The sequence below is a fragment of the Cyanistes caeruleus genome, chromosome 11, assembly GCF_971803275.1.
Source record: "Cyanistes caeruleus chromosome 11, bCyaCae1.hap1.1, whole genome shotgun sequence".
In the NCBI taxonomy this organism is placed as follows: domain Eukaryota; kingdom Metazoa; phylum Chordata; class Aves; order Passeriformes; family Paridae; genus Cyanistes; species Cyanistes caeruleus.
The window spans coordinates 19,359,401-19,427,681 of NC_141711.1; the positions used below are offsets into that span (position 1 = coordinate 19,359,401).

The 68,281-nt window shown below is 48.0% G+C and overlaps 4 protein-coding genes across 9 annotated transcripts in view; all 4 read left to right on the forward strand.

Moving 5' to 3' along the window:
- The first annotated feature begins 10,396 nt into the window (after positions 1-10,396).
- On the forward strand, positions 10,397-18,083 carry LOC147651071 (uncharacterized). 2 transcript variants are annotated; one of them, XM_086845379.1, is made up of 16 exons: positions 10,397-10,769; positions 10,865-11,136; positions 11,465-11,556; positions 11,642-11,743; positions 12,023-12,147; positions 12,224-12,386; positions 12,473-12,579; positions 12,796-12,909; positions 13,056-13,174; positions 13,334-14,419; positions 14,740-15,025; positions 15,945-16,063; positions 16,512-16,582; positions 16,797-16,884; positions 17,594-17,675; positions 17,894-18,083. In XM_086845379.1, the coding sequence occupies exons 2-10, from the start codon at positions 11,094-11,096 to the stop codon at positions 14,371-14,373; spliced, it is 1,905 nt and encodes a 634-aa protein (XP_086701505.1). In that variant the 5' UTR covers positions 10,397-10,769; positions 10,865-11,093; the 3' UTR covers positions 14,374-14,419; positions 14,740-15,025; positions 15,945-16,063; positions 16,512-16,582; positions 16,797-16,884; positions 17,594-17,675; positions 17,894-18,083. The 2 variants fall into 2 exon arrangements, with proteins under 2 accessions (XP_086701505.1, XP_086701506.1); XM_086845380.1 differs by having other exon boundaries at positions 14,745-15,025.
- Positions 18,084-28,389: 10,306 nt separating this feature from the next.
- Positions 28,390-36,148, forward strand: LOC147651072 (uncharacterized). Of its 2 annotated transcripts, none has more exons than XM_086845381.1 (16): positions 28,390-28,824; positions 28,920-29,193; positions 29,522-29,613; positions 29,699-29,800; positions 30,080-30,204; positions 30,281-30,443; positions 30,530-30,636; positions 30,853-30,966; positions 31,113-31,231; positions 31,391-32,476; positions 32,797-33,082; positions 33,999-34,125; positions 34,574-34,644; positions 34,859-34,946; positions 35,657-35,740; positions 35,959-36,148. In XM_086845381.1, exons 2-10 carry the CDS (start codon positions 29,151-29,153, stop codon positions 32,428-32,430), a joined length of 1,905 nt encoding a protein of 634 aa, XP_086701507.1. In that variant the 5' UTR covers positions 28,390-28,824; positions 28,920-29,150; the 3' UTR covers positions 32,431-32,476; positions 32,797-33,082; positions 33,999-34,125; positions 34,574-34,644; positions 34,859-34,946; positions 35,657-35,740; positions 35,959-36,148. The 2 variants fall into 2 exon arrangements, with proteins under 2 accessions (XP_086701507.1, XP_086701508.1); XM_086845382.1 differs by having other exon boundaries at positions 32,802-33,082.
- A 13,677-nt stretch (positions 36,149-49,825) lies between these two features.
- Positions 49,826-57,207, forward strand: LOC147651073 (uncharacterized). Of its 4 annotated transcripts, none has more exons than XM_086845633.1 (16): positions 49,826-49,880; positions 49,976-50,249; positions 50,578-50,669; positions 50,755-50,856; positions 51,136-51,260; positions 51,337-51,499; positions 51,586-51,692; positions 51,909-52,022; positions 52,169-52,287; positions 52,447-53,532; positions 53,858-54,138; positions 55,055-55,181; positions 55,630-55,700; positions 55,915-56,002; positions 56,713-56,796; positions 57,015-57,207. In XM_086845633.1, exons 2-10 carry the CDS (start codon positions 50,207-50,209, stop codon positions 53,484-53,486), a joined length of 1,905 nt encoding a protein of 634 aa, XP_086701759.1. In that variant the 5' UTR covers positions 49,826-49,880; positions 49,976-50,206; the 3' UTR covers positions 53,487-53,532; positions 53,858-54,138; positions 55,055-55,181; positions 55,630-55,700; positions 55,915-56,002; positions 56,713-56,796; positions 57,015-57,207. The 4 variants fall into 4 exon arrangements, with proteins under 4 accessions (XP_086701759.1, XP_086701757.1, XP_086701758.1 ...); XM_086845631.1 differs by having other exon boundaries at positions 49,842-49,880; positions 53,853-54,138; XM_086845632.1 differs by lacking the exon at positions 55,630-55,700 and having other exon boundaries at positions 49,847-49,880; positions 53,853-54,138.
- An 11,002-nt stretch (positions 57,208-68,209) lies between these two features.
- Positions 68,210-68,281, forward strand: part of LOC147651074 (uncharacterized) — a 3,951-nt gene continuing 3,879 nt past the window's right edge. The window contains exon 1 of the mRNA XM_086845383.1: positions 68,210-68,281. This exon is cut by the window's right edge and continues 202 nt beyond it. The gene's annotated coding sequence lies outside the window, so the exon portion shown is untranslated.

Sequence of the window (68,281 nt, forward strand, 5' to 3'; positions counted from 1 at the left end):
TGTCTGTTTTAAATGTATAATATGTGAAGAACATTGGTGGACCCACGGTCATATAGGCTACCCACCAAGAGGGCTGTGTAGATCTTGCTACACTGCCCAGAGGAGACTCACTGATTGGGCCCTAGTAACCAGAATACAAGCGGGAGAGTTTGAGACAGGATCAGAGAAGTGGTGGGCCATCTACTCTAAAGGAGTCAATCCCTCGTATTATTGTTACCATCCAAACGAACCTGCGCCTTTTGTAGCAAATATAGTAGCTGGGTTGTGCAGACGGTGGCTCCAGGAATTGAGGTGCAATACCCCTTTAGTAAAACATAAAAGTTGGGAAAAATCCATACAAAGAATCAGTAAAAGAAGGAGTAATTCCCCTCCTGAAGAGTACTCTTGCTGCCGAGAAGATGGTACACCCCGTGTCCCGCGGCAACCGGGTCGACGACGGCAGAGGCAGAAGAGTAATAAACTGTGGAGGGAAACACTCCAATATACATGGGACCAAAAGGTCATGGTCCTGGAAATGCCACAAGAGTGGGAATGAGACAACCCAGCAAAATAATTTCAGGGGAATCCAAATTGACACTTCACAAAAGAAAAGCCTCTATTATAGCAGGGGAAGCCAATGCTCATTAAAGAAGTCAGTAACATTTATAATCTTAATCAGCACATTTTTTAACATTTAACATTTGTACAAGCAAGACTCACGAACCCTTCAATTGGTCTTTAATTTGATGGGAAGACCAGGTCATTATCCAATCACAGATCACCTCTGAAGCCCCCAGCTTTCAAGTTACACTAGACTCTCTCATTAAGTGGAAGGGTACTAGTTATAAACGGCCCGGGCGTAAGGTACTATATATGTGCCCAGCTTCTAATCCAGGCAGAGGATATTGTAATTATCCTGGTGAATTTTATTGTAGATATTGGGGCTGTGAAACAATTTCCATGGGGTGGAAAGTACAGAACCCAGATAAGCATCTAAAGGTTGAAAGGGGTCCACACGGATGTATAAAGCCCAGGACAGATCCCTCGGGGGCAGTAATGTATGTTGGGACTTGCAAATTTCACTATATCAATATCACACAATCCCAAGACCCTGCGTGGTTATTGGGACGAACTTGGGCTCTCAGGGTATGGGAACCTGGAAAAGATCAGGGAATGCACATTCTTATAAAGGAAGAGGTGGTTCCCCATGATTCGAGATCTGTGGGACCAAATCCAGTGGTGTGGGGAGCAGTAGACCCCAAAGTAAGGGATCAGAATAACCATTCAGAAAAACTAGAAAATAGCAAGTTCCAAGTATCAACCACGGTAGGGATACCCCAAGAATATGGAAACGAAGCCCTTTGGAAAATTTTACAGGCTACCTTTAAAGCGTTAAATAATACACACCCAAATTTAACTAGGGAATGTTGGTTATGCTATAACATTAACCCACCCTTTTATGAAGCCATAGGCTCCATAGCAGAACCAAAAAGGGTAAACGGTACCAATCCTGCTGCCTGCTTATGGAAAACAGGAAGAGAAGATACCCCAGGAATAACATTATCTCGAGTCACTGGAAAAGGAAAATGTCTAGGAAATGTGCCCCCAGATAAGAATCATTTATGTCAGACAAAAATGCAGATTAAGGACCCTTGCAAGCCAGCTCAGTGGCTGATTCCAGCAGCTAATACTAAATGGGTTTGTAACACCTTAGGAGTAACCCCATGTGTTTCTATAACAGCCTTTAATGAAACCTACGAATTTTGCATACAGGTTATAATAGTTCCCAGGATTATTTATCATTCTGAAGAATATGTGTATACACAATACCAAAACCCAGAACATCATTTGGTGAAGCGAGAACCCCTCATGGCACTAACAGTAGCCGTATTGCTAGGCATAGGAGGAGCTGGACTAGGAACAGGTATAGCATCCTTAGCGAATCAACACCAGGGGTTCAGAGAGCTTAGAATTTCAGTAGATGAGGATTTAAGAAGAATCGATAAATCTATAGAAGACCTCACAGACTCCCTAGACTCGCTAGCTGAGGTGGCCTTGCAAAATAGAAGGGGATTAAATCTATTATTTTTACAGCAAGGGGGCCTATGTGCTGCGATCAGGGAAGAATGCTGTGTATATGTAAACAAAAGTGGGGTAGGAAGAGAAACTATGGCCAAATTACGGGAAGGACTGGAAAAGAGAAAGAGAGAACAAGAAATGCAACAAAGTTGGTACGAATCCTGGTTTAACTATTCTCCCTGGTTAACAACTCTGCTATCTACCATAGCGGGACCGCTAATTTGACTAATTTTAGGACTTACTTTTGGCCCTTGCATTTTCAAAAAAATCATTAGCATCATGAAAAGCAAGTTAGAAGCAGCTCACCTTATGTTAATACAAGCTAAATATGAAACCTTAAATGGGGAAGAGACAGAAGATTATTTAGAACTAAGTAAAAGAGAACTACAAAGATTTAGCGAACAAAAGTAAGGCATAGAAAAAGGGGGGGATTGTGATAAGCAGAGACCCTTTTGTTCGCCTAAACATGTAAATACGATGCTTTGCAAAACTATGCTTTGTGGAATCAGGATGAGGTTGAAGGTTGCCACTGACGCTTGCATAAATCACTAACGGCCTTGCGAGCTTTCTTGAATTCCAGAAAGTCACCAAAGATAAGCCTTAACAGAAAACAGTGAAGAAAGGTCAAAAGGATAAGACTGAGGAAGACCTATGATCTTCATCCCGCGACCACCAGAAGGCAGAAAAAAGACCCCCTAGCAACCGGAGACACATGGGCAGAGACGCCAGAGAAAGGACACGTAACCCGGAAGCCGGGTTAAAAGGGGGAGTACGGAAACCAGCGGCGCGGCAGTTGCATGGAGCGGGAATTCTCCTGCTCCCCTGTCGCCCAGCACTGATCTATTGCTTATTGCTTGCTTGCTGTGATTAATAAAACTTTTCTCTGATTGAACCATATCACTCTCTTGAGGGAATTCATAACAATCAGCAGTTGTTGTTTAATGCACAGTGGCAAGCTTATTGTCAAGAAAGTGTAAATGTGCAAAGACAGGCAGGTGATTCACTGCATGGGCTAACTTTGGAAGAACTTACAGGATTAGGAGCATATAGTCAAGTGGAAGCACAAGCTATTCTGGGGCTAGACAAGTTGAGAGAAGGGATGCAGTTAGTGCAAGCTGCATTTGATCGGATTAAGGAGCCAGGAGGTTATTCCATCTTATATGGGTATTAAACAAGGGCCAGATGAGCCATTTGGAGCATTTATTGATAAAGCGGCTGCAGCTATAGAGCGGGCAGGTGTTCCTGAATATATGAGGGGAGCATTATTAAGACCATGTGCCTTACAAAGTTGTAATGCAGCAACCAGGTCAGTTTTAATTCCCTAAATGCTACCTGGACTATTGAAGAGGCATTAGAAAGGATGTCTAATATACCGGTGGGCTCACAGGCAATGTTAGTCCAGGCAATTAAAGAACTAGGGCAAGGGTTAGAAAGCAGGCTGCAGCTACTCAGAGTCAGGTTTTAGCAGCTCTTGCACCCCTACAAGCGGCTACAACCAACAATGGCAGGATTCCAGCCTCCCGACTCAAACGTTTTCGCTGTGGCAACCTTCGACATATTTGGAAGGAATGTACTGTGCCATCTGTTTGGGGCAATCAGTGTCGGTCCAATACCCACGCTGATAATGTCTGCCGCCGGAGATCGGGAAACGGGAAGGCCAGCGCGAGGAGCCGCCGCGCCAGGACACAAATAGCAGCTGCCGGAACATCAGTGCTTCAACTTCCCTCCAGCCTGCCACAGCAGGGAGCCTCGGCCTGGACCTGGCAGCCTCAGTGACTGTGGATTTATTGACATCCAGCCCTACAAGATTCCCTCGGGAATTATTGGACCAGTGATAATAAATGGAAAAGCTGTGGGTGCAATAGTGTTGGGACATTCATCTGCTAGTCTAATGGGACTGTTTATTTTACCTGGAGTAATTGATGTGGACTATTCTGGTGAAATATATATCATGGCATATACGCTGGCACCACCAGCCAGAATTGATAAGGGACAGCGAATTGCACAATTGGTGCCACTACCGCAATATACCCATCAGTTGACACCATTGAAAAATCAATGACAGGGTACAGGTGGATTTGGTTCTACAGGAGGACTTACATTACATACTCTGGACTTAAACACTCGACCCGAGCAAACAGTTGTTCTCAATTATAACGGAGAATCCCATCAATTAGAAGCATTATTGGATACTGGAGCGGACTCAAGCATTGTTGCTCCACAGTATTGGCCCCAGGAATGGCCTTTGTTGCCTAGTACGGTTACTGTTACAGGGGTTAGAGGCTTAACTTTAGTGAAAAAGTCTCCACAAATCCAAATTCAATTAGATGGGAAGGTCATCAGTTCTGTTTTGTCAATTGTCCCATTATCAGACAAGGTTCAATGTCTAATAGGGAGAGATATTTTGTCACAACTTGGTGTTATTTTGACCAGTAAGCACCCTTTAGAAGAGAGGCCATTGTCTGGACTTTCCCACTCCCACTTAAATGGATAATTCAGGAACCAGTATGGGTTGAACAGTGGTCTTTAAAAAGGGAAAGTCTGCAATAAGCTCATCAATTAGTGCTGGAACAATATCAACAAGGACATTTAAAGTTGTCAACAAGTCCTTGGAATACCCCTATTTTTGTTATAAAAAAGAAGTCTGGGAAATATCGGCTTACGTGCAGTAAATGAACAAATGGAGCCAATGGGGGTGCTACAACCCGGTTTGCCCAAGCCTGCAATGTTGCCAAAAGATTGGCCCTTGTTAATAATTGATTTAAAGGACTGTTTTTTCACTATCCCACTGCATGAACAGGATACTTGCAGATTGGCTTTTACCTTGCCTTCATTAAATCGAGCAGAACCAGACATGAGATTTGAATGGACAGTTTTACCACAAGGTATGTGTAATTCTCCTACCTTGTGCCAGCTTGATGTTGATAATGCTTTGCAGCCACTACGTGTTCAGTGGCCTACAACTATTATTTATCATTATATGGACCATATTCTTTTTGCTCAGTCGCAACCTTTTACAGATAAACAAGTTAAAGACATTCAAACACAACTACTTCAGAATGGACTGCTTGTTGCACCTGAGAAAATACAGCTGTCATCCCCATGGAAATATCTCGGGTGGACTGTAACTGAGCAGTATGTTGCCCCTCAGAAACTGTCATTAAACATGTCACTTCTTACTGTTCATGATGCTCAGCTATTGCTAGGAGATTTACAATGGCTTAAACCTGTTGTGGGTATTCCTAATGAGCTTTTACAATCCTTACGACCTTTGTTAAAGGGTACTGATCCTACAGCACCTATACAGGTCACCAGTGAACAACAAGAAGCTCTCAATAAAATAATGGCCTGTATCCAGACAGGTGTTGTTCGTAGCTGAGATCCAGACTTGGACATTAACCTTACTGTATGGTTTGGACCTCAACATCTCATCGGCGCCTTAATGCAACAACAGAAGAAAACAGGGGAGATATGGGTATTAGAGTGGTTGATGCCACCACTACAACAGAGACATACTTTAATTCAAAAAATTGAAATTTTAGCAAATTGGATAAAACAAGGGCGGAAGCGATTGTGGCAAATTATGGGTGCAGATCCAGCTGAAATTCAGATAGCAATAAAAAAGGACACTTTAGATTGGTATTTAATTCACAGTTCGACACTGCAAGAAGCATTGCTTGACAACAGCAGTGTGGGCAGTACTGAGGAAGTGCCTCGAATACCACTACGATGGATAGGCCAGCAGAATTGGATTGAGAAGCCCAAACGATCATTTGTGCCAACAGCAGGGGCATCAAGTGTGTTCACTGATGCTGGAAAGAAATCTCGTACAGCTGCTGCTATATGGCAAGATTCACAAGGACAATGGAACCATCATCCTATTCCAGCTCAAAAGGAGGATACATTACAAATTCTGGAATTAGTCGCTGTTGTTTGGCTTTTGGTGCAGTTTAAGGGTCCTGTTAATGTGGTAACTGATTCTTCATACGTTGCAGGAGTGAGTGACGGTACTGAAAATGCAGACATAAAGGAAGTAAGAAACTTTTGTTTATATAAACTGTTTTTGCAACTTCAAAGAGCAGTAAAATTGAGGATGGCTGCCTTTGCTATTATCCATATTCGTAGCCACAAATGGCATGTGGGTTTAGGAGAAGGAAATGCTAGGGCAGACCGATTGGCTTCACTGTCCCAAAATAGCCCTGTCCCATCACAGATATTAGCTAGAGAAGCTCATGCCATCTTTCACCAAAATGCAAAAGGTCTCCATTGGGAGTTTCCGATACCATTAGAGGAGGCTCGGGCTATTGTCAAAGCATGTCCTATTTGTAGTTTTCATACTCAAGGCAGTGGATTGGGTCTTGGGGTAAACCCTAGAGGATTACAGGCTAATGAGTTGTGGCAAATGGATATTACTCATGTTGCAGAGTTTGGGAGAGTTAAATATGTACATGTCACCGTCGATACTTACAGTCATTACATCTGGGCTACAGCTCAATCTGGCGAGAAAGCACGGAATGTTGAGCGACATTTAGTAAATTGTTTTGCAGTCATGGGAGTTCTACGTTCTATTAAAACAGGCAATGGACCTGCTTATTGTAGTAGTAGAATTAAGCAGGTGATGCAATCATGGGGAATCAAACACATAACAGGGATTCCACATTCCCCCACAAGTCAGGCAATAGTAGAACGAGCAAATGGTACCTTAAAACAATATCCAAATAAATGTAGGGAGATCAAAGATCCACAAGAACAATTATTACGTTGTTTATTTGTTTTAAATTTTCTGTGTATTTTTGGAAACAGTGATTTGCCTGCAGCAGTACATCATAGTGCACGTGAAGCAGAGAAAACTCAAAGTCCAATATGGGTTCGCTATAAAGATCCAAAAACAGGTCTGTGGGGAGGTCCCAGCAAGGTACTGTATTGGGGACTGTCATGGAGTTACTTTACCTTTAAGGGTGTTGGAGTTGCTGGGAAGTGCTTGGAGTCTTTTCTCCTGACCAATTATCGGTCATTGCTGGGAATTGACAGCAGTTTAGGCCATTGAAAAGTGGGATCAACTTGTGAACCCTACCTTAAAATGTAAAAGCAGAGCTCTCTGGGTTCTCTTTGTTTCCTGGCTGTGGAGGGTGGCGGAGCCCCAGGCCTCCCGTCCCTGCCCAGGCCATGCGGCCGGGCGGGGATGGGGCCGGGCCTGCCCCGTCTCCCGGCCGGGAGATGGGGGGGCCCAGGGAAGGTTTTCCTCGGGCCCGGGCCGGGCCGAGCCGATCTCTGGCTCGGCTGCAGGTTTTGCTGTAACTAATTCACTAGAAACTGCCCAGTGAAGAAAGAGAGAGGCCCTGGACTTGCAGCGGGTTGGAACAGCGACTACACGCTCCAGAGCAGCCATGAGGAACTTTCCATCACAGACGGCTCCAGCTCCTGTTCGGCAGAGATCTCCGAACCCTCTACAAAAGCCTGGGCAAGATGTTAACTCTTTCATTACCCAGATGAGACTTGCGGATTAATCTTTTTATCCAGAGAGAGAGAGAGAGAAAGGTCAACATGAAAAGAGACTTTATAAACTACCAGTGACAAGAAAGAAAAGAAGCTTCAAGAAAGGTAGAGAATTAAGAAGATGCTTTAATTAAGCTGAAATATCTCCCTGTTAAAACTATGGAGATGGACAATGAAGTCCTGAAAAGAACTCCTTTAATTCATGATATAAGATCTAGAGAGGAATAGTGTTCAAAGTGTAAATTTGAGTAAAGAGTAATTATAGTATAGTGAAGTGCTGGGAGATTAAAAGCCTTGAGAGGCAATGAGAAAACTGTTGAGAGATTTAAAGCCTTGAGAGGCAATGAGAAAACTGTTTTCTGGTGAAGCTCACAGAAACAGATGAAGAAGACTTTTTTTGCCTTTGAATAACATATCCTTAAAAATGCTATCTCTAGACTCATGGCCCATACATACTTCAGAGTGATGTGAAAATGGGAGGAGTGAACTCTAATAATAGCAGCTCTGAGCAGCTAACATTAGGGCAATAGAAAACTATAACAAAAATAGTTTTCTTGTGAGAAACTCCATAAATTAACAGGAAGAAACTTCTGTTTCTCTATACAGACTGGTGAAAAGACTAGCAAGAACTGGGACTGTTTTAACCATCAGAGTTCCAGAGTTTTTGTCTCTGTTGTCATGTGAACAAGGGAATAGTGGGTAGATATAGATGCTAAATCTGAACTACAGTGCCTGTACAAATTGCAGGCCGCATGGCTCCTCAGGCTGCTTGAGAAAGTATCCTGGGAAAAATATGAGAAGGAATTAAAACAATTCTCAGGGACACTAAACAGCCTTGCAGGTGTTGTTTTGCAGCCTCTTGTTTCTCCTTGCAGGAGACAGTCAGGGGGGCAGAGTGCCCCTGACCAATGATGGTAATGTAGCACTTTGTTAGCCAATAAGAGTTTCTTTTCTGTACTTTCCACGTATCTGTCTATAAGAGAGAGCTGAAGCAATAAACTAAGGAATTCTCGTGTTGTTACTCCCTTGAGAGTCCAGTGTCGTTCTTTCTAGCCGTTCCCAATCGGAACGACAGGTAGATAGGGGATGGAAAGGTTGTTCTGGAAGTTTATTCTGGTGTTCTTATTATTGTGGTTTGTCAATAAACTTTCTTTTTTTTCCCTTTTAAGTTGTATGCCTGTTTTGCTCTTGTTCTTATCCATATCTCACAGCAAGAAGTAAGTAAATTTCTTAGTTATTAGTTTAAAACCACGACAGGGACGTGGTTATCTTTGTGTGTCTACCAACACACAGCCTGTCTGGGTGCCGAGCCGATGGACTAAACCTGCAGATCCCAGTGATTTACCTTCAGCTGATCCAGAAAATTCAGCAGATACTTCTCGCTCTCTACCATCAACATAGAGATGAGACCCTGATGAACTCTCACATGCAAATCTTGTGTACAGTACCAAATTGTGAATGTTATCCTTTTGTATGTTCCATTTGTAAAGTGTGTAAAGGAAAGTGGTAGACACATTCTAAGTGGGGTCGATCGCCAAGAGGGATTTGCACAGAGTGTTACAAGTTTGAAAGAAATTTGACTGAGATTGCATTACAGGAAGGTGTGCAAACAGGACAATTTGAAAAAGGATCTGATCGATGGTGGGAGATTTATGCTTTTGGGATAAATCCGGAAAATTATTGTTATCATCCTAATACCCCTTTACCATATATTATTGAAATAATTGCAATACGTTGTTGCAAAACACTGACAAAAGTCAGGTGTGATATTCCAGGGGTAAAAAATAAAAATTGGGAGCAATTCTTAAAACGGCAGTCTCGAGAAAAAGGGCCTTTCCTTGAAAGTTATCCCTGCTGCCGAGAAGATGGAACACCCCATGGTTCGAAGCAACTGAATCGACGGGCGAGACAGAGGGCTAAAAGAAAAGGGAAGCAAGATCTCACATGGGATCCAGCCAAGATGCTGGCCGAACTGCCGCAATCCGTTTAAAGTCCTTAAAGGGCTATCTCTGATCAGGTTATTGCGGTGGTTTACCATAATAAAGGGAAATGAAGGGTGTGCAGGGAAGCTCTATGCAGTCCTGAGCAACTTCTTGCCTCAGCTGGCAAAACTGAAGCTAGCTACAAGCAAGAATTTAACTCCCCCTATCTCTGCTGGGAAAGAATCAATGCTGAGAGTGGAGGAGAACCTGTGTTTGAACAGACAGCCAAAAGAACACCCCTGGTTTCCCCCCATCCCCTGGGCCTAGCTTAAAGCTGCAGGACCCATGTCCGGGCATAGAGCAGATGACAGGGGAGACAGTGTCATACAGTCAACCTAGACATTGCCCTTGAAAGGTAACCACTCCTTCATGGGCCTGGATACTTTTAGGGAAACATGAAAAGCAAGGCAGTGCTTAGGGAAGCGGTGTTTTTTCAATATATTTGCTAGAAGGAAAACATGGACCAAACTAGCAACGTTCCTTTACTGTGGGAAAAACATCCTCCTGGTTTGGACTACCGAGACAAGGACGGTTGAAACCTCTCCAGTCAGACGTACACAGAAAACTCCCAAGGAATTCTCTGGGTTTCCGCTGAGTCAGTGTAAAAGATGATGTTTCTCGGGAGCTTAATACTAATACTTAATACTAAATTTTTAATACAAAATGTCAAAGTTATTAGATTATTAGATGACAGGCGAATTGCGGTTGGGAGGCAGCTGACGTGGTCCCCAGCTTTATCTCCTGTTCCCAACAGTGATCAGCACGGGCATGAAATCAGGTTCATCTCAGTTTATTGCCGAGAGGTCTAGAGGAACATGTCAATGCACCAAGAGCAGGTTTGGAATCTGTGCAGTGCAAGAGACTCTGCACAAGCTCTCTGGGCAACCGACTGCCAGGGGCAGGAGCCCTGGGGTGGCCATGCCTGAACAGCACCTTTGTGCCTACAGTGCCACCCTCGATGGCTGCCCTGGAGCCTGGGATTGGACCCTGGACTTGCTGCAGGAGTCTCTGGCCTGGTTCCGTGCTGACCAAAGGCTTGGAACCATGTCAGAACCTCGGTTGCCAAGGGGGTGGCCTCAAGTGGCTGCCGGGCATGTGAGGCCATGGCTGCGTGAATCTTGGGAGCAAGATGCTGACGTCAGAGTGGCCATTGTGACGCGTGCGACCAAAGCCCCAAAAGGGAAGGCTGGGCTCAGGCCGTGTGTCAGTGCGACCTGGCAACGGGAGGAGAAGGTAAGACAGGGAAGCAGCTGCCCAGGGACCAGAGGGGCCCCACACCTCGGGCCTCTGGGCCTGTGCTGCAGGCTCACCTGCCTCTCCCTTCCCAGAATCAGCGCAGGAATATCCAGAGGAGACGGCGGTGTTCCTCAGCGCGACGACGGGAGCAGAAGGCGGACAGGAGCAGGGCTCACGCAGGGCTGACCAGGGAGTAGCACCCTCGTAGCTCTGGGCCTGTTCTCCAAACTCCCATCACTTTTCTTCCTCCCACAGAGAGAGGACCAGCACCTGGCGGAGATAGCGGCGTTCCTGGACAGGGACTCAGCGCTGACAGCCGCCATGTGCGACAGGGAGCAGGAGGGCTCTGATGGCAGAGAGCAAGGTGAGGGCAAAGCAGCCCCTCTCACAGCCTGGCCCAGGGGCTGTCGGGGTGGCCAGCGTGGGGCCCAGAGCAGAGGCCAAAGGAGGCAAAAGCTGCTCAGCCAGGCCAGGGCTGGCAGCCTCCTTCCTCCTCAAGTGGGGCCCAGCTGGGCCAGGGGGCAGCTGTTGGGAGCCCCGTGCCCGCAATGGCTGCTGCTCTCCAAGGCCTCAAGCCCTGCCCATCAGGCAGGCACGCAGGCAGGGACAGGGCAGCCCTTGGGGCCGATGCTGCGGGCTGAGAGCCCCACAGAGCTGCTGACGCCCACTGCCATTGTGTCTGTCCCCTGCAGCATGCCTGCTGTGTCGCCGTTCAGAGGCTGACCCGGACACCTGCGGCGACAAACAGGAGAAATACGGGCTCTATGCCCACATCTTCTGCCTGGTGAGTGGCTCCGGGCACTCCCTCCAGCACTGCAAGGGGCAGTCTCTGCCACCCTGTCCTCATCAGCTCTTCCCATTTTCTGCAGTATTTTGCCACGCTGCTTTTCCGGCAAGCAAAAAAATGTGTTGGACTCCTGGGTTTCCTCCTTCCAGATATCCAGCTTGCAGTCAGGCGGGCGGCATGGAAGGTGAGGGCCTGGCAAAAGAGCAGGGAGATTTGTGCCAGGAGAGGCTGGCCAGAGCTTAGCCCAGAGCCCCAGCAAGGAAGGCCGGCCATGCAGCCGGCTGTGGGACAAAGTCTGGCTCCCAGCAGCTCCGTGGAGCCTCTGGCACAGGAGCTCCCCTCACCAGCTGGCTCTGTGGGCTGAGCGCCAGCAGCGGCCCCATCCTGCTCCCTGCCTGCAGCCCTGGGGCGGCCTGGGGAGGTCCCCAGGCTGCCGCTGATGGGGCTGCCTGGCTCATTCCAGCACTGCTGCGTCTGCGGCCAGAGCGGGGCCACCATCCTGTGCTGCAAGGAAGGCTGCAACAGATGGTTCCACCTGCCCTGTGCCAAGGAGGGCGGCTGTGTCACGCAGTACATTGCCCCATACAGGTAGCTCCTCTCCCCTTCTGGCCACCCTTGGGGAAGGACCAAGACTTTCTCATTAGGCCTATCCCTTTGTCCCCAGGTCCTTCTGCCCTGAACACCGTCCAGTGCAGATGGTGCAGGTGACTCCAGAGCCGGGCACCGAATGCCCCATCTGCATGGAGCCAGTGGAGGACAGAATGACCTTCAACACCATCGTGTGCCCGACGTGCAAAAGAGCCTGGTTCCACAGGGACTGCCTCCAGGTGGGAGCCATGCCCTCAGGCCTGGGACACAGCAGGTGCTCAGCAGCACCAGGGATTGGCTCACACTGCTTCTGTTTGCCCTGCAGGGACAGGCCATGCGCGCTGGTCTTTTGCACTTCAGCTGCCCCCTCTGCAGAGATAGTGAGGAATTCCTTGTGGAGATGTTCCGCATGGGGATCCGCACCCCCATCAGGTTGGCGTCCTTCTGCGGGGAGCACAAGGCAGGAGGGTGCAAGTGCTGTGCTGTGCCAGGCCCTGCCCCAGCAGTCCAAGCCCTGCCCCATCCAGGGAGTCTGGACTTGCGCTTCTCAGGGGACTTGGAAAAGCATTGGAGGAAGAGCAGGGTCACCCTGTTACCTCCGTGAGGGCAGGGCAGAAGAAACACATCAGCTTTTCCTTTCTCCATCAGAGGGCCAACATGGGAAGACAACAATGCCTTTGCGGATCTAGGAGAGAGGCACAGCAGGTGCAATGCCAGGGAATGCCTTTACCCAGGAGGCAGGGAGGAGGCAGAGGAAGAGGGGTGAGTTGGGAAGCTGCACCCGGGGCTCTGCAGGGAACCTGTGTCTCAGGAAGGGCTGAAAGCAGAAGGAGCCAGTGGTGCTGGGCTGCACAATCCCATGCTGGGACACTTTGTCTTCAGTGCCATCAACCCGTTTGTTTTCCCAGGCCCTGGGAGCTGCTCTTGTGCTCCTCCTGTGCTGCTGAGGGCACCCACAGGCGCTGCTCTGGCCTGACAGTGAGGACAACCCACTGGGAGTGTGAGAGCTGTGCTGGTCTCGGCACGGGTATGAGGCAAAGCAGGCGGGTGTCCCTGGGCTGGGGCCAGTGCCCAGGCTGGGCACGGCAAAGCCCATGGGCTCCTGGAGGGCTGGGGGCAGTGCTCTGGTCGGGCATGGCCTGCTCCAGGCCTGGCAGGCCTCGGACATTCTTGTTTGCTCTTACAGGTGCCACGGATGAGCCGGAGCTCAATGGCCCCAGCCTGACCGGACAGTCAGGACTGGAATCTTCTCAGGGCCTCTCAGAATCTGAGGCCATCAGCCCCACCAGCAGCCCGGTGTCATCGGCTCTGGCTCCCCGTTCTCCATCTCCAGAGGCCAGCAGCCACAGCAGCCCCCAGCATGCAGCCTCATCCTTGGCAGACAGCAGCAGCCCAAGCACATCAAGGCCAAGACACAGCAGCTCCATGGGCCCTGAGGACAGGGTCCATTCCAGGCGTGCTGGGCCTGACCGCAGGCGAAGCCGCTCTCGCCAGCAGAGTCGGGCCACAGATAGACCCGTCCGGTCACGGAGTCGCCGTGACAGGAGCAGCGGGACAAGACCAAGGGCTGAGAGGCCCAGGCCCAGGGACACACCATCGCAGGCTTCCCCCAGATGCAGCTGCCCCTGCTGTCAAGCTCGGGCCTTAAGTCCACCTGTCTGGTCAAGGAGTCACTGTGACCAGAGCAGCAGGACAACATCAAGGACAGAGAGGCCCAGGCAAAGGCAGACACCATCGCGGGCAGCCCCCAGACTCAGCCGATCCCGCCAGGAAGCTCAGGCCCAGAGTCCACCTGCCCGGTCGAGGAGTCGCCGAGACAGGAGCAGCAGCACAACATCGAGGGCAGAGAGGCCCAGGCAAAGGGAGGCACCATCGCAGGCAGCCCCCAGACGCAGCCGCTCCCGCCTGCCACGTCAAGTCTCGAATCGACCTGTCCAGTCCAGCGGTCTCCAGGACAGGAACAGGAGGACAGCAGCAAATGCTGAGAGGCCCAGGCAAAGGGAGACATCCTCGGGGACGTCCCCCAGACGCAGCCGCTCCCGCCTGCAACGTCGGGCCTCAAACCGACCTGTCCGGTCCAGGAGTCGGCAGGACGGGAGCAGGAGGACAGCAGCCAGTGCTGAGAGGCCCAGGCGCAGGGGGACACCGTCGGGGACGTCGCGCTGGAGCAACCGCTCCCGCCAGCCACGTCGGGCCTCAACTCGAACCTCTAACAGCAGCACGTAGTGTCATCTTCTCTTTCTAGTCCCTCTGTTTGTGGCTGTAAGTGAAGGTGAGAAGGGTCAGTACAGGGACCTTGAGATTTGCAGGTCTGTGGAAAACCCAGATTAGCTCTTGGCATTTCTGTGATCCTTGATTTCTATGTTACCATGTATTGTGAAGGGAAAAGCCACCTGAGGACATAGCTAATCAAAAAGGACACTCATTGCTGCCTTTAGACAGATATTTCCCCACTGCTTCCCCTTGAAAGTGAACCAGTCCTTAATGGCTTGGATACGTTTAGGGAGACATGACGAGCAAGGTGGCTCTTAGGGAAGCTGTCTTTGAAAAGGCCGTGGGCTGTGTTGCTATCCTTGATCAATCTCATTTCAGTATAGCCTTTCTTCAGTAAAGCAGAGGGAGAAGGAAGAGAGTGAGACACTGCCTCAAGTGTCTGGAGAAATCGACTGCGACACTGCTGCTGATTTAAAAGACTTGCTTGGACCTTCAAAGGTCAAACCGGAAAAGACTGTGGAAATAGCCTGGGACCAAGAGGATGCGCAGGACTCTGCCCCAGACGAAGGTCTGGGACCTTTGCCTGAAAACGACGGAACTCAGGAGTCGAGTGCTTTCAAGTTTTCCTTCTTTGAAGACACAGAGGAGTTGGGCATCAAAGAAGGTAACAGCAGAACCCTCCTAACGGAGCCATTTCTAAGGAACAGCTTCTGGCAGGCACTGTAGAGCAATATGGTGTGAAGAAGGTCAGAGGATTTTAATCCAGAGGATTAAATCCAGAGGATTTTCAGCAGCAGAAGTTAGTAATTATGCAGAAGTATTTTGATCTTCATTTCTACTTGCCAAGGTTGTGGGAGATTAATGAGAGGTAACTCCTGCTTGCATCTCAGGAATTTCGAGGTGCACGCCTTGAGAAGGCATTGGGATTTTTGCAGAGTGGTGAAAAAGCTTCTTGTTGTCATCCCCTAAACTTCTCAAAGAGGGAAAAAGGTGACACAGCAGTCATACCAAGTTACCTAGGGCCCAAGAGGATTTTAAGGAAAATGGGTGTTAAGGTAGAGGGAGGAGCAAAATCCTGGAGTTGACCCCAAGCTCCATGAACATTCTGTTAGTTACCAAAATCTATTCCTGGACCTTCAGAAAAAGGAAACTGAATGACACTGAAGGATCATTGGGGTGTCCTAACCTCAGATAAAGTGAGGCCTTATGAAATGAAGATGAAGGAATATTTAATCAAGTCACAGTCAGGTAGGAATGAAAGGAAACCGTGCCGAGTTATCCAAAATATTAAAATGCAACAACACAAAGCAACAAGCCCACCACACTTGTGCTGTATTCAGGAGCTATTCACTGTCTTCTGGATGCAATGATAAATATTTACGAATACATAGGAGATGCCTAGAAGAAAGTGGAAGATCCTGGAGCAGAGCTACAGCTCAGGAAATCAGGGAGGAGAAGATTCTGTCCTTCCTAAATCTGTCTTTCCCGGTATAAATATTTCACTTGAAAGAAGGAATTTTTCCTGGCAAGCAGAGAAATAATCTGGTTTTGGCTTTCTTTCTCTTTTGCTGCTGGTTTTGCAGGGCCTCACATACTTGGAACGATAAAACCGGAAAAAGTCACGTGGCAAGAGGATTCACATTTCCAAGACATCACTTCTGAGGGTGCTGATGATGTCAGAAATTGCAAAGCACCAAGAAAGGCAAGTTCCATTTGTATTTGTTGTCTACTTGGCTGTAGTAGTTGGATGCTGTGGGAATATTAGTGGCAGCACTGAGGAAATGGGAAACTGACACTGCACACCTCTGAGCAAGGAAAGTCATCTTGGAAAACCATTGGTGCTGTGTGGAGTCCAGAGTCCCAGCAGCCCATTGGATGTGAAGTTGAATGTGAAGAGAGAGAAGCTGAGCACAAGAAATGGACTGGGTTGTTTTGGTTTGGCCAACCCCAAACTGAGTTTGGCCACAAGGCAAAGACACAGTCAGTTTTTGTGTCAAACGTGGGGTCTTTTTATAGAAGGCTTTATTTGCATACTATGCAGGAAAGCTCTTCCGTGTATCCCATTTCTCTGAGGCACTACAGCTCTAACTCGTGCCCATGGGATTTGATAGGACCTTTTAGGATGCTAAAACCCCTTTGTACTTGTCTAGGGTTCTTTCTCTACCACGCACAGAAAGTGCTAGAGTTTTCTTCTTCTCCATAGATGACGCACGCCTAAGAGGTATGACACAACTTCTTCAGTCCCCTTTTGTATATTTTTCCCTTTTAAACCCTTACTGGACTTGAGTAAGGAGGAAAAAATGCTGCCTGGTTATGAATGCTCTGTAGTCAAAATTTGCCATCCTTTCTTGTGGTCAAAGTTGTGGTAGAATCCCATGAGACAGTCCTGGTAAAAAATAAAGGCTGAGCAGCTTTCTGCCTTTCCTTTCTTTCAGATAATTACCTCATAGCTATAGGAACGTTTAGAGCTTAGCAGAAAAATAGTCACTAGACAGGTTAGCGAGACATTTGGGAACCTTTCAGGTAGGTCTATCTCCTTTAACTTTTTCCTGTCTTTCTGGTGTTACTGTTAGACATGCCGAGTGTTCTTGTCAGCCACATACGTCCGTGCGGTTCTTCATCCTAATGAATCTGGGGCTTGCTCTTCTGAAGCCAGTGAATTTTCGATTTAAAAACAAAGACAACAACAACAAAAAAAACCATACACAGCCCCCAAAAATTACACAGGCCACCAAAACAATTGCTTGTTCTATTTTGTAGAATATAGTCTCAAGACAGGCTTAAATGACGTTTGTTTCTTGAGACTTGCTAGATAACACGGATGAAATGTATGGCTGTGTTCATACAGTTACTGCCCTGCAATCTTCCAGCCCGTCTGATTTGCAGGGTGTGTCAGAATGGAGATCTCAGCCCCTGGCAGGCAGCGCTTCTGGGGCCAGCTGTGGGATCCTGCTGCTGAGCATTTAATGCAAGAGCTGCTGTTTCACTGCAATTTAGATTGCAGCATGTTCAGGGAGACAGCTGCTGCCTTTCATTTTTCTTAGTACACCAGGCTGCAGTAGGGAACATTTCTGCTGGAGCCAACATGTGGTGGGGGAGAAGAGAATAGGAGGGACGTGGAGGATAGAGCTTCTGACTTTATCGTGTTGTTCATTCATGATTGTTGGGAGCAGCAGCCGAATCAGAAGGGTTGAACCCTATTGATTGGTGTTGTGTTTTCTTTTGTGCACAGGGCCTAAAGTTATTTTGTAGATCTGTAGAGCTCAGTGAAGACAAAGTGGGTTGGGAAGACATATGTAGATTTATTGCTTGAGGTGAGTATGGAACATCTGTTCCCTTGTAACTGTGGCTGAATGCTGAGCATGGGGAGGGAACACGGCTATGGATGTGCATGCAAAATTAATTCAGGACCTCCAGAAGAGCCTGAAACTTTGGAACTGTCAGGGAACAAATGGGTGTTGGTATACTGGTGTGTGTAACATGATGTTGTGATGTCCAGCCAAGTAAACCACTGCATCTCTCTCTGTTACAGGAGCAGCTAGCTAACTAGATGTAAGGGAAGTGTTTAAGAGAAACAGTGACTTTAGAGACTTCTGCAAGTAGTGGATTCAAAAACTTCTCCTAGGAATATGTTAGATTTTCATTAATTTCTGGATCGTCTAAGGAAGCATAAGAATTCCATAGGGAAACTGAACCCAAACTAATAAACCCTTTCTTGAAAAGAATCGTGTCATATTTGTTCCTTGAAGAAGTTGCCAAGCAACCTTACCGTTTAAATCCTTTCAAGGATCTAACAGCAATGTCAAAGGCTGGGCCAGGCTGGGCCGCAGCAGTGCCCCCAGCCCTCCAGGAGCCTACGGGCTCTGCCAAGCATAAAAGGACACTGCCCCCAGCCCCGGGGGCTTGGCCTGACAGCCGAGCCCAGACCAGCAGAGCTGTCACACTCCCCGCTGGTTCTGGTCGCTCTCAGGCACGAGCAACGCCCGTGGGTGCCCTGGACAGCACAGGAGCAGTACAGGGGCACTTGCCAGGGCCTGGAGAAGCACAGGGGTCAGCTTCTGCACGGCGACACAGCAGGCATGCTGCAGGGGACAGACACAATGGCAGCCGGCGTCAGCAGCTCTGTGGGGCTCTCAGCCCGCAGCATCGACCCCAAGAGCTGCTCTGTCCCTGCCTGCGTGCCTGCCTGATGGGCAGGGCTGGAGGCCTTGGAGAACAGCGGCCATTGCGGGCACGGGGCTCCCAACAGCTGCCCCCTGGCCCAGCTGGGCCCCACTTGAGGAGGAAGGAGGCTGCCAGCCCTGGCCTGGCTGAGCAGCTCCTGCCTCCTTTGGCCTCTGCTCTGGGCCCCACGCTGGCCACCCCGACAGCCCCTGGGCCAGGCTGTGGGAGGGGCTGCTTTGCCCTCACCTGGCTCCCTGCCATCAGAGCCCTCCTGCTCCCTGTCACACATGATTCTGGTCAGGGGTGAGTCCCTGTGCAGGAACACCACGGTCTCCTCCACGTGCAAGTCCTCTCTCTCCATGGCAGAAAAAAAAGAGTGCTCCTTCATAGCAGCATACTTGTCTTGATACTGTCTCATGGTTTCAGTGGAATCGAAGCACTCAGCTCCCTTTACCTGGGGTATTTGAGGGGCAACTGTATCAAATCCCAGCATTACATTGTTAGAACTGTAGAGAGCAATGGCTAGCTAGCAAAGGTCATGTTCCCATGCAGCTGTTAGCTGGGAAAGAATTAGACAGTAGAGTTCGGTTAGTGTGAGATGTTGCAAAGTCAGGAAGACCTTAGTGATAACTGCTAACTGAGAACAGGACGCTGTGATCAGAAGAATGTGAATTCAGCATAGGTGAGCGATCACAGGAATGTGGAATTAGGTGGAGTTGACCTTAAATGAAAATATCCAATAACGAGCTTGCTTTTGCACTAGGTGTGAGCCTAATTATTGATGCTATATAAGTGGTTTTAGAGTTACCAATAAATGAGACTTGCTGATCATTCATATTGAGTGCTGCATTTCTTCCGCTGAACTCATCAAGGCACCCAAACAGCAGGGACCTTTGGGATCTTTGGGACCTTAAAAAGGAGTTGGAGTCAGCCAAGGGAGTTGGTGTCAGGGGACGGGTCCTCCGCAGCAAGGACGGCCAAACGCAACAGCTGTGCCGTGTTCCAGGCAACCTCACAGGAGAGTCCTGGTCAAAAAGCAGCGTTGCCGCACCCCAGGCGTCCTTATAGAAGAGTCCTGCTGTAAGGTGCTGCTGAAACTTTGTGGGGGCTGCAACAGCGCGCGCTGACGGTAAGATGGAAAGGCAAGCAGCGTATGATTTATTTACCTGCTTTTTAGAAAAGCGACAGGTTAAAGACTTTGATTTGTGCAAGGAGCTTCCTGGACTTCTTGCTTATGGGTATGCCTGGGGTTGTTTTCAGAATCCCCATACAGTCCATGAATTAAGTGAGTGGCAAAAATTTGGAGATAAATTGTGGGAAGCTCTTTTAAATGATGATAGAACTGCTAAAAAAATGGGAAAACTGTGGCAGACAGTTCATAATGTTCTTTTGCAGTATCAGGCTGAAGAGGCAGCTGCCACAAAGGCATCTGCAGCTATGTCAAAAAATAGATTATTAGAGGGAATGAATGAATGTCCATTGCCACCCGCCACGAATACAGTAATTTTGACTCGCCCCGCGCCGTCACTGACCCCTGCCGCAGCTACTAATCCTTTTGTGCCATCTTCAATTCCTTCACCTACTAACCTTGCTTCTGGAACGGAGCCTTCGGCACCGTTACCACCCTCCCCTATGAGAAATCCTGAGGTAGGGCATGAGTTAGGTGAGGCTATTGCACGGGAAAGAAGGGAGACATGGGCTGCATTGGCACGGAATATTTTGCAAGAGGGTGATCAGGAAATAGCAGACGCTGTATTGGAAGTAGCATGTCCCGTAACCTTTGCATCGATTCAACGGGGAGGAATACAAGCTCAAATGACAGCTTTAGATTGGAAGTGGTTAGCACAGTTGCGATCTACAGTCAGTCAGTTTGGAGTGACCAGTGAACCGGTTAGACAAAGGATTGATTATTTGTGGGCTACACAGATTTTGTTGCCTGCAGATTGTAGGAGTATTATGAAATTGATTCTTAGTCAGCATCAGTGTGATAAGCAAGAGACCCTTTTGTTCGCCTAAACATGTAGCTACGATGCTTTGCAAAACTATGCTTTGTGGAATCAGGATGAGGTTGAAGGTTGCTGCTGACACTTGCATAAATCTCTAACGGCCTTGAGAGCTTTCTTGAATTCCAGAAAGTCACCAAAGATAAGCCTTAACAGAAAACAGTGAAGAAAGGTCAAAAGGATAAGACTGAGGAAGACCTATGATCTTCATCCCGCGACCACCAGAAGGCAGAAAAAAGACCCCCTAGCAACCGGAGACACATGCGCAGAGACGCCAGAGAAAGGACACGTAACCCGGAAGCCGGGTTAAAAGGGGGAGTACGGAAACCAGCGGCGCGGCAGTTGCGTGGAGCGGGAATTCTCCTGCTTCCCTGTCACCCAGTGCTGATCTATTGCTTATTGCTTGCTTGCTGTGATTAATAAAACTTTTCTCTGATTGAACCATATCACTCTCTTGAGGGAATTCATAACAATCAGCAGTTGTTGTTTAATGCACAGTGGCAAGCTTATTGTCAAGAAAGTGTAAATGTGCAAAGACAGGCAGGTGATTCACTGCATGGGCTAACTTTGGAAGAACTTACAGGATTAGGAGCATATAGTCAAGTGGAAGCACAAGCTATTCTGGGGCTAGACAAGTTGAGAGAAGGGATGCGGTTAGTGCAAGCTGCATGTGATCGGATTAAGGAGCCAGGAGGTATTCCATCTTATATGGGTATTAAACAAGGGCCAGATGAGCCATTTGGAGCATTTATTGATAAAGCGGCTGCAGCTATAGAGCGGGCAGGTGTTCCTGAATATATGAGGGGAGCATTATTAAAACCATGTGCCTTACAAAGTTGTAATGCAGCAACCAGGTCAGTTTTAAATTCCCTAAATGCTAACTGGACTATTGAAGAGGCATTAGAAAGGATGTCTAATATACCGGTGGGCTCACAGGCAATGTTAGTCCAGGCAATTAAAGAACTAGGGCAAGGGTTAGAAAGCAGGCTGCAGCTACTCAGAGTCAGGTTTTAGCAGATCTTGCACCCCTACAAGCAGCTACAACCAACAATGGCAGGATTCCAGCCTCCCGACTCAAATGTTTTTGCTGTGGCAACCTTGGACATATTTGGAAGGAATGTACTGTACCCTCTGTTTGGGGCAATCACTGTCGGTCCAATACCCACGCTGATAATGTCTGCCGCCGGCGATCGGGAAACGGGAAGGCCAGCGCGAGGAGCCGCCGCGCCAGGACACAAATAGCAGCTGCCGGAACATCAGTGCTTCAACTTCCCTCCAGCCTGCCACAGCAGGGAGCCTCGGCCTGGACCTGGCAGCCTCAGTGACTGTGGATTTATTGACATCCCAGCCCTACAAGATTCCCACGGGAATTATTGGACCAGTGATAATAAATGGAAAAGCTGTGGGTGCAGTAGTGTTGGGACATTCATCTGCTAGTCTAATGGGACTGTTTATTTTACCTGGAGTAATTGATGTGGACTATTCTGGTGAAATATATATCATGGCATATACGCTGGCACCACCAGCCAGAATTGATAAGGGACAGGGAATTGCACAATTGGTGCCACTACCGCAATATACCCATCAGTTGACACCATTGAAAAATCAATGACAGGGTACAGGTGGATTTGGTTCTACAGGAGGACTTACATTACTTACTCTGGACTTAAACACTTGACCCAAGCAAACAGTTGTTCTCAATTATAACGGAGAATCCCATCAATTAGAAGGATTATTGGATACTGGAGCAGACTCAAGCATTGTTGCTCCACAGTATTGGCCCCAGGAATGGCCTTTGTTGCCTAGTACGGTTACTGTTAAAGGGGTGGGAGGCTTAACTTTGGCAAAAAAGTCTCCACAAATCCAGATTCAATTAGATGGGAAGGTCATCAGTTCTGTTTTGTCAATTGTCCCATTATCAGACAAGGTTCAATTTCTAATAGGGAGAGATATTTTGTCACAACTTGGTGTTATTTTGACCAGTGAGCACCCTTTAGAATAGAGGCCATTGTTTGGACTTTCCCACTCCCACTTAAATGGATAATTCAGGAACCAGTATGGCTTGAACAGTGGCTTTTAAAAAGGGAAAGTCTGCAGTAAGCTCATCAATTAGTGCTGGAACAATATCAACAAGGACATTTAAAGTTGTCAACAAGTCCTTGGAATACCCCTATTTTTGTTATAAAAAAGAAGTCTGGGAAATATCGATTGCTGCATGACTTACGTGCAGTAAATGAACAATTGGAGCCAACGGGGGCACTACAACCCGGTTTGCCCAAGCCTGCAATGTTGCCAAAAGATTGGCCCTTGTTAATAATTGATTTAAAGGACTGTTTTTTCACTATCCCACTGCATGAACAGGATACTTGCAGATTTGCTTTTACCTTGCCTTCATTAAATCGAGCAGAACCAGACATGAGATTTGAATGGACAGTTTTACCACAAGGTATGTGTAATTCTCCTACCTTGTGCCAGCTTGATGTTGATAATGCTTTGCAGCCACTACGTGTTCAGTGGCCTACAACTATTATTTATCATTATATGGACCATATTCTTTTTGCTCAGTCGCAACCTTTTGCAGATAAACAAGTTAAAGACATTCAAACACAACTACTTCAGAATGGACTGCTTGTTGCACCTGAGAAAATACAGCTGTCATCCCCATGGAAATATCTCAGGTGGACTGTAACTGAGCAGTATGTTGCCCCTCAGAAACTGTCATTAAACCTGTCACTTCTTACTGTTCATGATGCTCAGCGATTGCTAGGAGATTTACAATGGCTTAAACCTGTTGTGGGTATTCCTAATGAGCTTTTACAATCCTTACGACCTTTGTTAAAGGGTACTGATCCTACAGCACCTATACAGGTTACCAGTGAACAACAAGAAGCTCTCAATAAAATAATGGACTGTATCCAGACAGGTGTTGTTCGTAGCTGAGATCCAGACTTGGACATTAACCTTACTGTATGGTTTGGACCTCAACATCTCATCGGCGCCTTAATGCAACAACAGAAGAAAACAGGGGAGATATGGGTATTAGAGTGGTTGATGCCACCACTACAACAGAGACATACTTTAATTCAAAAAATTGAAATTTTAGCAAATTGGATAAAACAAGGGCGGAAGCGATTGTGGCAAATTATGGGTGCAGATCCAGCTGAAATTCAGGTAGCAATAAAAAAGGACACTTTAGATTGGTATTTAATTCACAGTTCGACACTGCAAGAAGCATTGCTTGACAACAGCAGTGTGGGCAGTACTGAGGAATTGCCTCGAATACTACTACGATGGATAGGCCAGCAGAATTGGATTGAGAAGCCCAAACGATCATTTGTGCCAACAGCAGGGGCATCAAGTGTGTTCACTGATGCTGGAAAGAAATCTCGTACAGCTGCTGCTATATGGCAAGATTCACAAGGACAATGGAACCATCATCCTATTCCAGCTCAAAAGGAGGATACATTACAAATTCTGGAATTAGTCGCTGTTGTTTGGGTTTTGGTGCAGTTTAAGGGTCCTGTTAACGTGGTAACTGATTCTTCATACGTTGCAGGAGTGAGTGACGGTACTGAAAATGCAGACATAAAGGAAGTAAGAAACCTTTGTTTATATGAACTGTTTTTGCAACTTCAAAGAGCAGTAAAATTGAGGATGGCTGCCTTTGCTATTATCCATATTCGTAGCCACAAATGGCATGTGGGTTTAGGAGAAGGAAATGCTAGGGCAGACCGATTGGCTTCACTGTCCCAAAATAGCCCTGTCCCATCACAGATATTAGCTAGAGAAGCTCATGCTAGATTGCTTGATGGCTATTATGCCATCTTTCACCAAAATGCAAAAGGTCTCCATTGGGAGTTTCCGATACCATTAGAGGAGGCTCGGGCTATTGTCAAAGCATGTCCTATTTGTAGTTTTCATACTCAAGGCAGTGGATTGGGTCTTGGGGTAAACCCTAGAGGATTACAGGCTAATGAGTTGTGGCAAATGGATATTACTCATGTTGCAGAGTTTGGGAGAGTTAAATATGTACATGTCACCGTCGATACTTATAGTCATTACATCTGGGCTACAGCTCAATCTGGCGAGAAAGCACGGAATGTTGAGCGACATTTAGTAAATTGTTTTGCAGTCATGGGAGTTCTACGTTCTATTAAAACAGGCAATGGACCTGCTTATTGTAGTAGTAGAATTAAGCAGGTGATGCAATCATGGGGAATCAAACACATAACAGGGATTCCACATTCCCCCACAAGTCAGGCAATAGTAGAACGAGCAAATGGTAGCTTAAAACAATATCCAAATAAATGTAGGGAGATCAAAGATCCACAAGAACAATTATTACGCTGTTTATTTGTTTTAAATTTTCTGTGTATTTTTGGAAACAGTGATTTGCCTGCAGCAGTACATCATAGTGCACCTGAAGCAGAGAAAACTCAAAGTCCAATATGGGTTCGCTATAAAGATCCAAAAACAGGTCTGTGGGGAGGTCCCAGCAAGGTACTGTATTGGGGACTGTCATGGAGTTACTTTACCTTTAAGGGTGTTGGAGTTGCTGGGAAGTGCTTGGAGTCTTTTCTCCTGGCCAATTATCGGTCATTGCTGGGAATTGACAGCAGTTTAGTCCATTGAAAAGTGGGATCAACTTGTGAACCCTACCTTAAAATGTAAAAGCAGAGCTCTCTGGGTTCTCTTTGTTTTCTGGCTGTGGAGGGTGGCGGAGCCCCAGGCCTCCCGTCCCTGCCCAGGCCATGCGGCCGGGCGGGGATGGGGCCGGGCCTGCCCCGTCTCCCGGCCGGGAGATGGGGGGGCCCAGGGAAGGTTTTCCTCGGGCCCGGGCCGGGCCGAGCCGATCTCTGGCTCGGCTGCAGGTTTTGCTGTAACTAATTCACTAGAAACTGCCCAGTGAAGAAAGAGAGAGGCCCTGGACTTGCAGTGGGTTGGAACAGCGACTACACGCTCCAGAGCAGCCATGAAGAACTTTCCATCACAGACGGCTCCAGCTCCTGTTCGGCAGAGATCTCCGAACCATCTACAAAAGCCTGGGCAAGATGTTAACTCTTTCATTACCCAGATGAGACTTGCGGATTAATCTTTTTATCCAGAGAGAGAGAGAGAGAAAGATCAACATGAAAAGAGACTTTATAAACTACCAGTGACAAGAAAGAAAAGAAGCTTCAAGAAAGGTAGAGAATTAAGAAGATGCTTTAATTAAGCTGAAATATCTCCCTGTTAAAACTATGGAGATGGACAATGAAGTCCTGAAAAGAACTCCTTTAATTCATGATATAAGATCTAGAGAGGAATAGTGTTCAAAGTGTAAATTTGAGTAAAGAGTAATTATAGTATAGTGAAGTGCTGGGAGATTAAAAGCCTTGAGAGGCAATGAGAAAACTGTTGAGAGATTTAAAGCCTTGGGAGGCAATGAGAAAACTGTTTTCTGGTGAAGCTCACAGAAACAGATGAAGAAGACTTTTTTTGCCTTTGAATAACATATCCTTAAAAATGCTATCTCTAGACTCATGGCCCATACATACATCAGAGTGATGTGAAAATGGGAGGAGTGAACTCTAATAATAGCAGCTCTGAGCAGCTAACATTAGGGCAATAGAAAACTATAAGAAAAATAGTTTTCTTGTGAGAAACTCCATAAATTAACAGGAAGAAACTTCTGTTTCCCTATACAGACTGGTGAAAAGACTAGCAAGAACTGGGACTGTTTTAACCATCAGAGTTCCAGAGATTTTGTCTCTGTTGTCATGTGAACAAGGGAATAGTGGGTAGATATAGATGCTAAATCTGAACTACAGTGCCTGTACAAATTGCAGGCCGCATGGCTCCTCAGGCTGCTTGAGAAAGTATCCTGGGAAAAATATGAGAAGGAATTAAAACAATTCTCAGGGACACTAAACAGCCTTGCAGGTGTTGTTTTGCAGCCTCTTGTTTCTCCTTGCAGGAGACAGTCAGGGGGGCAGAGTGCCCCTGACCAATGATGGTAATGTAGCACTTTGTTAGCCAATAAGAGTTTCTTTTCTGTACTTTCCACGTATCTGTCTATAAGAGAGAGCTGAAGCAATAAACTAAGGAATTCTCGTGTTGTGACTCCCTTGAGAGTCCAGTGTCGTTCTTTCTAGCCGTTCCCAATCGGAACGACAGGTAGATAGGGGATGGAAAGGTTGTTCTGGAAGTTTATTCTGGTGTTCTTATTATTGTGGTTTGTCAATAAACTTTCTTTTTTTTCCCTTTTAAGTTGTATGCCTGTTTTGCTCTTGTTCTAATCCATATCTCACAGCAAGAAGTAAGTAATTTTCTTAGTTATTAGTTTAAAACCATGACAGGGACGTGGTTATCTTTGTGTGTCTACCCCCACACGGCCTGTCTGGGTGCCGAGCCGATGGACTAAACCTGCTGATCCCAGTGATTTACCTTCAGCTGATCCAGAAAATTCAGCAAATACTTCCCGCTCTCTACCATCAACATAGAGATGAGACCCTGATGAACTCTCACATGCAAATCTTGTGTACAGTACCAAATTGTGAATGTTATCCTTTTGTATGTTCCATTTGTAAAGTGTGTAAAGAAAAGTGGTAGACACATTCTAAGTGGGGTCGATCGCCAAGAGGGATTTGCACAGAGTGTTACAAGTTTGAAAGAAATTTGACTGAGATTGCATTACAGGAAGGTGTGCAAACAGGACAATTTGAAAAAGGATCTGATCGATGGTGGGAGATTTATGCTTTTGGGATAAATCCGGAAAATTATTGTTATCATCCTAATACCCCTTTACCATATATTATTGAAATAATTGCAATACGTTGTCGCAAAACACTGACAAAAGTCAGGTGTGATATTCCAGGGGTAAAAAATAAAAATTGGGAGCAATTCTTAAAACGGCAGTCTCGAGAAAAAGGGCCTTTCCTTGAAAGTTATCCCTGCTGCCGAGAAGATGGAACACCCCATGGTTCGATGCAACTGAATCGACGGGCGAGACAGAGGGCTAAAAGAAAAGGGAAGCAAGATCTCACATGGGATCCAGCCAAGATGCTGGCCGAACTGCCGCAATCCGTTTAAAGTCCTTAAAGGGCTATCTCTGATCAGGTTATTGCGGTGGTTTACCATAATAAAGGGAAATGAAGGGTGTGCAGGGAAGCTCTATGCAGTCCTGAGCAACTTCTTGCCTCAGCTGGCAAAACTGAAGCTAGCTACAAGCAAGAATTTAACTCCCCCTATCTCTGCTGGGAAAGAATCAATGCTGAGAGTGGAGGAGAACCTGTGTTTGAACAGACAGCCAAAAGAACACCCCTGGTTTCCCCCCATCCCCTGGGCCTAGCTTAAAGCTGCAGGACCCATGTCTGGGCATAGAGCAGATGACAGGGGAGACAGTGTCAAGCAGTCAACCCAGACATTGCCCTTGAAAGGTAACCACTCCTTCATGGGCCTGGATACTTTTAGGGAAACATGAAAAGCAAGGCAGTGCTTAGGGAAGCGGTGTTTTTTCAATATATTTGCTAGAAGGAAAACATGGACCAAACTAGCAACGTTCCTTTACTGTGGGAAAAACATCCTCCTGGTTTGGACTACCGAGACAAGGACGGTTGAAACCTCTCCAGTCAGACGTACACAGAAAACTCCCAAGGAATTCTCTGGGTTTCCGCTGAGTCAGTGTAAAAGATGATGTTTCTCGGGAGCTTTATACTAATACTTAATACTAAATTTTTAATACAAAATGTCAAAGTTATTAGATTATTAGATGACAGGCGAATTGCGGTTGGGAGGCAGCTGACGTGGTCCCCAGCTTTATCTCCTGTTCCCAACAGTGATCAGCACGGGCATGAAATCAGGTTCATCTCAGTTTATTGCCGAGAGGTCTAGAGGAACATGTCAGTGCACCAAGAGCAGGTTTGGAATCTGTGCAGTGCAAGAGACTCTGCACAAGCTCTCTGGGCAACCGACTGCCAGGGGCAGGAGCCCTGGGGTGGCCGTGCCTGAACAGCACCTTTGTGCCTACAGTGCCACCCTCGATGGCTGCCCTGGAGCCTGGGATTGGACCCTGGACTTGCTGCAGGAGTCTCTGGCCAGGTTCCGTGCTGACCAAAGGCTTGGAACCATGTCAGAACCTCGGTTGCCAAGGGGGTGGCCTCAAGTGGCTGCCGGGCATGTGAGGCCATGGCTGCGTGAATCTTGGGAGCAAGATGCTGATGTCAGAGTGGCCATTGTGACGCGTGCGACCAAAGCCCCAAAAGGGAAGGCTGGGCTCAGGCCGTGTGTCACTGCGACCTGGCAACGGGAGGAGAAGGTAAGGCAGGGAAGCAGCTGCCCAGGGACCAGAGGGGCCCCACACCTCGGGCCTCTGGGCCTGTGCTGCAGGCTCACCTGCCTCTCCCTTCCTAGAATCAGCGCAGGAATATCCAGAGGAGACGGCGGTGTTCCTCAGCGCGACGACGGGAGCAGAAGGCGGACAGGAGCAGGGCTCACGCAGGGCTGACCAGGGAGTAGCACCCTCGTAGCTCTGGGCCTGTTCTCCAAACTCCCATCACTTTTCTTCCTCCCACAGAGAGAGAGGACCAGCACCTGGCGGAGACAGCGGCGTTCCTGGACAGGGACTCAGCGCTGACAGCCGCCATGTGCGACAGGGAGCAGGAGGGCTCTGATGGCAGGGAGCCAGGTGAGGGCAAAGCAGCCCCTCCCACAACCTGGCCCAGGGGCTGTCGGGGTGGCCAGCGTGGGGCCCAGAGCAGAGGCCAAAGGAGGCAGGAGCTGCTCAGCCAGGCCAGGGCTGGCAGCCTCCTTCCTCCTCAAGTGGGGCCCAGCTGGGCCAGGGGGCAGCTGTTGGGAGCCCCGTGCCCGCAATGGCCGCTGCTCTCCAAGGCCTCCAGCCCTGCCCATCAGGCAGGCACGCAGGCAGGGACAGAGCAGCCCTTGGGGTCGATGCTGCGGGCTGAGAGCCCCACAGAGCTGCTGACGCCCGCTGCCATTGTGTCTGTCCCCTGCAGCATGCCTGCTGTGTCGCCGTGCAGAGGCTGACCCGGACACCTGCGGCGACAAACAGGAGAAATACGGGCTCTATGCCCACATCTTCTGCCTGGTGAGTGGCTCCGGGCACTCCCTCCAGCATTGCAAGGGGCAGTCCCTGCCACCCTGTCCTCATCAGCTCTTCCCATTTTCTGCAGTATTTTGCCACGCTGCTTTTCCGGCAAGCAAAAAAATGTGTTGGACTCCTGGGTTTCCTCCTTCCAGATATCCAGCTTGCAGTCAGGCGGGCGGCATGGAAGGTGAGGGCCTGGCAAAAGAGCAGGGAGATTTGTGCCAGGAGAGGCTGGCCAGAGCTTAGCCCAGAGCCCCAGCAAGGAAGGCCGGCCATGAAGCCGGCTGTGGGACAAAGTCTGGCTCCCAGCAGCTCCGTGGAGCCTCTGGCACAGGAGCTCCCCTCACCAGCTGGCTCTGTGGGCTGAGCGCCAGCAGCGGCCCCATCCTGCTCTCTGCCTGCAGCCCTGGGGCTGCCTGGGGAGGTCCCCAGGCTGCCGCTGATGGGGCTGCCTGGCTCATTCCAGCACTGCTGCGTCTGCGGCCAGAGCGGGGCCACCATCCTGTGCTGCAAGGAAGGCTGCAACAGATGGTTCCACCTGCCCTGTGCCAAGGAGGGCGGCTGTGTTACACAGTACATTGCCCCATACAGGTAGCTCCTCTCCCCTTCTGGCCACCCTTGGGGAAGGACCAAGACTTTCTCATTAGGCCCATCCCTTTGTCCCCAGGTCCTTCTGCCCTGAACACCGTCCAGTGCAGATGGTGCAGGTGACTCCAGAGCCGGGCACCGAATGCCCCATCTGCATGGAGCCAGTGGAGGACAGAATGACCTTCAACACCATCGTGTGCCCGACGTGCAAAAGAGCCTGGTTCCACAGGGACTGCCTCCAGGTGGGAGCCATGCCCTCAGGCCTGGGACACAGCAGGTGCTCAGCAGCACCAGGGCCTGGCTCACACTGCTTCTGTTTGCCCTGCAGGGACAGGCCATGCGCGCTGGTCTTTTGTACTTCAGCTGCCCCCTCTGCAGAGATAGTGAGGAATTCCTTGTGGAGATGTTCCGCATGGGGATCCGCACCCCCATCAGGTTGGTGTCCTTCTGCGGGGCTCACAAGGCAGGAGGGTGCAAGTGCTGTGCTGTGCCAGGCCCTGCCCCAGCAGTCCAAGCCCTGCCCCATCCAGGGAGTCTGGACTTGCGCTTCTCAGGGGACTTGGAAAAGCATTGGAGGAAGAGCAGGGTCACCCTGTTACCTCCGTGAGGGCAGGGCAGAAGAAACACATCAGCTTTTCCTTTCTCCATCAGAGGGCCAACATGGGAAGACAACAATGCCTTTGCGGATCTAGGAGAGAGGCACAGCAGGTGCAATGCCAGGGAATGCCTTTACCCAGGAGGCAGGGAGGAGGCAGAGGAAGAGGGGTGAGTTGGGAAGCTGCACCCGGGGCTCTGCAGGGAACCAGTGTCTCAGGAAGGGCTGAAAGCAGAAGGAGCCAGTGGTGCTGGGCTGCACAATCCCATGCTGGGACACTTTGTCTTCAGTGCCATCAACCCGTTTGTTTTCCCAGGCCCTGGGAGCTGCTCTTGTGCTCCTCCTGTGCTGCTGAGGGCACCCACAGGCGCTGCTCTGGCCTGACAGTGAGGACAACCCACTGGGAGTGTGAGAGCTGTGCTGGTCTCGGCACGGGTATGAGGCAAAGCAGGCGGGTGTCCCTGGGCTGGGGCCAGTGCCCAGGCTGGGCATGGCAAAGCCCATGGGCTCCTGGAGGGCTGGGGGCAGTGCTCTGGTCGGGCATGGCCTGCTCCAGGCCTGGCAGGCCTCGGACATTCCTGTTTGCTCTTACAGCTGCCACGGATGAGCCAGAGCTCAATGGCCCCAGCCTGACCGGACAGTCAGGACTGGAATCTTCTCAGGGCCTCTCAGAATCTGAGGCCATCAGCCCCACCAGCAGCCCGGAGTCATCGGCTCTGGCTCCCCGTTCTCCATCTCCAGAGGCCAGCAGCCACAGCAGCCCCCAGCGTGCAGCCTCATCCTTGGCAGACAGCAGCAGCCCAAGCACATCAAGGCCAAGACACAGCAGCTCCATGGGCCCTGAGGACAGGGTCCATTCCAGGCGTGCTGGGCCTGACCGCAAGCGAAGCCGCTCTCGCCAGCAGAGTCGGGCCACAGATAGACCCGTCCGGTCACGGAGTCGCCGTGACAGGAGCAGCGAGACAAGACCAAGGGCTGAGAGGCCCAGGCCCAGGGACACACCATCGCAGGCTTCCCCCAGATGCAGCTGCCCCTGCTGTCAAGCTCGGGCCTTAAGTCCACCTGTCTGGTCAAGGAGTCACTGTGACCAGAGCAGCAGGACAACATCAAGGACAGAGAGGCCCAGACAAAGGCAGACACCATCGCGGGCAGCCCCCAGACTCAGCCGATCCCGCCAGGAAGCTCAGGCCCAGAGTCCACCTGCCCGGTCGAGGAGTCGCCGAGACAGGAGCAGCAGCACAACATCGAGGGCAGAGAGGCCCAGGCAAAGGGAGGCACCATCGCAGGCAGCCCCCAGACGCAGCCGCTCCCGACTGCCACGTCAAGTCTCGAATCGACCTGTCCAGTCCAGCGGTCTCCAGGACAGGAACAGGAGGACAGCAGCAAATGCTGAGAGGCCCAGGCAAAGGGAGACATCCTCGGGGACGTCCCCCAGACGCAGCCGCTCCCGCCTGCAACGTCGGGCCTCAAACCGACCTGTCCGGTCCAGGAGTCGGCAGGACGGGAGCAGGAGGACAGCAGCCAGTGCTGAGAGGCCCAGGCGCAGGGGGACACCGTCGGGGACGTCGCGCTGGAGCAACCGCTCCCGCCAGCCACGTCGGGCCTCAACTCGGACCTCTAACAGCAGCACGTAGTGTCATCTTCTCTTTCTAGTCCCTCTGTTTGTGGCTGTAAGTGAAGGTGAGAAGGGTCAGTACAGGGACCTTGAGATTTGCAGGTCTGTGGAAAACCCAGATTAGCTCTTGGCATTTCTGTGATCCTTGATTTCTATGTTACCATGTATTGTGAAGGGAAAAGCCACCTGAGGACATAGCTAATTAAAAAGGACACTCATTGCTGCCTTAAGACAGATATTTCCCCACTGCTTCCCCTTGAAAGTGAACCAGTCCTTAATGGCTTGGATACGTTTAGGGAGACATGACGAGCAAGGTGGCTCTTAGGGAAGCTGTCTTTGAAAAGGCCGTGGGCTGTGTTGCTATCCTTGATCAATCTCATTTCAGTATAGCCTTTCTTCAGTAAAGCAGAGGGAGAAGGAAGAGAGTGAGACACTGCCTCAAGTGTCTGGAGAAATCGACTGCGACACTGCTGCTGATTTAAAAGACTTGCTTGGACCTTCAAAGGTCAAACCGGAAAAGACAGTGGAAATAGCCTGGGACCAAGAGGATGCGCAGGACTCTGCCCCAGACGAACGTCTGGGACCTTTGCCTGAAAACGACGGAACTCAGGAGTCGAGTGCTTTCAAGTTTTCCTTCTTTGAAGACACAGAGGAGTTGGGCATCAAAGAAGGTAACAGCAGAACCCTCCTAACGGAGCCATTTCTAAGGAACAGCTTCTGGCAGGCACTGTAGAGCAATATGGTGTGAAGAAGGTCAGAGGATTTTAATCCAGAGGATTAAATCCAGAGGATTTTCAGCAGCAGAAGTTAGTAATTATGCAGAAGTATTTTGATCTTCATTTCTACTTGCCAAGGTTGTGGGAGATTAATGAGAGTTAACTCCTGCTTGCATCTCAGGAATTTCGAGGTGCACGCCTTGAGAAGGCATTGGGATTTTTGCAGAGTGGTGAAAAAGCTTCTTGTTGTGCCCTAAACTTCTCAAACAAGGAAAAAGGTGACACAGCAGTCATACCAAGTTACCTAGGGCCCAAGAGGATTTTAAGGAAAATGGGTGTTAAGGTAGAGGGATAAGCAAAATCCTGGAGTTGACCGCAAGCTCCATGAACATTCTGTTAGTTACCAAATTCTATTCCTGGACCTTCAGAAAAAGGAAACTGAATGACACTGAAGGATCATTGGGGTGTCCTAACCTCAGATAAAATGAGGCCTTATGAAATGAAGATGAAGGAATATTTAATCAAGTCACAGTCAGGTAGGAATGAAAGGAAGCCGTGCCGAGTTATCCAAAATACTAAAATGCAACAACACAAAGCAACAAGCCCACCACACTTTTGCTGTATTCAGGAGCTATTCACTGTCTTCTGGATGCAATGATAAATATTTACGAATACATAGGAGATGCCTAGAAGAAAGTGGAAGATCCTGGAGCAGAGCTACAGCTCAGGAAATCAGGGAGGAGAAGATTCTGTCCTTCCTAAATCTGTCTTTCCCGGTATAAATATTTCACTTGAAAGAAGGAATTTTTCCTGGCAAGCAGAGAAATAATCTGGTTTTGGCTTTCTTTCTCTTTTGCTGCTGGTTTTGCAGGGCCTCACATACTTGGAACGATAAAACCGGAAAAAGTCACGTGGCAAGAGGATTCACATTTCCAAGACATCACTTCTGAGGGTGCTGATGAGCCGGAGATGTCAGAAATTGCAAAGCACCAAGAAAGGCAAGTTCCATTTGTATTTGTTGTCTACTTGGCTGTAGTAGTTGGATGCTGTGGGAATATTAGTGGCAGCACTGAGGAAATGGGAAACTGACACTGCACACCTCTGAGCAAGGAAAGTCATCTTGGAAAACCACTGGTGCTGTGTGGAGTCCAGAGTCCCAGCAGCCCATTGGATGTGAAGTTGAATGTGAAGAGAGAGAAGCTGAGCACAAGAAATGGACTGGGTTGTTTTGGTTTGGCCAACCCCAAACTGAGTTTGGCCACAAGGCAAAGACACAGTCAGTTTTTGTGTCAAACGTGGGGTCTTTTTATAGAAGGCTTTATTTGCATACTATGCAGGAAAGCTCTTCCGTGTATCCCATTTCTCTGAGGCACTACAGCAATAACTCGTGCCCATGGGATTTGATAGGACCTTTTAGGATGCTAAAACCCCTTTGTACTTGTCTAGGGTTCTTTCTCTACCACGCACAGAAAGTGCTAGAGTTTTCTTCTTCTCCATAGATGACGCACGCCTAAGAGGTACGACACAACTTCTTCAGTCCCCTTTTGTATATTTTTCCCTTTTAAACCCTTACTGGACTTGAGTAAGGAAGAAAAAATGCTGCCTGGTTATGAATGCTCTGTAGTCAAAATTTGCCATCCTTTCTTGTGGTCAAAGTTGTGGTAGAATCCCATGAGACAGTCCTGGTAAAAAATAAAGGCTGAGCAGCTTTCTGCCTTTCCTTTCTTTCAGATAATTACCTCATAGCTATAGGAACGTTTAGAGCTTAGCAGAAAAATAGTCACTAGACAGGTTAGCGAGACATTTGGGATTCTTTCAGGTAGGTCTATCTCCTTTAACTTTTTCCTGTCTTTCTGGTGTTACTGTTAGACATGCCGAGTGTTCTTGTCAGCCACATATGTCCGTGCGGTTCTTCATCCTAATGAATCTGGGGCTTGCTCTTCTGAAGCCAGTGAATTTTCGATTTAAAAACAAAGACAACAACAACAACAAAAACCCATACACAGCCCCCAAAAATTACACAGGCCACCAAAACAATTGCTTGTTCTATTTTGTAGAATATAGTCTCAAGACAGGCTTAAATGACGTTTGTTTCTTGAGACTTGCTAGATAACACGGATGAAATGTATGGCTGTGTTCATACAGTTACTGCCCTGCAATCTTCCAGCCCGTCTGATTTGCAGGGTGTATCAGAATGGAGATCTCAGCCCCTGGCAGGCAGCGCTTCTGGGGCCAGCTGTGGGATCCTGCTGCTGAGCAGTTAATGCAAGAGCTGCTGTTTCACTGCAATTTAGATTGCAGCATGTTCAGGGAGACAGCTGCTGCCTTTCATTTTTCTTAGTACACCAGGCTGCAGTAGGGAACATTTCTGCTGGAGCCAACATGTGGTGGGGGGCAAGAGAATAGGAGGGACGTGGAGGATAGAGCTTCTGACTTTATTGTGTTGTTCATTCATGATTGTTGGGAGCAGCAGCCGAATCAGAAGAGTTGAACCCTATTGATTGGTGTTGTGTTTTCTTTTGTGCACAGGGCCTAAAGTTATTTTTTGTAGATCTGTAGAGCTCAGTGAAGAGAAAGTGGGTTGGGAAGACATATGTAGATTTATTGCTTGAGGTGAGTATGGAACATCTGTTCCCTGGTAGCTGTGGCTGAATGCTGAGCATGGGGAGGGAACACGGCTATGGATGTGCATGCAAAATTAATTCAGGACCTCCAGAAGAGCCTGAAGCTTTGGAACTGTCAGGGAACAAATGGGTGTTGGTATACTGGTGTGTGTAACATGATGTTGTGATGTCCAGCCAAGTAAACCACTGCATCTCTCTCTGTTACAGGAGCAGCTAGCTAACTAGATGTAAGGGAAGTGTTTAAGAGAAACAGTGACTTTAGAGACTTCTGCAAGTAGTGGATTCAAAAACTTCTCCTAGGAATATGTTAGATTTTCATTAATTTCTGGATCGTCTAAGGAAGCATAAGAATTCCATAGGGAAACTGAACCCAAACTAATAAACCCTTTCTTGAAAAGAATCGTGTCATATTTGTTCCTTGAAGAAGCTGCCAAACAACCTTACCTTTTAAATCCTTTAAGGGATCTAACAGGAAAACATATTGACAAACCCGGTTAGGCAGTGTTTCTGATCTGGCGCTGATGCTCTCGGGTTCCGGGGAGCCACGGGAAGGCTCCAGTCCGGACTGTCCGGTCAGGCTGGGGCCACTGAGCTCTGGCTCAGCTTTGGTGGCTGTGAGGGCAATCAGCAATGTCAAAGGCCTCCCAGGCCTGGGCCAGGCTGGGCCAGAGCAGGGCCCCCAGCCCTCCAGAAGCCTACGGGCTCTGCCAAGCCCAAAAGGACACTGCCCCCAGCCCCAGGGGCTTGGCCTGACAGCCGAGCCCAGACCAGCAGAGCTGTCACACTCCCCGCTAGTTGTGGTCGCTCTCAGGCGCGAGCAACGCCCGTGGGTGCCCTGGACAGCACAGGAGCAGCACAGGGGCACTTGCCAGGGCCTGGAGAAGCACAGGGGTCAGCTTCTGCACGGCGACACAGCAGGCATGCTGCAGGGGACAGAGCCAATGGCAGCGGGCATGAGCAGCTCTGTGGGACTCTCAGCCCGCAGCATCGACCCCAAGGGCTGCTCTGTCCCTGCCTGCGTGCCTGCCTGATGGGCAGGGCTGGAGGCCTTGGAGAGCAGCGGCCATTGCGGGCACGGGGCTCCCAACAGCTGCCCCCTGGCCCAGCTGGGCCCCACTTGAGGAGGAAGGAGGCTCCCAGCCCTGGCCTGGCTGAGCAGCTCCTGCCTCCTTTGGCCTCTGCTCTGGGCCTCACGCTGGCCACCCCGACAGCCCCTGGGCCAGGCTGTGAGAGGGGCTGCTTTGCCCTCACCTGGCTCCCTGCCATCAGAGCCCTCCTGCTCCCTGTCACACATGATTCTGGTCAGGGGTGAGTCCCTGTGCAGGAACACCACGGTCTCCTCCACGTGCAAGTCCTCTCTCTCCATGGCAGAAAAAAAAGAGTGCTCCTTCATAGCAGCATACTTGTCTTGATACTGTCTCATGGTTTCAGTGGAATCGAAGCACTCAGCTCCCTTTACCTGGGGTATTTGAGGGGCAACTGTATCAAATCCCAGCATTACATTGTTAGAACTGTAGAGAGCAATGGCTAGCTAGCAAAGGTCATGTTCCCATGCAGCAGTTAGCTGGGAAAGAATTAGACAGTAGAGTTCGGTTAGTGTGAGATGCTGCAAAGTCAGGAAGACCTTAGTGATAACTGTTAACTGAGAACAGGACGCTGTGATCAGAAGAATGTGAATTCAGCATAGGTGAGCGATCACAGGAATGTGGAATTAGGTGGAGTTGACCTTAAATGAAAATATCCAATAACGAGCTTGCTTTTGCACTAGGTATGAGCCTAATTATTGATGCTATATAAGTGGTTTTAGAGTTACCAATAAATGAGACTTGCTGATCATTCATATTGAGTGCTGCATTTCTTCCGCTGAACTCATCAAGGCACCCAAACAGCAGGGACCTTTGGGATCTTTGGGACCTTAAAAAGGAGTTGGAGTCAGCCAAGGGAGTTGGTGTCAGGGGACGGGTCCTCCGCAGCAAGGACGGCCAAACGCAACAGCTGTGCCGTGTTCCAGGCAACCTCACAGGAGAGTCCTGGTCAAAAAGCAGCGTTGCCGCACCCCAGGCGTCCTTATAGAAGAGTCCTGCTGTAAGGTGCTGCTGAAACTTTGTAGGGGCTGCAACAGCGCGCGCTGACGGTAAGATGGAAAGGCAAGCAGCGTATGATTTATTTACCTGCTTTTTAGAAAAGCGACAGGTTAAAGACTTTGATTTGTGCAAGGAGCTTCCTGGACTTCTTGCTTATGGGTATGCCTGGGGTTGTTTTCAGAATCCCCATACAGTCCATGAATTAAGTGAGTGGCAAAAATTTGGAGATAAATTGTGGGAAGCTCTTTTAAATGATGATAGAACTGCTAAAAAAATGGGAAAACTGTGGCAGACAGTTCATAATGTTCTTTTGCAGTATCAGGCTGAAGAGGCAGCTGCCACAAAGGCATCTGCAGCTATGTCAAAAAATAGATTATTAGAGGGAATGAATGAATGTCCATTGCCACCCGCCACGAATACAGTAATTTTGACTCGCCCCGCGCCGTCACTGACCCCTGCCGCAGCTACTAATCCTTTTGTGCCATCTTCAATTCCTTCACCTACTAACCTTGCTTCTGGAACGGAGCCTTCGGCACCGTTACCACCCTCCCCTATGAGAAATCCTGAGGTAGGGCATGAGTTAGGTGAGGCTATTGCACGGGAAAGAAGGGAGACATGGGCTGCATTGGCACGGAATATTTTGCAAGAGGGTGATCAGGAAATAGCAGACGCTGTATTGGAAGTAGCATGTCCCGTAACCTTTGCATCGATTCAACGGGGAGGAATACAAGCTCAAATGACAGCTTTAGATTGGAAGTGGTTAGCACAGTTGCGATCTACAGTCAGTCAGTTTGGAGTGACCAGTGAACCGGTTAGACAAAGGATTGATTATTTGTGGGCTACACAGATTTTGTTGCCTGCAGATTGTAGGAGTATTATGAAATTGATTCTTAGTCAGCATCAGTGTGATAAGCAAGAGACCCTTTTGTTCGCCTAAACATGTAGCTACGATGCTTTGCAAAACTATGCTTTGTGGAATCAGGATGAGGTTGAAGGTTGCTGCTGACACTTGCATAAATCTCTAACGGCCTTGAGAGCTTTCTTGAATTCCAGAAAGTCACCAAAGATAAGCCTTAACAGAAAACAGTGAAGAAAGGTCAAAAGGATAAGACTGAGGAAGACCTATGATCTTCATCCCGCGACCACCAGAAGGCAGAAAAAAGACCCCCTAGCAACCGGAGACACATGCGCAGAGACGCCAGAGAAAGGACACGTAACCCGGAAGCCGGGTTAAAAGGGGGAGTACGGAAACCAGCGGCGCGGCAGTTGCGTGGAGCGGGAATTCTCCTGCTCCCCTGTCACCCAGCGCTGATCTATTGCTTATTGCTTGCTTGCTGTGATTAATAAAACTTTTCTCTGATTGAACCAGATCACTCTCTTGAGGGAATTCATAACAATCAGCAGTTGTTGTTTAATGCACAGTGGCAAGCTTATTGTCAAGAAAGTGTAAATGTGCAAAGACAGGCAGGTGATTCACTGCATGGGCTAACTTTGGAAGAACTTACAGGATTAGGAGCATATAGTCAAGTGGAAGCACAAGCTATTCTGGGGCTAGACAAGTTGAGAGAAGGGATGCGGTTAGTGCAAGCTGCATGTGATCGGATTAAGGAGCCAGGAGGTATTCCATCTTATATGGGTATTAAACAAGGGCCAGATGAGCCATTTGGAGCATTTATTGATAAAGCGGCTGCAGCTATAGAGCGGGCAGGTGTTCCTGAATATATGAGGGGAGCATTATTAAAACCATGTGCCTTACAAAGTTGTAATGCAGCAACCAGGTCAGTTTTAAATTCCCTAAATGCTAACTGGACTATTGAAGAGGCATTAGAAAGGATGTCTAATATACCGGTGGGCTCACAGGCAATGTTAGTCCAGGCAATTAAAGAACTAGGGCAAGGGTTAGAAAGCAGGCTGCAGCTACTCAGAGTCAGGTTTTAGCAGATCTTGCACCCCTACAAGCAGCTACAACCAACAATGGCAGGATTCCAGCCTCCCGACTCAAATGTTTTTGCTGTGGCAACCTTGGACATATTTGGAAGGAATGTACTGTACCCTCTGTTTGGGGCAATCAGTGTCGGTCCAATACCCACGCTGATAATGTCTGCCGCCGGCGATCGGGAAGTGGGAAGGCCAGCGCGAGGAGCCGCCGCGCCAGGACACAAATAGCAGCTGCCGGAACATCAGTGCTTCAACTTCCCTCCAGCCTGCCACAGTAGGGAGCCTCGGCCTGGACCTGGCAGCCTCAGTGACTGTGGATTTATTGACATCCCAGCCCTACAAAATTCCCACGGGAATTATTGGACCAGTGATAATAAATGGAAAAGCTGTGGGTGCAGTAGTGTTGGGACATTCATCTGCTAGTCTAATGGGACTGTTTATTTTACCTGGAGTAATTGATGTGGACTATTCTGGTGAAATATATATCATGGCATATACGCTGGCACCACCAGCCAGAATTGATAAGGGACAGGGAATTGCACAATTGGTGCCACTACCGCAATATACCCATCAGTTGACACCATTGAAAAATCAATGACAGGGTACAGGTGGATTTGGTTCTACAGGAGGACTTACATTACTTACTCTGGACTTAAACACTTGACCCAAGCAAACAGTTGTTCTCAATTATAACGGAGAATCCCATCAATTAGAAGGATTATTGGATACTGGAGCAGACTCAAGCATTGTTGCTCCACAGTATTGGCCCCAGGAATGGCCTTTGTTGCCTAGTACGGTTACTGTTAAAGGGGTGGGAGGCTTAACTTTGGCAAAAAAGTCTCCACAAATCCAGATTCAATTAGATGGGAAGGTCATCAGTTCTGTTTTGTCAATTGTCCCATTATCAGACAAGGTTCAATTTCTAATAGGGAGAGATATTTTGTCACAACTTGGTGTTATTTTGACCAGTGAGCACCCTTTAGAATAGAGGCCATTGTTTGGACTTTCCCACTCCCACTTAAATGGATAATTCAGGAACCAGTATGGCTTGAACAGTGGCTTTTAAAAAGGGAAAGTCTGCAGTAAGCTCATCAATTAGTGCTGGAACAATATCAACAAGGACATTTAAAGTTGTCAACAAGTCCTTGGAATACCCCTATTTTTGTTATAAAAAAGAAGTCTGGGAAATATTGATTGCTGCATGACTTACGTGCAGTAAATGAACAATTGGAGCCAACGGGGGCACTACAACCCGGTTTGCCCAAGCCTGCAATGTTGCCAAAAGATTGGCCCTTGTTAATAATTGATTTAAAGGACTGTTTTTTCACTATCCCACTGCATGAACAGGATACTTGCAGATTTGCTTTTACCTTGCCTTCATTAAATCGAGCAGAACCAGACATGAGATTTGAATGGACAGTTTTACCACAAGGTATGTGTAATTCTCCTACCTTGTGCCAGCTTGATGTTGATAATGCTTTGCAGCCACTACGTGTTCAGTGGCCTACAACTATTATTTATCATTATATGGACCATATTCTTTTTGCTCAGTCGCAACCTTTTGCAGATAAACAAGTTAAAGACATTCAAACACAACTACTTCAGAATGGACTGCTTGTTGCACCTGAGAAAATACAGCTGTCATCCCCATGGAAATATCTCGGGTGGACTGTAACTGAGCAGTATGTTGCCCCTCAGAAACTGTCATTAAACCTGTCACTTCTTACTGTTCATGATGCTCAGCGATTGCTAGGAGATTTACAATGGCTTAAACCTGTTGTGGGTATTCCTAATGAGCTTTTACAATCCTTACGACCTTTGTTAAAGGGTACTGATCCTACAGCACCTATACAGGTTACCAGTGAACAACAAGAAGCTCTCAATAAAATAATGGACTGTATCCAGACAGGTGTTGTTCGTAGCTGAGATCCAGACTTGGACATTAACCTTACTGTATGGTTTGGACCTCAACATCTCATCGGCGCCTTAATGCAACAACAGAAGAAAACAGGGGAGATATGGGTATTAGAGTGGTTGATGCCACCACTACAACAGAGACATACTTTAATTCAAAAAATTGAAATTTTAGCAAATTGGATAAAACAAGGGCGGAAGCGATTGTGGCAAATTATGGGTGCAGATCCAGCTGAAATTCAGATAGCAATAAAAAAGGACACTTTAGATTGGTATTTAATTCACAGTTCGACACTGCAAGAAGCATTGCTTGACAACAGCAGTGTGGGCAGTACTGAGGAATTGCCTCGAATACTACTACGATGGATAGGCCAGCAGAATTGGATTGAGAAGCCCAAACGATCATTTGTGCCAACAGCAGGGGCATCAAGTGTGTTCACTGATGCTGGAAAGAAATCTCGTACAGCTGCTGCTATATGGCAAGATTCACAAGGACAATGGAACCATCATCCTATTCCAGCTCAAAAGGAGGATACATTACAAATTCTGGAATTAGTCGCTGTTGTTTGGGTTTTGGTGCAGTTTAAGGGTCCTGTTAACGTGGTAACTGATTCTTCATACGTTGCAGGAGTGAGTGACGGTACTGAAAATGCAGACATAAAGGAAGTAAGAAACCTTTGTTTATATGAACTGTTTTTGCAACTTCAAAGAGCAGTAAAATTGAGGATGGCTGCCTTTGCTATTATCCATATTCGTAGCCACAAATGGCATGTGGGTTTAGGAGAATGAAATGCTAGGGCAGACCGATTGGCTTCACTGTCCCAAAATAGCCCTGTCCCATCACAGATATTAGCTAGAGAAGCTCATGCTAGATTGCTTGATGGCTATTATGCCATCTTTCACCAAAATGCAAAAGGTCTCCATTGGGAGTTTCCGATACCATTAGAGGAGGCTCGGGCTATTGTCAAAGCATGTCCTATTTGTAGTTTTCATACTCAAGGCAGTGGATTGGGTCTTGGGGTAAACCCTAGAGGATTACAGGCTAATGAGTTGTGGCAAATGGATATTACTCATGTTGCAGAGTTTGGGAGAGTTAAATATGTACATGTCACCGTCGATACTTATAGTCATTACATCTGGGCTACAGCTCAATCTGGCGAGAAAGCACGGAATGTTGAGCGACATTTAGTAAATTGTTTTGCAGTCATGGGAGTTCTACGTTCTATTAAAACAGGCAATGGACCTGCTTATTGTAGTAGTAGAATTAAGCAGGTGATGCAATCATGGGGAATCAAACACATAACAGGGATTCCACATTCCCCCACAAGTCAGGCAATAGTAGAACGAGCAAATGGTAGCTTAAAACAATATCCAAATAAATGTAGGGAGATCAAAGATCCACAAGAACAATTATTACGCTGTTTATTTGTTTTAAATTTTCTGTGTATTTTTGGAAACAGTGATTTGCCTGCAGCAGTACATCATAGTGCACCTGAAGCAGAGAAAACTCAAAGTCCAATATGGGTTCGCTATAAAGATCCAAAAACAGGTCTGTGGGGAGGTCCCAGCAAGGTACTGTATTGGGGACTGTCATGGAGTTACTTTACCTTTAAGGGTGTTGGAGTTGCTGGGAAGTGCTTGGAGTCTTTTCTCCTGGCCAATTATCGGTCATTGCTGGGAATTGACAGCAGTTTAGTCCATTGAAAAGTGGGATCAACTTGTGAACCCTACCTTAAAATGTAAAAGCAGAGCTCTCTGGGTTCTCTTTGTTTTCTGGCTGTGGAGGGTGGCGGAGCCCCAGGCCTCCCGTCCCTGCCCAGGCCATGCGGCCGGGCGGGGATGGGGCCGGGCCTGCCCCGTCTCCCGGCCGGGAGATGGGGGGGCCCAGGGAAGGTTTTCCTCGGGCCCGGGCCGGGCCGAGCCGATCTCTGGCTCGGCTGCAGGTTTTGCTGTAACTAATTCACTAGAAACTGCCCAGTGAAGAAAGAGAGAGGCCCTGGACTTGCAGTGGGTTGGAACAGCGACTACACGCTCCAGAGCAGCCATGAGGAACTTTCCATCACAGACGGCTCCAGCTCCTGTTCGGCAGAGATCTCCGAACCATCTACAAAAGCCTGGGCAAGATGTTAACTCTTTCATTACCCAGATGAGACTTGCGGATTAATCTTTTTATCCAGAGAGAGAGAGAGAGAAAGATCAACATGAAAAGAGACTTTATAAACTACCAGTGACAAGAAAGAAAAGAAGCTTCAAGAAAGGTAGAGAATTAAGAAGATGCTTTAATTAAGCTGAAATATCTCCCTGTTAAAACTATGGAGATGGACAATGAAGTCCTGAAAAGAACTCCTTTAATTCATGATATAAGATCTAGAGAGGAATAGTGTTCAAAGTGTAAATTTGAGTAAAGAGTAATTATAGTATAGTGAAGTGCTGGGAGATTAAAAGCCTTGCGAGGCAATGAGAAAACTGTTGAGAGATTTAAAGCCTTGGGAGGCAATGAGAAAACTGTTTTCTGGTGAAGCTCACAGAAACAGATGAAGAAGACTTTTTTTGCCTTTGAATAACATATCCTTAAAAATGCTATCTCTAGACTCATGGCCCATACATACATCAGAGTGATGTGAAAATGGGAGGAGTGAACTCTAATAATAGCAGCTCTGAGCAGCTAACATTAGGGCAATAGAAAACTATAACAAAAATAGTTTTCTTGTGAGAAACTCCATAAATTAACAGGAAGAAACTTCTGTTTCTCTATACAGACTGGTGAAAAGACTAGCAAGAACTGGGACTGTTTTAACCATCAGAGTTCCAGAGATTTTGTCTCTGTTGTCATGTGAACAAGGGAATAGTGGGTAGATATAGATGCTAAATCTGAACTACAGTGCCTGTACAAATTGCAGGCCGCATGGCTCCTCAGGCTGCTTGAGAAAGTATCCTGGGAAAAATATGAGAAGGAATTAAAACAATTCTCAGGGACACTAAACAGCCTTGCAGGTGTTGTTTTGCAGCCTCTTGTTTCTCCTTGCAGGAGTGTCATGGGGTAGCTTTACCTTTAAGACAGCTTGGAGGGAGAGGAAGTTGAAGCTGCTGGTGGCTGATGGGAGTTTTTCCCTCCTGACCAATTACCAGTCATTTTCAAGAATTGACAGCAGATCTGACCATTAAAAAGTGAATTCAACTTGTAAACACCCCCTTAAGAAGTACAGACAGAATTCTCTTGCTCTCTTTGGTTTCCGGCTTCGGACAAGGTAGCAGGCTCTGTCTTGGCCTCCTCCCCCCCCTCTCCAGGCCTACAAGGCCGCGGGGTGGAGGGGGGGGGAGGGAGAAGAGAAGCAGCGCTGGCCGGCCGAGCTTGGTTTTCAGTTTTTGCTGCTAGACTGAAACTTAACACCATGAACTCTTGCAGTTTTCCTAAAGCTTTTAATTCTTTTACTACCTGGATAAACATACAGATTACTCCTTTTCTCAGAAAGACAGAGAGAGAGACAATCAACATAGAGGAGACATCATAGAACCACCAAAGACAGTGAAGAAAAGAGTTAAGTTTAAATGAGAAAGAGAGAATAAGGAGATGCTTTACAGCTGAAATATCTTTCTGTTAAAGCTATGGAGATGGACAATAATAGTATAAAAAGACTCCTTTAATTCATGATAAGAGTATTAGGAGGAATGAGATATTCAAAGTGTAACTTTTGAGCAGAAGAGAGAGAGAGAGAGTACTTGTGATACTGTGAGTTGCTGGAATTGAGTTGAGTGAAGATTTTGAAGCTTTGGGGGCAAAGAGAAAACTGTTTTCCAGGAAGGCTCACAGAGACAAATGAAGAAGACTTCTGCCTTTGAATAACTTATCCTTAAAAATAAGATTCCTAAACTCTGTGACCCATACACACCTTGGAGATGTGAAATGGGAGGAGAAGATCTAATGACAGATTTCCGGGCAGCTGGCATTAGAGAAATAGAAAACTATGATGAAAAATAGTTTTCTAGTGAGAAACTCCGTAAGCTAACAGAAAGAGACTTCTGTTTCTCTGCAAAGACTGATGAAAGACTGTAGCAAGAATTAAGACTGTTTTTAACCACCAGAATCCTAAAGTTATTTGTCTCTATGTTGTCATGTGTACAGAGAAATAGTTAAAATGTGGAAGATAAGGGGGTTTTCTGAAAGTTTATACTGGTATTCTTGTTCTTGTAGTTTGTTAATAAACTGTCTTTATTCCTTTAAGTCTTAAGCCTGTTTTGCTCTTGTTTTAATCCATATCTCACAACAAAAAAATAAGTAGTTTTTTAGTTACTGGTTTAAAACCACGACATTTAATTGGTGCGTTGGCCGGGAAAATGAAAATTAGCAAATCTAAACTAGTATATTAATAGTGTTACTGTGAGATAAAGGATTAAGTAAGAGCAAAGCATGATTGTCTTAAGTTTATATAGCAGTGATAGTAAAATCTAGGGGTGGAAAGTAGTAAATATTTGTTTCTTCTTTTCTGTCAATTTATTAGTTTTTTAAGTTGTATATTGAATATAATTGATGATTTTTGAGTAAGTGTTTACAAGTTGAAGGGGTGGAATGTCATGGGGTAGCTTTACCTTTAAGACAGCTTGGAGGGAGAGGAAGTTGAAGCTGCTGGTGGCTGATGGGAGTTTTTCCCTCCTGACCAATTACCAGTCATTTTCAAGAATTGACAGCAGATCTGACCATTAAAAAGTGAATTCAACTTGTAAACACCCCCTTAAGAAGTACAGACAGAATTCTCTTGCTCTCTTTGGTTTCCGGCTTCGGACAAGGTAGCAGGCTCTGTCTTGGCCTCCTCCCCCCCCTCTCCAGGCCTACAAGGCCGCGGGGTGGAGGGGGGGGGGAGGGAGAAGAGAAGCAGCGCTGGCCGGCCGAGCTTGGTTTTCAGTTTTTGCTGCTAGACTGAAACTTAACACCATGAACTCTTGCAGTTTTCCTAAAGCTTTTAATTCTTTTACTACCTGGATAAACATACAGATTACTCCTTTTCTCAGAAAGACAGAGAGAGAGACAATCAACATAGAGGAGACATCATAGAACCACCAAAGACAGTGAAGAAAAGAGTTAAGTTTAAATGAGAAAGAGAGAATAAGGAGATGCTTTACAGCTGAAATATCTTTCTGTTAAAGCTATGGAGATGGACAATAATAGTATAAAAAGACTCCTTTAATTCATGATAAGAGTATTAGGAGGAATGAGATATTCAAAGTGTAACTTTTGAGCAGAAGAGAGAGAGAGAGAGTACTTGTGATACTGTGAGTTGCTGGAATTGAGTTGAGTGAAGATTTTGAAGCTTTGGGGGCAAAGAGAAAACTGTTTTCCAGGAAGGCTCACAGAGACAAATGAAGAAGACTTCTGCCTTTGAATAACTTATCCTTAAAAATAAGATTCCTAAACTCTGTGACCCATACACACCTTGGAGATGTGAAATGGGAGGAGAAGATCTAATGACAGATTTCCGGGCAGCTGGCATTAGAGAAATAGAAAACTATGATGAAAAATAGTTTTCTAGTGAGAAACTCCGTAAGCTAACAGAAAGAGACTTCTGTTTCTCTGCAAAGACTGATGAAAGACTGTAGCAAGAATTAAGACTGTTTTTAACCACCAGAATCCTAAAGTTATTTGTCTCTATGTTGTCATGTGTACAGAGAAATAGTTAAAATGTGGAAGATAAGGGGGTTTTCTGAAAGTTTATTCTGGTATTCTTGTTCTTGTAGTTTGTTAATAAACTGTCTTTATTCCTTTAAGTCTTAAGCCTGTTTTGCTCTTGTTTTAATCCATATCTCACAACAAAAAAATAAGTAGTTTTTTAGTTACTGGTTTAAAACCACGACAAGGAGACAGTCAGGGGGGCAGAGTGCCCCTGACCAATGATGGTAATGTAGCACTTTGTTAGCCAATAAGAGTTTCTTTTCTGTACTTTCCACGTATTTGTCTATAAGAGAGAGCTGAAGCAATAAACTAAGGAATTCTCGTGTTGTGACTCCCTTGAGAGTCCAGTGTCGTTCTTTCTAGCCGTTCCCAATCGGAACGACAGGTAGATAGGGGATGGAAAGGTTGTTCTGGAAGTTTATTCTGGTGTTCTTATTATTGTGGTTTGTCAATAAACTTTCTTTTTTTTCCCTTTTAAGTTGTATGCCTGTTTTGCTCTTGTTCTAATCCATATCTCACAGCAAGAAGTAAGTAATTTTCTTAGTTATTAGTTTAAAACCATGACAGGGACGTGGTTATCTTTGTGTGCCTACCCCCACACGGCCTGTCTGGGTGCCGAGCCGATGGACTAAACCTGCTGATCCCAGTGATTTACCTTCAGCTGATCCAGAAAATTCAGCAAATACTTCCCGCTCTCTACCATCAACATAGAGATGAGACCCTGATGAACTCTCACATGCAAATCTTGTGTACAGTACCAAATTGTGAATGTTATCCTTTTGTATGTTCCATTTGTAAAGTGTGTAAAGAAAAGTGGTAGACACATTCTAAGTGGGGTCGATCGCCAAGAGGGATTTGCACAGAGTGTTACAAGTTTGAAAGAAATTTGACTTGAGATTGCATTACAGGAAGGTGTGCAAACAGGACAATTTGAAAAAGGATCTGATCGATGGTGGGAGATTTATGCTTTTGGGATAAATCCGGAAAATTATTGTTATCATCCTAATACCCCTTTACCATATATTATTGAAATAATTGCAATACGTTGTCGCAAAACACTGACAAAAGTCAGGTGTGATATTCCAGGGGTAAAAAATAAAAATTGGGAGCAATTCTTAAAACGGCAGTCTCGAGAAAAAGGGTCTTTCCTTGAAAGTTATCCCTGCTGCCGAGAAGATGGAACACCCCATGGTTCGATGCAACTGAATCGACGGGCGAGACAGAGGGCTAAAAGAAAAGGGAAGCAAGATCTCACATGGGATCCAGCCAAGATGCTGGCCGAACTGCCGCAATCCGTTTAAAGTCCTTAAAGGGCTATCTCTGATCAGGTTATTGCGGTGGTTTACCATAATAAAGGGAAATGAAGGGTGTACAGAGAGGCTGTATGCGGTCCTGAGCAACTTCTTGCCTCAGCTGGCAAAACTGAAGCTAGCTACAAGCAAGAATTTAACTCCCCCTATCTCTGCTGGGAAAGAATCAATGCTGAGAGTGGAGGAGAACCTGTGTTTGAACAGACAGCCAAAAGAACACCCCTGGTTTCCCCCCATCCCCTGGGCCTAGCTTAAAGCTGCAGGACAGAGGTCTGGGCATTGAGCAGATGACAGGGGAGACAGTGTCAAGCAGTCAACCCAGACATTGCCCTTGAAAGGTAACCACTCCTTCATGGGCCTGGATACTTTTAGGGAAACATGAAAAGCAAGGCAGTGCTTAGGGAAGCTGTGTTTTTTCAATATATTTGCTAGAAGGAAAACTTGGACCAAACTAGCAACGTTCCTTTACTGTGGGAAAAACATCCTCCTGGTTTGGACTACCGAGACAAGGACGGTTGAAACCTCTCCAGTCAGACGTACACAGAAAACTCCCAAGGAATTCTCTGGGTTTCCGCTGAGTCAGTGTAAAAGATGATGTTTCTCGGGAGCTTAATACTAATACTTAATACTAAATTTTTAATACAAAATGTCAAAGTTATTAGATTATTAGATGACAGGCGAATTGCGGTTGGGAGGCAGCTGACGTGGTCCCCAGCTTGATAAACACTGTTCCCAACAGTGATCAGCACGGGCATGAAATCAGGTTCATCTCAGTTTATTGCCGAGAGGTCTAGAGGAACATGTCAGTGCACCAAGAGCAGGTTTGGAATCTGTGCAGTGCAAGAGACTCTGCACAAGCTCTCTGGGCAACCGACTGCCAGGGGCAGGAGCCCTGGGGTGGCCGTGCCTGAACAGCACCTTTGTGCCTACAGTGCCACCCTCGATGGCTGCCCTGGAGCCTGGGATTGGACCCTGGACTTGCTGCAGGAGTCTCTGGCCAGGTTCCGTGCTGACCAAAGGCTTGGAACCATGTCAGAACCTCGGTTGCCAAGGGGGTGGCCTCAAGTGGCTGCCGGGCATGTGAGGCCATGGCTGCGTGAATCTTGGGAGCAAGATGCTGATGTCAGAGTGGCCATTGTGACGCGTGCGACCAAAGCCCCAAAAGGGAAGGCTGGGCTCAGGCCGTGTGTCACTGCGACCTGGCAACGGGAGGAGAAGGTAAGGCAGGGAAGCAGCTGCCCAGGGACCAGAGGGGCCCCACACCTCGGGCCTCTGGGCCTGTGCTGCAGGCTCACCTGCCTCTCCCTTCCTAGAATCAGCGCAGGAATATCCAGAGGAGACGGCGGTGTTCCTCAGCGCGACGACGGGAGCAGAAGGCGGACAGGAGCAGGGCTCACGCAGGGCTGACCAGGGAGTAGCACCCTCGTAGCTCTGGGCCTGTTCTCCAAACTCCCATCACTTTTCTTCCTCCCACAGAGAGAGAGGACCAGCACCTGGCGGAGACAGCGGCGTTCCTGGACAGGGACTCAGCGCTGACAGCCGCCATGTGCGACAGGGAGCAGGAGGGCTCTGATGGCAGGGAGCCAGGTGAGGGCAAAGCAGCCCCTCCCACAACCTGGCCCAGGGGCTGTCGGGGTGGCCAGCGTGGGGCCCAGAGCAGAGGCCAAAGGAGGCAGGAGCTGCTCAGCCAGGCCAGGGCTGGCAGCCTCCTTCCTCCTCAAGTGGGGCCCAGCTGGGCCAGGGGGCAGCTGTTGGGAGCCCCGTGCCCGCAATGGCCGCTGCTCTCCAAGGCCTCCAGCCCTGCCCATCAGGCAGGCACGCAGGCAGGGACAGAGCAGCCCTTGGGGTCGATGCTGCGGGCTGAGAGCCCCACAGAGCTGCTGACGCCCGCTGCCATTGTGTCTGTCCCCTGCAGCATGCCTGCTGTGTCGCCGTGCAGAGGCTGACCCGGACACCTGCGGCGACAAACAGGAGAAATACGGGCTCTATGCCCACATCTTCTGCCTGGTGAGTGGCTCCGGGCACTCCCTCCAGCATTGCAAGGGGCAGTCCCTGCCACCCTGTCCTCATCAGCTCTTCCCATTTTCTGCAGTATTTTGCCACGCTGCTTTTCCGGCAAGCAAAAAAATGTGTTGGACTCCTGGGTTTCCTCCTTCCAGATATCCAGCTTGCAGTCAGGCGGGCGGCATGGAAGGTGAGGGCCTGGCAAAAGAGCAGGGAGATTTGTGCCAGGAGAGGCTGGCCAGAGCTTAGCCCAGAGCCCCAGCAAGGAAGGCCGGCCATGAAGCCGGCTGTGGGACAAAGTCTGGCTCCCAGCAGCTCCGTGGAGCCTCTGGCACAGGAGCTCCCCTCACCAGCTGGCTCTGTGGGCTGAGCGCCAGCAGCGGCCCCATCCTGCTCTCTGCCTGCAGCCCTGGGGCTGCCTGGGGAGGTCCCCAGGCTGCCGCTGATGGGGCTGCCTGGCTCATTCCAGCACTGCTGCGTCTGCGGCCAGAGCGGGGCCACCATCCTGTGCTGCAAGGAAGGCTGCAACAGATGGTTCCACCTGCCCTGTGCCAAGGAGGGCGGCTGTGTTACACAGTACATTGCCCCATACAGGTAGCTCCTCTCCCCTTCTGGCCACCCTTGGGGAAGGACCAAGACTTTCTCATTAGGCCCATCCCTTTGTCCCCAGGTCCTTCTGCCCTGAACACCGTCCAGTGCAGATGGTGCAGGTGACTCCAGAGCCGGGCACCGAATGCCCCATCTGCATGGAGCCAGTGGAGGACAGAATGACCTTCAACACCATCGTGTGCCCGACGTGCAAAAGAGCCTGGTTCCACAGGGACTGCCTCCAGGTGGGAGCCATGCCCTCAGGCCTGGGACACAGCAGGTGCTCAGCAGCACCAGGGCCTGGCTCACACTGCTTCTGTTTGCCCTGCAGGGACAGGCCATGCGCGCTGGTCTTTTGTACTTCAGCTGCCCCCTCTGCAGAGATAGTGAGGAATTCCTTGTGGAGATGTTCCGCATGGGGATCCGCACCCCCATCAGGTTGGTGTCCTTCTGCGGGGCTCACAAGGCAGGAGGGTGCAAGTGCTGTGCTGTGCCAGGCCCTGCCCCAGCAGTCCAAGCCCTGCCCCATCCAGGGAGTCTGGACTTGCGCTTCTCAGGGGACTTGGAAAAGCATTGGAGGAAGAGCAGGGTCACCCTGTTACCTCCGTGAGGGCAGGGCAGAAGAAACACATCAGCTTTTCCTTTCTCCATCAGAGGGCCAACATGGGAAGACAACAATGCCTTTGCGGATCTAGGAGAGAGGCACAGCAGGTGCAATGCCAGGGAATGCCTTTACCCAGGAGGCAGGGAGGAGGCAGAGGAAGAGGGGTGAGTTGGGAAGCTGCACCCGGGGCTCTGCAGGGAACCAGTGTCTCAGGAAGGGCTGAAAGCAGAAGGAGCCAGTGGTGCTGGGCTGCACAATCCCATGCTGGGACACTTTGTCTTCAGTGCCATCAACCCGTTTGTTTTCCCAGGCCCTGGGAGCTGCTCTTGTGCTCCTCCTGTGCTGCTGAGGGCACCCACAGGCGCTGCTCTGGCCTGACAGTGAGGACAACCCACTGGGAGTGTGAGAGCTGTGCTGGTCTCGGCACGGGTATGAGGCAAAGCAGGCGGGTGTCCCTGGGCTGGGGCCAGTGCCCAGGCTGGGCATGGCAAAGCCCATGGGCTCCTGGAGGGCTGGGGGCAGTGCTCTGGTCGGGCATGGCCTGCTCCAGGCCTGGCAGGCCTCGGACATTCCTGTTTGCTCTTACAGCTGCCACGGATGAGCCAGAGCTCAATGGCCCCAGCCTGACCGGACAGTCAGGACTGGAATCTTCTCAGGGCCTCTCAGAATCTGAGGCCATCAGCCCCACCAGCAGCCCGGTGTCATCGGCTCTGGCTCCCCGTTCTCCATCTCCAGAGGCCAGCAGCCACAGCAGCCCCCAGCGTGCAGCCTCATCCTTGGCAGACAGCAGCAGCCCAAGCACATCAAGGCCAAGACACAGCAGCTCCATGGGCCCTGAGGACAGGGTCCATTCCAGGCGTGCTGGGCCTGACCGCAGGCGAAGCCGCTCTCGCCAGCAGAGTCGGGCCCCAGATAGACCCGTCCGGTCACGGAGTCGCCGTGACAGGAGCAGCGAGACAAGACCAAGGGCTGAGAGGCCCAGGCCCAGGGACACACCATCGCAGGCTTCCCCCAGATGCAGCTGCCCCTGCTGTCAAGCTCGGGCCTTAAGTCCACCTGTCTGGTCAAGGAGTCACTGTGACCAGAGCAGCAGGACAACATCAAGGACAGAGAGGCCCAGACAAAGGCAGACACCATCGCGGGCAGCCCCCAGACTCAGCCGATCCCGCCAGGAAGCTCAGGCCCAGAGTCCACCTGCCCGGTCGAGGAGTCGCCGAGACAGGAGCAGCAGCACAACATCGAGGGCAGAGAGGCCCAGGCAAAGGGAGGCACCATCGCAGGCAGCCCCCAGACGCAGCCGCTCCCGACTACCACGTCAAGTCTCGAATCGACCTGTCCAGTCCAGCGGTCTCCAGGACAGGAACAGGAGGACAGCAGCAAATGCTGAGAGGCCCAGGCAAAGGGAGACATCCTCGGGGACGTCCCCCAGACGCAGCCGCTCCCGCCTGCAACGTCGGGCCTCAAACCGACCTGTCCGGTCCAGGAGTCGGCAGGACGGGAGCAGGAGGACAGCAGCCAGTGCTGAGAGGCCCAGGCGCAGGGGGACACCGTCGGGGACGTCGCGCTGGAGCAACCGCTCCCGCCAGCCACGTCGGGCCTCAACTCGGACCTCTAACAGCAGCACGTAGTGTCATCTTCTCTTTCTAGTCCCTCTGTTTGTGGCTGTAAGTGAAGGTGAGAAGGGTGAGTACAGGGACCTTGAGATTTGCAGGTCTGTGGAAAACCCAGATTAGCTCTTGGCATTTCTGTGATCCTTGATTTCTATGTTACCATGTATTGTGAAGGGAAAAGCCACCTGAGGACATAGCTAATTAAAAAGGACACTCATTGCTGCCTTTAGACAGATATTTCCACACTGCTTCCCCTTGAAAGTGAACCAGTCCTTAATGGCTTGGATACGTTTAGGGAGACATGACGAGCAAGGTGGCTCTTAGGGAAGCTGTCTTTGAAAAGGCCGTGGGCTGTGTTGCTATCCTTGATCAATCTCATTTCAGTATAGCCTTTCTTCAGTAAAGCAGAGGGAGAAGGAAGAGAGTGAGACACTGCCTCAAGTGTCTGGAGAAATCGACTGCGACACTGCTGCTGATTTAAAAGACTTGCTTGGACCTTCAAAGGTCAAACCGGAAAAGACAGTGGAAATAGCCTGGGACCAAGAGGATGCGCAGGACTCTGCCCCAGACGAACGTCTGGGACCTTTGCCTGAAAACGACGGAACTCAGGAGTCGAGTGCTTTCAAGTTTTCCTTCTTTGAAGACACAGAGGAGTTGGGCATCAAAGAAGGTAACAGCAGAACCCTCCTAACGGAGCCATTTCTAAGGAACAGCTTCTGGCAGGCACTGTAGAGCAATATGGTGTGAAGAAGGTCAGAGGATTTTAATCCAGAGGATTAAATCCAGAGGATTTTCAGCAGCAGAAGTTAGTAATTATGCAGAAGTATTTTGATCTTCATTTCTACTTGCCAAGGTTGTGGGAGATTAATGAGAGTTAACTCCTGCTTGCATCTCAGGAATTTCGAGGTGCACGCCTTGAGAAGGCATTGGGATTTTTGCAGAGTGGTGAAAAAGCTTCTTGTTGTGCCCTAAACTTCTCAAACAAGGAAAAAGGTGACACAGCAGTCATACCAAGTTACCTAGGGCCCAAGAGGATTTTAAGGAAAATGGGTGTTAAGGTAGAGGGAGAAGCAAAATCCTGGAGTTGACCCCAAGCTCCATGAACATTCTGTTAGTTACCAAATTCTATTCCTGGACCTTCAGAAAAAGGAAACTGAATGACACTGAAGGATCATTGGGGTGTCCTAACCTCAGATAAAATGAGGCCTTATGAAATGAAGATGAAGGAATATTTAATCAAGTCACAGTCAGGTAGGAATGAAAGGAAGCCGTGCCGAGTTATCCAAAATACTAAAATGCAACAACACAAAGCAACAAGCCCACCACACTTTTGCTGTATTCAGGAGCTATTCACTGTCTTCTGGATGCAATGATAAATATTTACGAATACATAGGAGATGCCTAGAAGAAAGTGGAAGATCCTGGAGCAGAGCTACAGCTCAGGAAATCAGGGAGGAGAAGATTCTGTCCTTCCTAAATCTGTCTTTCCCGGTATAAATATTTCACTTGAAAGAAGGAATTTTTCCTGGCAAGCAGAGAAATAATCTGGTTTTGGCTTTCTTTCTCTTTTGCTGCTGGTTTTGCAGGGCCTCACATACTTGGAACGATAAAACCGGAAAAAGTCACGTGGCAAGAGGATTCACATTTCCAAGACATCACTTCTGAGGGTGCTGATGAGCCGGAGATGTCAGAAATTGCAAAGCACCAAGAAAGGCAAGTTCCATTTGTATTTGTTGTCTACTTGGCTGTAGTAGTTGGATGCTGTGGGAATATTAGTGGCAGCACTGAGGAAATGGGAAACTGACACTGCACACCTCTGAGCAAGGAAAGTCATCTTGGAAAACCACTGGTGCTGTGTGGAGTCCAGAGTCCCAGCAGCCCATTGGATGTGAAGTTGAATGTGAAGAGAGAGAAGCTGAGCACAAGAAATGGACTGGGTTGTTTTGGTTTGGCCAACCCCAAACTGAGTTTGGCCACAAGGCAAAGACACAGTCAGTTTTTGTGTCAAACGTGGGGTCTTTTTATAGAAGGCTTTATTTGCATACTATGCAGGAAAGCTCTTCCGTGTATCCCATTTCTCTGAGGCACTACAGCAATAACTCGTGCCCATGGGATTTGATAGGACCTTTTAGGATGCTAAAACCCCTTTGTACTTGTCTAGGGTTCTTTCTCTACCACGCACAGAAAGTGCTAGAGTTTTCTTCTTCTCCATAGATGACGCACGCCTAAGAGGTACGACACAACTTCTTCAGTCCCCTTTTGTATATTTTTCCCTTTTAAACCCTTACTGGACTTGAGTAAGGAAGAAAAAATGCTGCCTGGTTATGAATGCTCTGTAGTCAAAATTTGCCATCCTTTCTTGTGGTCAAAGTTGTGGTAGAATCCCATGAGACAGTCCTGGTAAAAAATAAAGGCTGAGCAGCTTTCTGCCTTTCCTTTCTTTCAGATAATTACCTCATAGCTATAGGAACGTTTAGAGCTTAGCAGAAAAATAGTCACTAGACAGGTTAGCGAGACATTTGGGATTCTTTCAGGTAGGTCTATCTCCTTTAACTTTTTCCTGTCTTTCTGGTGTTACTGTTAGACATGCCGAGTGTTCTTGTCAGCCACATATGTCCGTGCGGTTCTTCATCCTAATGAATCTGGGGCTTGCTCTTCTGAAGCCAGTGAATTTTCGATTTAAAAACAAAGACAACAACAACAACAAAAACCCATACACAGCCCCCAAAAATTACACAGGCCACCAAAACAATTGCTTGTTCTATTTTGTAGAATATAGTCTCAAGACAGGCTTAAATGACGTTTGTTTCTTGAGACTTGCTAGATAACACGGATGAAATGTATGGCTGTGTTCATACAGTTACTGCCCTGCAATCTTCCAGCCCGTCTGATTTGCAGGGTGTATCAGAATGGAGATCTCAGCCCCTGGCAGGCAGCGCTTCTGGGGCCAGCTGTGGGATCCTGCTGCTGAGCAGTTAATGCAAGAGCTGCTGTTTCACTGCAATTTAGATTGCAGCATGTTCAGGGAGACAGCTGCTGCCTTTCATTTTTCTTAGTACACCAGGCTGCAGTAGGGAACATTTCTGCTGGAGCCAACATGTGGTGGGGGGCAAGAGAATAGGAGGGACGTGGAGGATAGAGCTTCTGACTTTATTGTGTTGTTCATTCATGATTGTTGGGAGCAGGAGCCGAATCAGAAGAGTTGAACCCTATTGATTGGTGTTGTGTTTTCTTTTGTGCACAGGGCCTAAAGTTATTTTTTGTAGATCTGTAGAGCTCAGTGAAGAGAAAGTGGGTTGGGAAGACATATGTAGATTTATTGCTTGAGGTGAGTATGGAACATCTGTTCCCTGGTAGCTGTGGCTGAATGCTGAGCATGGGGAGGGAACACGGCTATGGATGTGCATGCAAAATTAATTCAGGACCTCCAGAAGAGCCTGAAGCTTTGGAACTGTCAGGGAACAAATGGGTGTTGGTATACTGGTGTGTGTAACATGATGTTGTGATGTCCAGCCAAGTAAACCACTGCATCTCTCTCTGTTACAGGAGCAGCTAGCTAACTAGATGTAAGGGAAGTGTTTAAGAGAAACAGTGACTTTAGAGACTTCTGCAAGTAGTGGATTCAAAAACTTCTCCTAGGAATATGTTAGATTTTCATTAATTTCTGGATCGTCTAAGGAAGCATAAGAATTCCATAGGGAAACTGAACCCAAACTAATAAACCCTTTCTTGAAAAGAATCGTGTCATATTTGTTCCTTGAAGAAGCTGCCAAACAACCTTACCTTTTAAATCCTTTAAGGGATCTAACAGGAAAACATATTGACAAACCCGGTTAGGCAGTGTTTCTGATCTGGCGCTGATGCTCTCGGGTTCCGGGGAGCCACGGGAAGGCTCCAGTCCGGACTGTCCGGTCAGGCTGGGGCCACTGAGCTCTGGCTCAGCTTTGGTGGCTGTGAGGGCAATCAGCAATGTCAAAGGCCTCCCAGGCCTGGGCCAGGCTGGGCCAGAGCAGGGCCCCCAGCCCTCCAGAAGCCTACGGGCTCTGCCAAGCCCAAAAGGACACTGCCCCCAGCCCCAGGGGCTTGGCCTGACAGCCGAGCCCAGACCAGCAGAGCTGTCACACTCCCCGCTAGTTGTGGTCGCTCTCAGGCGCGAGCAACGCCCGTGGGTGCCCTGGACAGCACAGGAGCAGCACAGGGGCACTTGCCAGGGCCTGGAGAAGCACAGGGGTCAGCTTCTGCACGGCGACACAGCAGGCATGCTGCAGGGGACAGAGCCAATGGCAGCGGGCATGAGCAGCTCTGTGGGACTCTCAGCCCGCAGCATCGACCCCAAGGGCTGCTCTGTCCCTGCCTGCGTGCCTGCCTGATGGGCAGGGCTGGAGGCCTTGGAGAGCAGCGGCCATTGCGGGCACGGGGCTCCCAACAGCTGCCCCCTGGCCCAGCTGGGCCCCACTTGAGGAGGAAGGAGGCTCCCAGCCCTGGCCTGGCTGAGCAGCTCCTGCCTCCTTTGGCCTCTGCTCTGGGCCTCACGCTGGCCACCCCGACAGCCCCTGGGCCAGGCTGTGAGAGGGGCTGCTTTGCCCTCACCTGGCTCCCTGCCATCAGAGCCCTCCTGCTCCCTGTCACACATGATTCTGGTCAGGGGTGAGTCCCTGTGCAGGAACACCACGGTCTCCTCCACGTGCAAGTCCTCTCTCTCCATGGCAGAAAAAAAAGAGTGCTCCTTCATAGCAGCATACTTGTCTTGATACTGTCTCATGGTTTCAGTGGAATCGAAGCACTCAGCTCCCTTTACCTGGGGTATTTGAGGGGCAACTGTATCAAATCCCAGCATTACATTGTTAGAACTGTAGAGAGCAATGGCTAGCTAGCAAAGGTCATGTTCCCATGCAGCAGTTAGCTGGGAAAGAATTAGACAGTAGAGTTCGGTTAGTGTGAGATGCTGCAAAGTCAGGAAGACCTTAGTGATAACTGTTAACTGAGAACAGGACGCTGTGATCAGAAGAATGTGAATTCAGCATAGGTGAGCGATCACAGGAATGTGGAATTAGGTGGAGTTGACCTTAAATGAAAATATCCAATAACGAGCTTGCTTTTGCACTAGGTATGAGCCTAATTATTGATGCTATATAAGTGGTTTTAGAGTTACCAATAAATGAGACTTGCTGATCATTCATATTGAGTGCTGCATTTCTTCCGCTGAACTCATCAAGGCACCCAAACAGCAGGGACCTTTGGGATCTTTGGGACCTTAAAAAGGAGTTGGAGTCAGCCAAGGGAGTTGGTGTCAGGGGACGGGTCCTCCGCAGCAAGGACGGCCAAACGCAACAGCTGTGCCGTGTTCCAGGCAACCTCACAGGAGAGTCCTGGTCAAAAAGCAGCGTTGCCGCACCCCAGGCGTCCTTATAGAAGAGTCCTGCTGTAAGGTGCTGCTGAAACTTTGTAGGGGCTGCAACAGCGCGCGCTGACGGTAAGATGGAAAGGCAAGCAGCGTATGATTTATTTACCTGCTTTTTAGAAAAGCGACAGGTTAAAGACTTTGATTTGTGCAAGGAGCTTCCTGGACTTCTTGCTTATGGGTATGCCTGGGGTTGTTTTCAGAATCCCCATACAGTCCATGAATTAAGTGAGTGGCAAAAATTTGGAGATAAATTGTGGGAAGCTCTTTTAAATGATGATAGAACTGCTAAAAAAATGGGAAAACTGTGGCAGACAGTTCATAATGTTCTTTTGCAGTATCAGGCTGAAGAGGCAGCTGCCACAAAGGCATCTGCAGCTATGTCAAAAAATAGATTATTAGAGGGAATGAATGAATGTCCATTGCCACCCGCCACGAATACAGTAATTTTGACTCGCCCCGCGCCGTCACTGACCCCTGCCGCAGCTACTAATCCTTTTGTGCCATCTTCAATTCCTTCACCTACTAACCTTGCTTCTGGAACGGAGCCTTCGGCACCGTTACCACCCTCCCCTATGAGAAATCCTGAGGTAGGGCATGAGTTAGGTGAGGCTATTGCACGGGAAAGAAGGGAGACATGGGCTGCATTGGCACGGAATATTTTGCAAGAGGGTGATCAGGAAATAGCAGACGCTGTATTGGAAGTAGCATGTCCCGTAACCTTTGCATCGATTCAACGGGGAGGAATACAAGCTCAAATGACAGCTTTAGATTGGAAGTGGTTAGCACAGTTGCGATCTACAGTCAGTCAGTTTGGAGTGACCAGTGAACCGGTTAGACAAAGGATTGATTATTTGTGGGCTACACAGATTTTGTTGCCTGCAGATTGTAGGAGTATTATGAAATTGATTCTTAGTCAGCATCAGTGTGATAAGCAAGAGACCCTTTTGTTCGCCTAAACATGTAGCTACGATGCTTTGCAAAACTATGCTTTGTGGAATCAGGATGAGGTTGAAGGTTGCTGCTGACACTTGCATAAATCTCTAACGGCCTTGAGAGCTTTCTTGAATTCCAGAAAGTCACCAAAGATAAGCCTTAACAGAAAACAGTGAAGAAAGGTCAAAAGGATAAGACTGAGGAAGACCTATGATCTTCATCCCGCGACCACCAGAAGGCAGAAAAAAGACCCCCTAGCAACCGGAGACACATGCGCAGAGACGCCAGAGAAAGGACACGTAACCCGGAAGCCGGGTTAAAAGGGGGAGTACGGAAACCAGCGGCGCGGCAGTTGCGTGGAGCGGGAATTCTCCTGCTCCCCTGTCACCCAGCGCTGATCTATTGCTTATTGCTTGCTTGCTGTGATTAATAAAACTTTTCTCTGATTGAACCAGATCACTCTCTTGAGGGAATTCATAACAATCAGCAGTTGTTGTTTAATGCACAGTGGCAAGCTTATTGTCAAGAAAGTGTAAATGTGCAAAGACAGGCAGGTGATTCACTGCATGGGCTAACTTTGGAAGAACTTACAGGATTAGGAGCATATAGTCAAGTGGAAGCACAAGCTATTCTGGGGCTAGACAAGTTGAGAGAAGGGATGCGGTTAGTGCAAGCTGCATGTGATCGGATTAAGGAGCCAGGAGGTATTCCATCTTATATGGGTATTAAACAAGGGCCAGATGAGCCATTTGGAGCATTTATTGATAAAGCGGCTGCAGCTATAGAGCGGGCAGGTGTTCCTGAATATATGAGGGGAGCATTATTAAAACCATGTGCCTTACAAAGTTGTAATGCAGCAACCAGGTCAGTTTTAAATTCCCTAAATGCTAACTGGACTATTGAAGAGGCATTAGAAAGGATGTCTAATATACCGGTGGGCTCACAGGCAATGTTAGTCCAGGCAATTAAAGAACTAGGGCAAGGGTTAGAAAGCAGGCTGCAGCTACTCAGAGTCAGGTTTTAGCAGATCTTGCACCCCTACAAGCAGCTACAACCAACAATGGCAGGATTCCAGCCTCCCGACTCAAATGTTTTTGCTGTGGCAACCTTGGACATATTTGGAAGGAATGTACTGTACCCTCTGTTTGGGGCAATCAGTGTCGGTCCAATACCCACGCTGATAATGTCTGCCGCCGGCGATCGGGAAGTGGGAAGGCCAGCGCGAGGAGCCGCCGCGCCAGGACACAAATAGCAGCTGCCGGAACATCAGTGCTTCAACTTCCCTCCAGCCTGCCACAGTAGGGAGCCTCGGCCTGGACCTGGCAGCCTCAGTGACTGTGGATTTATTGACATCCCAGCCCTACAAAATTCCCACGGGAATTATTGGACCAGTGATAATAAATGGAAAAGCTGTGGGTGCAGTAGTGTTGGGACATTCATCTGCTAGTCTAATGGGACTGTTTATTTTACCTGGAGTAATTGATGTGGACTATTCTGGTGAAATATATATCATGGCATATACGCTGGCACCACCAGCCAGAATTGATAAGGGACAGGGAATTGCACAATTGGTGCCACTACCGCAATATACCCATCAGTTGACACCATTGAAAAATCAATGACAGGGTACAGGTGGATTTGGTTCTACAGGAGGACTTACATTACTTACTCTGGACTTAAACACTTGACCCAAGCAAACAGTTGTTCTCAATTATAACGGAGAATCCCATCAATTAGAAGGATTATTGGATACTGGAGCAGACTCAAGCATTGTTGCTCCACAGTATTGGCCCCAGGAATGGCCTTTGTTGCCTAGTACGGTTACTGTTAAAGGGGTGGGAGGCTTAACTTTGGCAAAAAAGTCTCCACAAATCCAGATTCAATTAGATGGGAAGGTCATCAGTTCTGTTTTGTCAATTGTCCCATTATCAGACAAGGTTCAATTTCTAATAGGGAGAGATATTTTGTCACAACTTGGTGTTATTTTGACCAGTGAGCACCCTTTAGAATAGAGGCCATTGTTTGGACTTTCCCACTCCCACTTAAATGGATAATTCAGGAACCAGTATGGCTTGAACAGTGGCTTTTAAAAAGGGAAAGTCTGCAGTAAGCTCATCAATTAGTGCTGGAACAATATCAACAAGGACATTTAAAGTTGTCAACAAGTCCTTGGAATACCCCTATTTTTGTTATAAAAAAGAAGTCTGGGAAATATCGATTGCTGCATGACTTACGTGCAGTAAATGAACAATTGGAGCCAACGGGGGCACTACAACCCGGTTTGCCCAAGCCTGCAATGTTGCCAAAAGATTGGCCCTTGTTAATAATTGATTTAAAGGACTGTTTTTTCACTATCCCACTGCATGAACAGGATACTTGCAGATTTGCTTTTACCTTGCCTTCATTAAATCGAGCAGAACCAGACATGAGATTTGAATGGACAGTTTTACCACAAGGTATGTGTAATTCTCCTACCTTGTGCCAGCTTGATGTTGATAATGCTTTGCAGCCACTACGTGTTCAGTGGCCTACAACTATTATTTATCATTATATGGACCATATTCTTTTTGCTCAGTCGCAACCTTTTGCAGATAAACAAGTTAAAGACATTCAAACACAACTACTTCAGAATGGACTGCTTGTTGCACCTGAGAAAATACAGCTGTCATCCCCATGGAAATATCTCGGGTGGACTGTAACTGAGCAGTATGTTGCCCCTCAGAAACTGTCATTAAACCTGTCACTTCTTACTGTTCATGATGCTCAGCGATTGCTAGGAGATTTACAATGGCTTAAACCTGTTGTGGGTATTCCTAATGAGCTTTTACAATCCTTACGACCTTTGTTAAAGGGTACTGATCCTACAGCACCTATACAGGTTACCAGTGAACAACAAGAAGCTCTCAATAAAATAATGGACTGTATCCAGACAGGTGTTGTTCGTAGCTGAGATCCAGACTTGGACATTAACCTTACTGAATGGTTTGGACCTCAACATCTCATCGGCGCCTTAATGCAACAACAGAAGAAAACAGGGGAGATATGGGTATTAGAGTGGTTGATGCCACCACTACAACAGAGACATACTTTAATTCAAAAAATTGAAATTTTAGCAAATTGGATAAAACAAGGGCGGAAGCGATTGTGCCAAATTATGGGTGCAGATCCAGCTGAAATTCAGATAGCAATAAAAAAGGACACTTTAGATTGGTATTTAATTCACAGTTCGACACTGCAAGAAGCATTGCTTGACAACAGCAGTGTGGGCAGTACTGAGGAAGTGCCTCGAATACCACTACGATGGATAGGCCAGCAGAATTGGATTGAGAAGCCCAAACGATCATTTGTGCCAACAGCAGGGGCATCAAGTGTGTTCACTGATGCTGGAAAGAAATCTCGTACAGCTGCTGCTATATGGCAAGATTCACAAGGACAATGGAACCATCATCCTATTCCAGCTCAAAAGGAGGATACATTACAAATTCTGGAATTAGTCGCTGTTGTTTGGCTTTTGGTGCAGTTTAAGGGTCCTGTTAATGTGGTAACTGATTCTTCATACGTTGCAGGAGTGAGTGACGGTACTGAAAATGCAGACATAAAGGAAGTAAGAAACCTTTGTTTATATGAACTGTTTTTGCAACTTCAAAGAGCAGTAAAATTGAGGATGGCTGCCTTTGCTATTATCCATATTCGTAGCCACAAATGGCATGTGGGTTTAGGAGAAGGAAATGCTAGGGCAGACCGATTGGTTTCACTGTCCCAAAATAGCCCTGTCCCATCACAGATATTAGCTAGAGAAGCTCATGCTAGATTGCTTGATGGCTATTATGCCATCTTTCACCAAAATGCAAAAGGTCTCCATTGGGAGTTTCCGATACCATTAGAGGAGGCTCGGGCTATTGTCAAAGCATGTCCTATTTGTAGTTTTCATACTCAAGGCAGTGGATTGGGTCTTGGGGTAAACCCTAGAGGATTACAGGCTAATGAGTTGTGGCAAATGGATATTACTCATGTTGCAGAGTTTGGGAGAGTTAAATATGTACATGTCACCGTCGATACTTATAGTCATTACATCTGGGCTACAGCTCAATCTGGCGAGAAAGCACGGAATGTTGAGCGACATTTAGTAAATTGTTTTGCAGTCATGGGAGTTCTACGTTCTATTAAAACAGGCAATGGACCTGCTTATTGTAGTAGTAGAATTAAGCAGGTGATGCAATCATGGGGAATCAAACACATAACAGGGATTCCACATTCCCCCACAAGTCAGGCAATAGTAGAACGAGCAAATGGTAGCTTAAAACAATATCCAAATAAATGTAGGGAGATCAAAGATCCACAAGAACCATTATTACGTTGTTTATTTGTTTTAAATTTTCTGTGTATTTTTGGAAACAGTGATTTGCCTGCAGCAGTACATCATAGTGCACGTGAAGCAGAGAAAACTCAAAGTCCAATATGGGTTCGCTATAAAGATCCAAAAACAGGTCTGTGGGGAGGTCCCAGCAAGGTACTGTATTGGGGACTGTCATGGAGTTACGTTACCTTTAAGGGAGTTGGAGTTGCTGGGAAGTGCTTGGAGTCTTTTCTCCTGACCAATTATCGGTCATTGCTGGGAATTGACAGCAGTTTAGGCCATTGAAAAGTGGGATCAACTTGTGAACCCTACCTTAAAATGTAAAAGCAGAGCTCTCTGGGTTCCCTTTATTTTCTGGCTGTGGAGGGTGGCGGAGCCCCAGGCCTCCCGTCCCTGCCCAGGCCATGTGGCCAGGCAGGGATGGGGCCGGGCCTGCCCCGTCTCCCGGCCGGGAGATGGGGGGGCCCAGGGAAGGTTTTCCTCGGGCCCGGGCCGGGCCGAGCCGATCTCTGGCTCGGCTGCAGGTTTTGCTGTAACTAATTCACTAGAAACTGCCCAGTGAAGAAAGAGAGAGGCCCTGGACTTGCAGTGGGTTGGAACAGCGACTACACGCTCCAGAGCAGCCATGAAGAACTTTCCATCACAGACGGCTCCAGCTCCTGTTCGGCAGAGATCTCCGAACCATCTACAAAAGCCTGGGCAAGATGTTAACTCTTTCATTACCCAGATGAGACTTGCGGATTAATCTTTTTATCCAGAGAGAGAGAGAGAGAAAGATCAACATGAAAAGAGACTTTATAAACTACCAGTGACAAGAAAGAAAAGAAGCTTCAAGAAAGGTAGAGAATTAAGAAGATGCTTTAATTAAGCTGAAATATCTCCCTGTTAAAACTATGGAGATGGACAATGAAGTCCTGAAAAGAACTCCTTTAATTCATGATATAAGATCTAGAGAGGAATAGTGTTCAAAGTGTAAATTTGAGTAAAGAGTAATTATAGTATAGTGAAGTGCTGGGAGATTAAAAGCCTTGAGAGGCAATGAGAAAACTGTTGAGAGATTTAAAGCCTTGGGAGGCAATGAGAAAACTGTTTTCTGGTGAAGCTCACAGAAACAGATGAAGAAGACTTTTTTTGCCTTTGAATAACATATCCTTAAAAATGCTATCTCTCATGTCTGCATGGCCCATACATACTTCAGAGTGATGTGAAAATGGGAGGAGTGAACTCTAATAATAGCAGCTCTGAGCAGCTAACATTAGGGCAATAGAAAACTATAACAAAAATAGTTTTCTTGTGAGAAACTCCATAAATTAACAGGAAGAAACTTCTGTTTCTCTATACAGACTGGTGAAAAGACTAGCAAGAACTGGGACTGTTTTAACCATCAGAGTTCCAGAGATTTTGTCTCTGTTGTCATGTGAACAAGGGAATAGTGGGTAGATATAGATGCTAAATCTGAACTACAGTGCCTGTACAAATTGCAGGCCGCATGGCTCCTCAGGCTGCTTGAGAAAGTATCCTGGGAAAAATATGAGAAGGAATTAAAACAATTCTCAGGGACACTAAACAGCCTTGCAGGTGTTGTTTTGCAGCCTCTTGTTTCTCCTTGCAGGAGACAGTCAGGGGGGCAGAGTGCCCCTGACCAATGATGGTAATGTAGCACTTTGTTAGCCAATAAGAGTTTCTTTTCTGTACTTTCCACGTATCTGTCTATAAGAGAGAGCTGAAGCAATAAACTAAGGAATTCTCGTGTTGTGACTCCCTTGAGAGTCCAGTGTCGTTCTTTCTAGCCGTTCCCAATCGGAACGACAGGTAGATAGGGGATGGAAAGGTTGTTCTGGAAGTTTATTCTGGTGTTCTTATTATTGTGGTTTGTCAATAAACTTTCTTTTTTTTCCCTTTTAAGTTGTATGCCTGTTTTGCTCTTGTTCTAATCCATATCTCACAGCAAGAAGTAAGTAATTTTCTTAGTTATTAGTTTAAAACCATGACAGGGACGTGGTTATCTTTGTGTGTCTACCCCCACACGGCCTGTCTGGGTGCCGAGCCGATGGACTAAACCTGCTGATCCCAGTGATTTACCTTCAGCTGATCCAGAAAATTCAGCAAATACTTCCCGCTCTCTACCATCAACATAGAGATGAGACCCTGATGAACTCTCACATGCAAATCTTGTGTACAGTACCAAATTGTGAATGTTATCCTTTTGTATGTTCCATTTGTAAAGTGTGTAAAGAAAAGTGGTAGACACATTCTAAGTGGGGTCGATCGCCAAGAGGGATTTGCACAGAGTGTTACAAGTTTGAAAGAAATTTGACTGAGATTGCATTACAGGAAGGTGTGCAAACAGGACAATTTGAAAAAGGATCTGATCGATGGTGGGAGATTTATGCTTTTGGGATAAATCCGGAAAATTATTGTTATCATCCTAATACCCCTTTACCATATATTATTGAAATAATTGCAATACGTTGTCGCAAAACACTGACAAAAGTCAGGTGTGATATTCCAGGGGTAAAAAATAAAAATTGGGAGCAATTCTTAAAACGGCAGTCTCGAGAAAAAGGGCCTTTCCTTGAAAGTTATCCCTGCTGCCGAGAAGATGGAACACCCCATGGTTCGATGCAACTGAATCGACGGGCGAGACAGAGGGCTAAAAGAAAAGGGAAGCAAGATCTCACATGGGATCCAGCCAAGATGCTGGCCGAACTGCCGCAATCCGTTTAAAGTCCTTAAAGGGCTATCTCTGATCAGGTTATTGCGGTGGTTTACCATAATAAAGGGAAATGAAGGGTGTGCAGGGAAGCTCTATGCAGTCCTGAGCAACTTCTTGCCTCAGCTGGCAAAACTGAAGCTAGCTACAAGCAAGAATTTAACTCCCCCTATCTCTGCTGGGAAAGAATCAATGCTGAGAGTGGAGGAGAACCTGTGTTTGAACAGACAGCCAAAAGAACACCCCTGGTTTCCCCCCATCCCCTGGGCCTAGCTTAAAGCTGCAGGACCCATGTCTGGGCATAGAGCAGATGACAGGGGAGACAGTGTCAAGCAGTCAACCCAGACATTGCCCTTGAAAGGTAACCACTCCTTCATGGGCCTGGATACTTTTAGGGAAACATGAAAAGCAAGGCAGTGCTTAGGGAAGCTGTGTTTTTTCAATATATTTGCTAGAAGGAAAACCTGGACCAAACTAGCAACGTTCCTTTACTGTGGGAAAAACATCCTCCTGGTTTGGACTACCGAGACAAGGACGGTTGAAACCTCTCCAGTCAGACGTACACAGAAAACTCCCAAGGAATTCTCTGGGTTTCCGCTGAGTCAGTGTAAAAGATGATGTTTCTCGGGAGCTTTATACTAATACTTAATACTAAATTTTTAATACAAAATGTCAAAGTTATTAGATTATTAGATGACAGGCGAATTGCGGTTGGGAGGCAGCTGACGTGGTCCCCAGCTTTATCTCCTGTTCCCAACAGTGATCAGCACGGGCATGAAATCAGGTTCATCTCAGTTTATTGCCGAGAGGTCTAGAGGAACATGTCAGTGCACCAAGAGCAGGTTTGGAATCTGTGCAGTGCAAGAGACTCTGCACAAGCTCTCTGGGCAACCGACTGCCAGGGGCAGGAGCCCTGGGGTGGCCGTGCCTGAACAGCACCTTTGTGCCTACAGTGCCACCCTCGATGGCTGCCCTGGAGCCTGGGATTGGACCCTGGACTTGCTGCAGGAGTCTCTGGCCAGGTTCCGTGCTGACCAAAGGCTTGGAACCATGTCAGAACCTCGGTTGCCAAGGGGGTGGCCTCAAGTGGCTGCCGGGCATGTGAGGCCATGGCTGCGTGAATCTTGGGAGCAAGATGCTGATGTCAGAGTGGCCATTGTGACGCGTGCGACCAAAGCCCCAAAAGGGAAGGCTGGGCTCAGGCCGTGTGTCACTGCGACCTGGCAACGGGAGGAGAAGGTAAGGCAGGGAAGCAGCTGCCCAGGGACCAGAGGGGCCCCACACCTCGGGCCTCTGGGCCTGTGCTGCAGGCTCACCTGCCTCTCCCTTCCTAGAATCAGCGCAGGAATATCCAGAGGAGACGGCGGTGTTCCTCAGCGCGACGACGGGAGCAGAAGGCGGACAGG

What these genes read in the sequence shown, in the direction of transcription:
- LOC147651071 (XM_086845379.1), top strand. Translation starts at nt 11,094, where the DNA reads ATGTGCGACAGGGAGCAGGAGGGCTCTGATGGCAGAGAGCAAG. An exon ending in CTCTGATGGCAGAGAGCAAG is followed by an intron (nt 11,137 to 11,464) that starts GTGAGGGCAAAG and finishes TGTCCCCTGCAG; the next exon opens with CATGCCTGCTGTGTCGCCGT. An exon ending in TCCACAGGGACTGCCTCCAG is followed by an intron (nt 12,387 to 12,472) that starts GTGGGAGCCATG and finishes TTTGCCCTGCAG; the next exon opens with GGACAGGCCATGCGCGCTGG.
- LOC147651072 (XM_086845381.1), top strand. Translation starts at nt 29,151, where the DNA reads ATGTGCGACAGGGAGCAGGAGGGCTCTGATGGCAGGGAGCCAG. An exon ending in CTCTGATGGCAGGGAGCCAG is followed by an intron (nt 29,194 to 29,521) that starts GTGAGGGCAAAG and finishes TGTCCCCTGCAG; the next exon opens with CATGCCTGCTGTGTCGCCGT. An exon ending in CTGTGCTGGTCTCGGCACGG is followed by an intron (nt 31,232 to 31,390) that starts GTATGAGGCAAA and finishes TTGCTCTTACAG; the next exon opens with CTGCCACGGATGAGCCAGAG.
- LOC147651073 (XM_086845633.1), top strand. Translation starts at nt 50,207, where the DNA reads ATGTGCGACAGGGAGCAGGAGGGCTCTGATGGCAGGGAGCCAG. An exon ending in GAGGAGGCAGAGGAAGAGGG is followed by an intron (nt 52,023 to 52,168) that starts GTGAGTTGGGAA and finishes TTGTTTTCCCAG; the next exon opens with GCCCTGGGAGCTGCTCTTGT. An exon ending in CTGTGCTGGTCTCGGCACGG is followed by an intron (nt 52,288 to 52,446) that starts GTATGAGGCAAA and finishes TTGCTCTTACAG; the next exon opens with CTGCCACGGATGAGCCAGAG.